The sequence below is a fragment of the Vigna umbellata genome, chromosome 6 (genome assembly GCF_029865625.1).
Source record: "Vigna umbellata cultivar VRB3 chromosome 6, Vumbellata_1.0, whole genome shotgun sequence".
In the NCBI taxonomy this organism is placed as follows: Eukaryota; Viridiplantae; Streptophyta; class Magnoliopsida; order Fabales; family Fabaceae; genus Vigna; species Vigna umbellata.
Window position 1 is genome coordinate 39,232,438 of NC_142170.1, and position 72,089 is coordinate 39,304,526.

The 72,089-nt window shown below is 37.9% G+C and overlaps 7 protein-coding genes across 7 annotated transcripts; 1 reads left to right on the top strand and 6 right to left on the bottom strand.

Moving 5' to 3' along the window:
* Window positions 1-8,732: 8,732 nt before the first annotated feature.
* On the bottom strand, window positions 8,733-11,833 carry LOC148197445 (uncharacterized). Its single transcript, XM_088093694.1, has 5 exons — window positions 11,008-11,833; window positions 10,059-10,698; window positions 9,551-9,986; window positions 8,929-9,271; window positions 8,733-8,812 (listed from the first exon to the last, which is right to left on the bottom strand). Exons 1-5 carry the CDS (start codon window positions 11,831-11,833, stop codon window positions 8,733-8,735), a joined length of 2,325 nt encoding a protein of 774 aa, XP_087949820.1.
* Window positions 11,834-15,125: 3,292 nt separating this feature from the next.
* On the bottom strand, window positions 15,126-15,752 carry LOC148197446 (uncharacterized). Its single transcript, XM_088093695.1, has one exon. It carries the CDS (start codon window positions 15,750-15,752, stop codon window positions 15,126-15,128), a length of 627 nt encoding a protein of 208 aa, XP_087949821.1.
* A 487-nt stretch (window positions 15,753-16,239) lies between these two features.
* LOC148197447 (uncharacterized) lies at window positions 16,240-19,331 on the bottom strand. Its single transcript, XM_088093696.1, has 5 exons — window positions 18,515-19,331; window positions 17,566-18,205; window positions 17,058-17,493; window positions 16,436-16,778; window positions 16,240-16,319 (listed from the first exon to the last, which is right to left on the bottom strand). The coding sequence occupies exons 1-5, from the start codon at window positions 19,329-19,331 to the stop codon at window positions 16,240-16,242; spliced, it is 2,316 nt and encodes a 771-aa protein (XP_087949822.1).
* A 7,211-nt stretch (window positions 19,332-26,542) lies between these two features.
* LOC148197448 (uncharacterized) lies at window positions 26,543-27,694 on the bottom strand. The gene has a single exon (XM_088092745.1). The coding sequence runs from the start codon at window positions 27,692-27,694 to the stop codon at window positions 26,543-26,545; it is 1,152 nt and encodes a 383-aa protein (XP_087948871.1).
* A 220-nt stretch (window positions 27,695-27,914) lies between these two features.
* On the bottom strand, window positions 27,915-30,575 carry LOC148197449 (uncharacterized). Its single transcript, XM_088093697.1, has 6 exons — window positions 29,991-30,575; window positions 29,673-29,898; window positions 29,147-29,594; window positions 28,934-29,034; window positions 28,677-28,828; window positions 27,915-28,523 (listed from the first exon to the last, which is right to left on the bottom strand). The coding sequence occupies exons 1-6, from the start codon at window positions 30,573-30,575 to the stop codon at window positions 27,915-27,917; spliced, it is 2,121 nt and encodes a 706-aa protein (XP_087949823.1).
* An 8,385-nt stretch (window positions 30,576-38,960) lies between these two features.
* Window positions 38,961-41,706, top strand: LOC124848438 (cinnamoyl-CoA reductase-like SNL6). Its single transcript, XM_047326112.2, has 5 exons — window positions 38,961-39,275; window positions 39,361-39,518; window positions 40,570-40,761; window positions 40,990-41,348; window positions 41,439-41,706. Exons 1-5 carry the CDS (start codon window positions 39,146-39,148, stop codon window positions 41,518-41,520), a joined length of 921 nt encoding a protein of 306 aa, XP_047182068.2. The 5' UTR covers window positions 38,961-39,145; the 3' UTR covers window positions 41,521-41,706.
* A 4,225-nt stretch (window positions 41,707-45,931) lies between these two features.
* On the bottom strand, window positions 45,932-46,507 carry LOC148197450 (uncharacterized). Its single transcript, XM_088093698.1, has 2 exons — window positions 46,360-46,507; window positions 45,932-46,296 (listed from the first exon to the last, which is right to left on the bottom strand). The coding sequence occupies exons 1-2, from the start codon at window positions 46,505-46,507 to the stop codon at window positions 45,932-45,934; spliced, it is 513 nt and encodes a 170-aa protein (XP_087949824.1).
* Window positions 46,508-72,089: the final 25,582 nt, after the last annotated feature.

Genomic DNA, 72,089 nt, shown 5'->3' on the forward strand with positions numbered 1-72,089 from the left:
TAGAACAAAACTGCTCTGATACCACTAATGTAACATCCCAAAATACAGTAATCACCATAAATTAGAATTAATTACGATTAACAGTAAACCGTGCAGTCTTTAAAATTAACAGAGTACAAAAGCCGAACGACTTAAGCTACAGCGTTTCATTTTACAGCTCGAATAACGAACGCTAAAATAACGAACGATATTACAAAGCATTTAACCGAACGTCCAAAAATAAACTAAACATTTACAACCTAATATAATGAGCACTCTAAGGCTCGGACTTTACTTCTACTTCAGTCAGATTTGCGTCTTCCAAATTTTCTTCTTCCAGTATCTCTTCAAGAGATGCACCACCATCTGCTCACATCCACAACGGATGATCATTGCAAGACAGGACGAACGTACATGGACAATTGACAACACAAGGAAAACGAAAAGGGTAAGCTTATAATATTTAATTCATACATCCAACATACTCATTCAACATTTCAATGCATACGCACAACATACAATTTAACACAATTCATCATAGTAATTTATAAGTATAATAAACGACCGTCCGGACTGTATGAACCGTGTAGCTACAGGCGTCCTTGCACCCGAGTGATGTAGTAACTGGGATACCCTCAACAGCTGCCACTCGAGGTTAGCTCTATCCAAAGTACCCCTAAGGAATAGAACCTCCTGCCATTCCCACACATGACTACTCCCTTCTACGTGAAGATGAGCATCACGGAATATCAGGATGGACCAAGCCAGCATTAGCTATCCATAGTCATACTTTACCAATTCAATCTTTCAATATATATATATATGAGACGTTCCTCCCTGGAACGCTCGTCCAAAATCCAACATCATAAATTCAGTTCTCATAGTGTTCACACTTTAATTTATCATATTCCATCATTTTTTTACATCATTAGGTTCAGGAGTCAAAAATGACGAACGCTCAATCCATTGAAGAAGTAGGACGAACGTCCAAACAAAGTTACTGGATACTCAGGGAAATATACAACAAACGTAATTTTCTATTTGGCCAGTTAGATGAACTGACTCGACTTGAAGTGTACTGGTACTTAGAAAATATTTGTGATAAAAACATGAACCAGATTTAATACACAATGGAGTGTCAAGAATACTTAGAATCATATTTGAAGATGGTTGCATAATGAAAACTAAGGCCAGAGATTTAACGGATGTACGAAGAATGAATGTCTAATACTTTAGAACGAACGCTATTTTATCAAATAATTATTCAATTAGTACGAGTGCTTGATATGAGACCTTGCGCGATTTAGAACGGACGCTCGTTATAAGACCGAGCGCTATTTCGGACGAACGCTTGGTAGAATACCGTGCGCCGTTTAAGACGAACGTTCGACATAAGGCCGAACGCTATTAAGAACGAACGTTCGACATAAGGCCGAACGCTATTAAGAACGAACGTTCGACATAAGGCCGAACGCTATCAAAGAACGAACGTTCGACATAAGGCCGAACGCTATCAAAGACGAACGCTCAAACATTCAAATGGGGACGCTCGTTCTCGAGCAGAGTTCTTTCCAAATGAAAGAATTCCAGTCTAAGTTATTTTCCAGGAAAACCGAACGGTATAAGACCGTACGATGACGAGCGTCTATTATCATAGGGAATTTCTCAGATCCAGATTTTCAAATATCTTAACTTTAACATTTTCACATGAATCAAACTCTGAAATTTCATATGCACATAATTTTCATACTTTATAACATTAATTCACGTCATCAAATCCAACTATACACTACTCATTTATCCTTCATACTCATCAAAATCAGCATGCAGTACATACATTCAAAAACAGATTCATACAGCGCAACAGGGTTCGTTCATAACAGCTCAAGCATCATATTTTCATACATTCAGACCAGATCATACAACATGCAGTATAAATTAAACATAAAAGCTTCCCTTACCCGGATTGGTAACCAAACTTGTCCTAGATGTAAAAGTGGCTTCGTTCAACAAGCTTTTCTTATATTCTTGACTCTTCCAAAACAAAATCTAACCACGGAATACAGAACACTTAGAATACAATCTTGCCTGAAACTAAAAACCCTATTTTTCCAGAACCTAAGGACGAACTACGGAAAGGGGACTCACCAGTTTCGATTCCAATTTTGTTCGGTCCAAAAGGAAGATCACAGCAGAACGAACACTCCTACGGTGCTGCAAACGTGATCGGAGAATAGATGTGAGTTTTACAGTAGAGAGAAGGTTGGAAGTTCAAGAGAGAAGTTGGCGAAGATGAATGGGTGTGTTTCGCGAGGAAGAAGATGAGTGATGCAGGTGAGAGAGTTTTTCAGAAAAATCTGGTTTTGTTAAACTCGTTTCGTTTGAACGAGCGTGTCCCAAGCTGACACCTGCACACCAAACTCTGAATTGGAAGTTTCTCCCGTGACACGTGGCGTGTGTGCATGCAAGGCTAGGTGCGTTTTTAATGTTTTCAGAGTAATGATTTGGCTCAGCTTTCCGTGCACAGCAGAGATGAAAAATCAGAGTTGGGAGTGGGTTTTTAAAAGAGATAAGCATGGATTGTGGTGTGCATTAATTTGATTTAACACAGAATTATTATTGCTAAATATATAGGGTTTTACATTTATTCTATAATAATATATTCTTTTCAAATCCGCATCTCTTGTTCAAAAGCAGGCTTGAAGAAATTTTACATAAATGGATTCAACAATTTCAATATTTTTCTCTGTTTTAGACAAAGAAAAAGCATTTAAGAAAACAAAGAGTTATAATAATGTCTGTTAAAAGGTTTGTTTGTTTTGTTAGCAGAGAAAGGAAGACGATCAATTCAGAGTTATGGCATGCTTGTGTTGGACCTTTGGTGTCTTTTGAATGTTGTTGATAATAGAAGACTTTATTATATAGTTTTGATAAAATATTATTTTTACTATTGAACAAGTTTTCATTAAAAAGGGAAAGTGTAATGATTCAATAATTAGTTATTTATGATATTACTTGCAGTGTTCTAAATTTGAGTTAATAATTCACTGAATTACACTGTATTATAACTAAACTAAAAAATAATTCAATTAAATTCGTCTAAAATATTTTTTAGCCTAATTTAATTCGAATGAACTATTTTATAGTAAACTATAAACTTTTATAGTACAGTAGTATAGTACACTTTATTCACCTCTAACTACCACGAAACACCTATAACTACACAAAAAATCCACCAACAACAAAGGGAGACATAGTTTTCAAACCAACAAAGTAGAAATTTAGAAAACTAACCTCAATATACACAAATGCGATCGGAAAATTTTTTCCCTACAATAAACCACAAAAGATTAAGAAAATAAACTATTTTGGTCACCAACGAAGTCTCCACACACCCAGGGTCATCATGGAAGAAGACAAAAGTCGCATGCATAGGTTTTTATAATAGAAAAGTAAGGAAAAAAAGTTGCACACAGTATTTAAAAAACTCATTTACACCAAACTCATTATTGTCGAACATTAAAAAACTCATTTACATTGGAATTTCTAATTGACAAAAATTTATGTCGAACGTTATAAGACCCGATTTAAAAAGTTTACTCTAATTAGAAAAACTATCACAATAATTTTTTAATGTCTTATTCTTTATTCTGACCCATAAATCATGTGACGTAAAAGGCCTATTTTACCACTAGTGACACTTGTTATATATTATCTTCTCACATTTTACTAGCTCTAAATTCCTCTCTTCTTATGACAACTTAACCTAAATATCCTCTAAACCACTAAGATATACCTAGTCAAAGTGTGAGACTGAAAAAAAAATGATAATCTAAATTATATTTGTGTCATTAAGATGGTATATTCATAATTGTAAATTATTCTCGTTATATCTTTGTTTATATTTGATGATATATATATATATATATATATATATATATATATATATATATATATATATATATATATATATATATATATATATTTATTTATTTTGCACCTTTTCCTATTACCATAGGATAGGATTAGTAGTTATTTTGTCTCATGAAACACAATCAAAGTTAAATACCATTTTGAATTGAACTATATTAAATAGAAGATTATGATTTTTCCTACAGTACATAACCATACCTACCCCTAAGCCTAATCGACTATGTTGTTTCAAATGTTTCACGTAACTACAATATGAGTCTATATTAACATAATATGAACCTATTTAACATGATTTTTTAGTTGAAAATTTAATGTTCATTGTAAAACCTTGGAAAACTGGTATTTTATGAATAGTTTTATTATAAATAGTTTTGTTATAAACGAATTTCATTATTTTAAAATGTACCATCTCTCTAGAAAATACTATTCTAGAGTTCTCTACCTTCTCTCTAAGAGTTTTGACTCTTGAGTCATCTATTTGATGATCAGGAGGTGTCTAGACGATAACGGCATCAAGGTGTACAAATCTAGCCGATCAATTTCTATCTTAGAACAAGTAAGTTTCTACTCATTTTTACCTTTTAGCTTCGATCCATGATCATGCATAGAAACTATTTTGCATGTATCATTTAGCCTTCCTTTCTTGTTCTTGGTTGATATAGAGTTCTAAGGACTCTGTCTGTTTTCAATATGGTGTCTTATTTGTTTGTCTAGAGATTTCTTGTGTTTCAAGCAATCGATGGAATGTTTCTTTGAGTTGGGCGGATTTCTTGTGGGGTAAGGGAAGTTAGACCTTGTTTTAGATTATTTTGGTTGTCAAACCCCTGAAAATGACACTTGGAAGGAAGGGACAGATGTCTCAAATAAAAGAGTTTGAGCATTTTATAGAATTTCCCAAAGCATAGCTCATCCCATTTTCTTAGAATATGTGTAACATCCCAAAATTTATACAGTCAGAAACTATATAATAGAATATTAACATGTATTAATATGATAAAACAGTTTTACAATTAAAATAGAGCAGTGTGCAAAAATGGCCGAACGGCCTTACATATACACACGAAATAACGAGCGTTCACAAAAGAGTGAGGACGAACGGTTTACAAAACAATGACCGAACGTCCAACTATTTACAACCAGAAAAGAGCGCTCGCTCACAGCCACTCGCTCTACTAACTAAGCTAACTAAAACCGAACGCCTCTACTGTTCGGCCTTCACTTCCACGTCTACTAGATTTTCTTCAATCAGGATTTCTTCTTCAAGCGCTTGCTCCAGAGAAGCATCTCCATCTGCTCACATCCACACGGATGATCATTGCAAGGACATGACGGATATACATATACAGACAACACAATGGAAAATGCAAGGGTAAGCTTATTGAATTTAATTCAAGTCAACAGATATTTCATACTTATCAAATCCAGAAAGTACATTCACAACATATACATTCAATTCATACATAAATTTCATCCAAAATCCTGATGCTAGACAGACCGTCCGGACTGTATGAATCCTGTGTAGCTAAGGCGTCCGTGCACTCAGGTGGGGTAACTGGAATGCTCATCAGTAGCCACCTGAGGTTAGTCTGTTCTGTCCAAGTTACAGTTATGGACTAGACCTCCTGCCATTCCCACGCATGACATACTCCTCTCTACTTGAGAACGAGCACTCACGGAATATCAGGATGAACCACCATCTAAGCTTACCACGTTCATACTTACAAATCTCAATTTCCAACCAAGAGTCGTTCCTCCCTGGAACGCTCGTTCAAAAACCATAATCATAATTTCAACTCTTATAGTGTTCGCACATCTTAATTATTCCTCTTAAATACATTTTCATTCTTAGTTTCACTTCCATAAAAGAACGAACGTCCAGCCCTCTTTGTAATAGAGGACAAACGTTAATACATTACCAAGAGATGCTCGTTCACGAATAGAATAAAACCAAGACAGGTTATTAGACGAACTCCATTATAACTTGACTCAGTTAGATGAACTGAATCTAGTACGATCTGGAAAATACTTAGAATTGATTTAAGTTCAATAACTCTGGAATGAATCCAATGGATACATAATTTCGCAAACTAGTTTAGATAAATAAACCGAACACAAGATAATTCAGGAGACAAACCGCCAGTCAATGACCGAGCGCGAAAATAGGCATTTAGTGAATTTTTGAACGAACGTCACTGAAGTATTGGACGAACGTTACTAGAACTATTGGACGAACGCTATTTAAGATTTAGGGACGAACGCTATTATACTTTAGGACGAACGTCATGAGAATACAGGACGAACGCTATTTCAGCTAGTTGGCGATTACGGAAAGGAACGAGCGTTCGGTATAAGACCGAGCGCTACTTATTACTTACTCTTTGGGACGAGCGTTCGGTATAAGACCGAGCGCCACTTAGGACGTACGCTTTTTGTGTCGAGACTATTCACTGATTCAAAATCATGGAATTGGGAATTTCATATAAACTGAGATAATTAAAGTTTGTGTTTTAGCAATTTGACTAAGTGTCAAAGAGTAGATTTTCAAGCTTCTCAATTTCTCACATAATACTCCTGATATCTACGTTTGGCCGAACGCTCAAACGTAAAGCTATATATATATAAGAGGGCGTTCGTCCTCAAGGATAATCCTTTCCAAATTAAAGGATTCAGCTATTTCAAGAATTTACTGAGAATACCGAACGGTCAATGACCGTATCGATACGAACGTTCATTTTCACAGAATTTCATATTTCAATTCAACTTACAGTACACACATTTTTTAGTATAAACTTTCATACATCAAATTACTCATATTATAGGACAAAATCCATACTTTTTCATGCATCATCTCATCATACAGCTCACTTTCAATTTAATCAAACCATAGAATACTTCATCATTTCCATACATCAATTCGGATCATACTCATATACTCCAAAAATCAAATATCAAACATCATATAGCATACAGATTTTCAGAACGCTCATACAGTACAGAACATATAATTCCTAGTACATTCATACATCACAGTAAATCACAAGAATTAAACTTAATAAGCTTCCCTTACCCGGACTTAGCAGTGTGCGTTCTAAAAGTGAGTTGTTTCTACTCGTCCAAAGGTGGCTTTCTATTCTCAAGGTTCCTCTTAAACTCTTCAACTAAAAATTAACAAAAAGAAAACGAAAGAACTGAGTTTACACCCATGCATGCAGCTGGATCAGGGTTTGTAGTAAATCCAGAAACGATCGCCCAAGGAAACTTACCAGAACTGGAAGTGGTTCGGTCCAAAATGAAGCTCACGTCGCAGTGGTCGTTCTCACGGTGCTGAAACGTGAACGGAGTAGAGAATGGTGAGTTACAGAAGAGAGAAGAGGAGGGGTTCTAGAGAGAAGAAGGAGAAAATGGAGGTTTGTATTTTCTGAGGAAGATGAAGGTGCACGCAGGGAAAGGGAAGAGTGTTTCAGAAGACTTAATTTTCTTCCCAAGTCAAACGGATGATCCCTCCTGCAATGACACCTGGCTTCCAAATTAAATTCAGAACCTTCTAATTTGACACATGGCAGAGAGGGGTCAGGGAATGTGAGTGCGTTTTAATGGCACTGCACGTGGAGCGTGGGCGCATTTATGGCAGCACATTGGTGACTCAGCACACACATTAATGGGACGTGACAATCCCCCTAACTAAAAAAATTTTCGTCCTCGAAAATTAAGTCTTACCAGGGAAGAGGTGAGGGTACAAGTCTTTCATAGCGTCTTCCACTTCCCAGGTAGAGTCGCCCGTCTTCTCGTCCCACACCACTTTAACTAACCGAACGTTCTTTCTCTTGTATAACTTGGTGCGTTCGTCTTCAATACGAATCGGCTTCATCTCTAGCGTTCGGTCTTGTCGAAGACGAACGTCCTCTAGCTCCAATATGTGCGAGGGATCAGCTACGTACTTTCGGAGTTGAGAGACGTGAAACACAGGATGAAGGTTGGATAATTGAGGAGGTAGGGCTAGCTCGTATGCAACAGGTCCAATCTTCCTTGTGATCTGGTATGGCCCTACGAACTTGGGAGACAACTTCTTTGATCTCAACGCTCTGCCCACTCCAGTAGTTGGATTTAACCTTAGGAAAACATGATCGCCAGCTTCGAACTCCAAGGGTCGTCTCCTCTTATCTGCGTATGACTTCTGCCTGCTTCTGGACGTCTTCAACCTCTCTTGAATTAATTTCACCTTTTCAGTCGTTTGTTGAACGAGCTCGGGTCCAGTCAATATGTTTTCTCCTTCTTGAAACCAGCAAAGTGGTGTGCGGCATTTACGTCCATACAGGGCTTCAAAAGGAGCCATTCCAATGCTTGACTGGAAGCTGTTGTTGTAGGTGAATTCCACTAACGGCAGGACTTCATCCCAAACGCCCATGTGATCGAGTACGCACGTCCTTAATAAATCTTCAAGCGTCTGGATTGTTCTCTCGGATTGACCGTCCGTCTGAGGATGGTATGCTGAACTCATTTGGAGTCTGCTACCCAGTTCGCTTTGCAACGACTGCCAAAACCGAGAGGTGAACCTGGTGTCTCGGTCAGAAATGATGCTGGACGGCACTCCATGCAGACGAACGATCTCCTTGATGTAGAGCTTTGCCAAGTTGGTCAATGACATCTTCAGGTTGATGGCTAGAAAGTGAGCACTCTTTGTTAAACGATCCACTATTACCCAAATGGAATCGTGATTCTTGAATGTGCGAGGCAAGTGTGTCACGAAGTCCATTGAAATACTGTCCCACTTCCATTCTGGAATCTCCAAAGGTTGCAGTAGGCCGCCCGATCTTTGATATTCAGCTTTGGCACGTTGACAAGTTAGACATGAAGTCACAAAACGTGCGACATCCCTCTTCATTCCTGGCCACCAGAACGACTGCTTTAAATCGTGATACATCTTAGTCATGCCAGGGTGCATGCTAAGACGACTGTGATGTCCTTCTTCCAATATGATTCGCTTCAGTTCTCCATCATTTGGAACGCACGTCCTACCCATATAACGTAATAGGTCGTCCGTTCCAGTGTTGAAAAATCTGGCCTGATCTGTACCAAGCGCGCCTCTTATCTTCATCAATTCTTCATCTTCAAGTTGCTTCATTCTGATTCGTTCAAACACGTCACTGGATATCCTAAGGTTGCAGCATTTGATGCTGTTCGGTTCTAAATTGAACTGCAACCTTAAGTCCCTAAAGCTTTCCACTAAGCTTATCTCACGCACCATCATGGACGAGACATGCACCACCTTCCTGCTCAATGCGTCCGCCACAACGTTCGCTTTACCAGGATGATAAAGCAACTCAAAGTCGTAATCCTTTAGGAATTCCAGCCACCTCCTCTGCCTCATATTCAATTCCTTTTGATCAAAGAGGTACTTGAGACTCTTATGATCACTGAAGACTTGGAAAACGGATCCATACAAGTAATGTCTCCAAATCTTCAAGGCAAAGACGACCGCTGCCAGCTCCAGGTCGTGCGTTGGATAATTCCTCTCATGTATCTTTAATTGCCGAGAGGCGTACGCCACTGCCTTCTTCTCTTGCATAAGAACGCACCCCAAACCTTGGTGAGATGCGTCACAGTAAACTTCGAAAGATTTGGCAGTGTCCGGAATTACCAAAACTAGAGCGCTCGTCAACTTCTGCTTCAGCTCTTGAAAACTAGATTCACACCGATCGGTCCAGGCGAACGGGTGATCCTTCCTGGTCAGTTGGGTCAATGGGGCTACTATCTTAGAAAACCCCTCTATGAAACGCCTGTAGTAGCCCGCAAGCCCCACAAAACTTCTTACTTCCGTGACCGAGCGCGGACTCTCCCATTCCAAGACCGCTCGTACTTTAGCTGGGTCAACTGAAATCCCACCAGCGGACACAACATGACCCAAGAACTGTACTTCCTTCATCCAGAATTCATACTTAGATAACTTAGCGTACAGCTCTTTTTCTCTCAACACTCCAAGTACCAACCTTAAGTGTTCTTCATGCTCTTCACAGCTCTTGGAGTAGATGAGAATATCGTCAATGAACACCACCACAAACTTGTCCAAGTACGGCCTGAAGATCCGGTTCATATAGTCCATGAAGACTGCTGGAGCGTTCGTCACACCAAACGGCATGACCACGTACTCATAATGTCCGTATCGTGAACGGAAGGCCGTCTTCTGGATGTCTCTTTCCTTAACCCGAATCTGGTGATAGCCTGACCTCAAGTCTATTTTAGAGAAAACGCTCGCTCCATGCAACTGGTCCAACAAGTCGTCAATCCGAGGCAGAGGGTATTTATTCTTGATGGTCAGCTTATTTAATTGACGATAGTCAATGCAAAGTCGAGAGCTGCCATCCTTTTTCTTCACCAACAGCACAGGCGCTCCCCAAGGTGACGCGCTTGGACGGATGAACTTCTTGTCCATTAATTCTTCAATTTGCTTCTTGAGTTCAACCAATTCAGTGGGTGCCATTCTATATGGTTGAACTGAGATTGGTGCGGCTGTAGTCACCAAATCAATTGTGAACTCCACTTCACGAACGGGAGGTAGTCCTGGCACTTCATCCGGGAAGACGTCCGGGAATTCGTCCACGACCGTTCGTCCTTCAATGTACTTATTGGACGAACGTTCAAAACTCTTAGTTCCATCCTCCCTGTCTTCATGCGTCATGATCAAAAAGCAACTCGCGCCCTCCATAATATCTTCTTTCAACTGGCCGAGTGTCATACTCAAGTCTTCATCCCACTCTTCAGGGAAAATCAATTCCTTCGCCCCACAATCTATGAGAATGCGATTGGTATTCAACCAATCCATTCCCAAAATTATTTCTAAGTCCTTGAGGGGCAAGCAGATGAGATTCACCTTGTATCTACGCCCTTCTACCTCAATAGGACATCTAACGCACATGGTAGACGTCCTAACCTCACCAGCTGCTGGTGTTGACACCACCAAATCAAACTGCATCTCTCTCTCCACTATCCCCAACTTATCAACGCACGCCTTCGAGATGAAGGAGTGTGTCACCCCCGAATCAAACAATACACAACACTGCATTCCATATAACAAGCACGTGCTGGTGATAAGTGTACCTGAACTCGCTGCTTCTGCACTCGTGATTGCATATACACGCCCAGTAGCTTGGGCCCGTCCACCTCTCCCTTGCTGATTTCTTCCAGCGTTCGGCGGCCTCATCACTGCGCGTCCGCCCATATTACACTCATTCTCCAGATGGCCGTTCCTTCTACATCGAGTGCAATATTTCCCTCCAATCAACTGAGGGCATGACGACCTGAAATGGGGTCCTCCACACTGGAAACATCTAACCGGCCCCTGTTGGCTTGCTTGTCCAGCAACCACCATAGCTTGAGACCCTTGAGACCCACTTGACTGAGCTGGACGAGCGTATGGGGTCCTGTTCCGATTCACATTAGGCCTCGACAGAATTGGTCCTCTTGACGTCTGTTGTTTCTTCTGTTGTTCCGCCTCAGCCATATTTTTCTCTAACACTTTAGCCCGCTCGACCATTGTAGGGAAAGACCGAATGCAAAGACTGGAGATCAATACCTTTAGATCGCTCCTCAACCCATTCTCAAATTTTCTACATTGCCATTCTTCACTGGTCGCCATAGTGTTGAACCTCACCAAGTGCTTGAACTTATTTGTATACTCCGAAACTGACATTCCTCCCTGCATCAACTGGAGAAACTCCACCTCCTTAGCAAACCGTACACTGTCAGGGAAATATTCTTCGTAGAACTTAGCTCTGAAAACCGCCCAATTGATAGGACTGTGAGCGTCCGTCAGTAAAGCCTTTACGCTCGCCCACCAATGACTCGCTTCTCCAGTCAGTAAATACTCAGTGTACGCCAACCTGTTTTTCTCCGGGCATCTTTTGGCATCGAATATTCTCTCCATATCCCGCAACCATTGATCTGCCTCGTCAGGAAGACCCTTTCCATTGAACTTCGCCGTGATGTTGGAGAAAACTCTCCAAGCTCCATTCTGTAGCAGGCTGGGCAGCGTTAGAAGAGGACGCTCCTGGCATGCCTCTGGTAGCAGCAAGAATATCCATCAGCTGCCTCTGAGTTGCTTCAGTGTTAGCGCGAGCGGCCTCCATACTCTGCATAGCGGCCTGATTTTGCTGCATCAGAGTGGCGTTATGCTCCAGTAACGTTGTGTTTTGTTGATGCAATCTTTCAACCACAGTTTCCAACAATCTAGTGTTGCTGGACGTGTCAGACTCGTTCGGCTGCGGAGGAGGAGGGAGTCTAGGCGCCATTAGTTCTTTGGATCAGAGAAAAACGAACGTTAGTCATGTCTAAGAGTTAAAACAATAACTCATTAAACATACAATAAGCACACAGCACAAACGCAATGCACTCATAACCTACAGCGTCCTTAAGAGAACAAAACTGCTCTGATACCAATAATGTAACATCCCAAAATTTATACAGTCAGAAACTATATAATAGAATATTAACATGTATTAATATGATAAAACAGTTTTACAATTAAAATAGAGCAGTGTGCAAAAATGGCCGAACGGCCTTACATATACACACGAAATAACGAGCGTTCACAAAAGAGTGAGGACGAACGGTTTACAAAACAATGACCGAACGTCCAACTATTTACAACCAGAAAAGAGCGCTCGCTCACAGCCACTCGCTCTACTAACTAAGCTAACTAAAACCGAACGCCTCTACTGTTCGGCCTTCACTTCCACGTCTACTAGATTTTCTTCAATCAGGATTTCTTCTTCAAGCGCTTGCTCCAGAGAAGCATCTCCATCTGCTCACATCCACACGGATGATCATTGCAAGGACATGACGGATATACATATACAGACAACACAATGGAAAATGCAAGGGTAAGCTTATTGAATTTAATTCAAGTCAACAGATATTTCATACTTATCAAATCCAGAAAGTACATTCACAACATATACATTCAATTCATACATAAATTTCATCCAAAATCCTGATGCTAGACAGACCGTCCGGACTGTATGAATCCTGTGTAGCTAAGGCGTCCGTGCACTCAGGTGGGGTAACTGGAATGCTCATCAGTAGCCACCTGAGGTTAGTCTGTTCTGTCCAAGTTACAGTTATGGACTAGACCTCCTGCCATTCCCACGCATGACATACTCCTCTCTACTTGAGAACGAGCACTCACGGAATATCAGGATGAACCACCATCTAAGCTTACCACGTTCATACTTACAAATCTCAATTTCCAACCAAGAGTCGTTCCTCCCTGGAACGCTCGTTCAAAAACCATAATCATAATTTCAACTCTTATAGTGTTCGCACATCTTAATTATTCCTCTTAAATACATTTTCATTCTTAGTTTCACTTCCATAAAAGAACGAACGTCCAGCCCTCTTTGTAATAGAGGACAAACGTTAATACATTACCAAGAGATGCTCGTTCACGAATAGAATAAAACCAAGACAGGTTATTAGACGAACTCCATTATAACTTGACTCAGTTAGATGAACTGAATCTAGTACGATCTGGAAAATACTTAGAATTGATTTAAGTTCAATAACTCTGGAATGAATCCAATGGATACATAATTTCGCAAACTAGTTTAGATAAATAAACCGAACACAAGATAATTCAGGAGACAAACCGCCAGTCAATGACCGAGCGCGAAAATAGGCATTTAGTGAATTTTTGAACGAACGTCACTGAAGTATTGGACGAACGTTACTAGAACTATTGGACGAACGCTATTTAAGATTTAGGGACGAACGCTATTATACTTTAGGACGAACGTCATGAGAATACAGGACGAACGCTATTTCAGCTAGTTGGCGATTACGGAAAGGAACGAGCGTTCGGTATAAGACCGAGCGCTACTTATTACTTACTCTTTGGGACGAGCGTTCGGTATAAGACCGAGCGCCACTTAGGACGTACGCTTTTTGTGTCGAGACTATTCACTGATTCAAAATCATGGAATTGGGAATTTCATATAAACTGAGATAATTAAAGTTTGTGTTTTAGCAATTTGACTAAGTGTCCAAGAGTAGATTTTCAAGCTTCTCAATTTCTCACATAATACTCCTGATATCTACGTTTGGCCGAACGCTCAAACGTAAAGCTATATATATATAAGAGGGCGTTCGTCCTCAAGGATAATCCTTTCCAAATTAAAGGATTCAGCTATTTCAAGAATTTACTGAGAATACCGAACGGTCAATGACCGTATCGATACGAACGTTCATTTTCACAGAATTTCATATTTCAATTCAACTTACAGTACACACATTTTTCAGTATAAACTTTCATACATCAAATTACTCATATTATAGGACAAAATCCATACTTTTTCATGCATCATCTCATCATACAGCTCACTTTCAATTTAATCAAACCATAGAATACTTCATCATTTCCATACATCAATTCGGATCATACTCATATACTCCAAAAATCAAATATCAAACATCATACAGCATACAGATTTTCAGAACGCTCATACAGTACAGAACATATAATTCCTAGTACATTCATACATCACAGTAAATCACAAGAATTAAACTTAATAAGCTTCCCTTACCCGGACTTAGCAGTGTGCGTTCTAAAAGTGAGTTGTTTCTACTCGTCCAAAGGTGGCTTTCTATTCTCAAGGTTCCTCTTAAACTCTTCAACTAAAAATTAACAAAAAGAAAACGAAAGAACTGAGTTTACACCCATGCATGCAGCTGGATCAGGGTTTGTAGTAAATCCAGAAACGATCGCCCAAGGAAACTTACCAGAACTGGAAGTGGTTCGGTCCAAAATGAAGCTCACGTCGCAGTGGTCGTTCTCACGGTGCTGAAACGTGAACGGAGTAGAGAATGGTGAGTTACAGAAGAGAGAAGAGGAGGGGTTCTAGAGAGAAGAAGGAGAAAATGGAGGTTTGTATTTTCTGAGGAAGATGAAGGTGCACGCAGGGAAAGGGAAGAGTGTTTCAGAAGACTTAATTTTCTTCCCAAGTCAAACGGATGATCCCTCCTGCAATGACACCTGGCTTCCAAATTAAATTCAGAACCTTCTAATTTGACACATGGCAGAGAGGGGTCAGGGAATGTGAGTGCGTTTTAATGGCACTGCACGTGGAGCGTGGGCGCATTTATGGCAGCACATTGGTGACTCAGCACACACATTAATGGGACGTGACAATCCCCCTAACTAAAAAAATTTTCGTCCTCGAAAATTAAGTCTTACCAGGGAAGAGGTGAGGGTACAAGTCTTTCATAGCGTCTTCCACTTCCCAGGTAGAGTCGCCCGTCTTCTCGTCCCACACCACTTTAACTAACCGAACGTTCTTTCCCTTGTATAACTTGGTGTGTTCGTCTTCAATACGAATCGGCTTCATCTCTAGCGTTCGGTCTTGTCGAAGACGAACGTCCTCTAGCTCCAATATGTGCGAGGGATCAGCTACGTACTTTCGGAGTTGAGAGACGTGAAACACAGGATGAAGGTTGGATAATTGTGGAGGTAGGGCTAGCTCGTATGCAACAGGTCCAATCTTCCTTGTGATCTGGTATGGCCCTACGAACTTGGGAGACAACTTCTTTGATCTCAACGCTCTGCCCACTCCAGTAGTTGGATTTAACCTTAGGAAAACATGATCGCCAGCTTCGAACTCCAAGGGTCGTCTCCTCTTATCTGCGTATGACTTCTGCCTGCTTCTGGACGTCTTCAACCTCTCTTGAATTAATTTCACCTTTTCAGTCGTTTGTTGAACGAGCTCGGGTCCAGTCAATATGTTTTCTCCTTCTTGAAACCAGCAAAGTGGTGTGCGACATTTACGTCCATACAGGGCTTCAAAAGGAGCCATTCCAATGCTTGACTGGAAGCTGTTGTTGTAGGTGAACTCTACTAACGGCAGGACTTCATCCCAAACGCCCATATGATCGAGTACGCACGTCCTTAATAAATCTTCAAGCGTCTGGATTGTTCTCTCGGATTGACCGTCCGTCTGAGGATGGTATGCTGAACTCATTTGGAGTCTGCTACCCAGTTCGCTTTGCAACGACTGCCAAAACCGAGAGGTGAACCTGGTGTCTCGGTCAGAAATGATGCTGGACGGCACTCCATGCAGACGAACGATCTCCTTGATGTAGAGCTTTGCCAAGTTGGTCAATGACATCTTCAGGTTGATGGCTAGAAAGTGAGCACTCTTTGTTAAACGATCCAGTATTACCCAAATGGAATCGTGATTCTTGAATGTGCGAGGCAAGTGTGTCACGAAGTCCATTGAAATACTGTCCCACTTCCATTCTGGAATCTCCAAAGGTTGCAGTAGGCCGCCCGATCTTTGATATTCAGCTTTGGCACGTTGACAAGTTAGACATGAAGTCACAAAACGTGCGACATCCCTCTTCATTCCTGGCCACCAGAACGACTGCTTTAAATCGTGATACATCTTAGTCATGCCAGGGTGCATGCTAAGACGACTGTGATGTCCTTCTTCCAATATGATTCGCTTCAGTTCTCCATCATTTGGAACGCACGTCCTACCCATATAACGTAATAGGTCGTCCGTTCCAGTGTTGAAAAATCTGGCCTGATCTGTACCAAGCGCGCCTCTTATCTTCATCAATTCTTCATCTTCAAGTTGCTTCATTCTGATTCGTTCAAACACGTCACTGGATATCCTAAGGTTGCAGCATTTGATGCTGTTCGGTTCTAAATTGAACTGCAACCTTAAGTCCCTAAAGCTTTCCACTAAGCTTATCTCACGCACCATCATGGACGAGACATGCACCACCTTCCTGCTCAATGCGTCCGCCACAACGTTCGCTTTACCAGGATGATAAAGCAACTCAAAGTCGTAATCCTTTAGGAATTCCAGCCACCTCCTCTGCCTCATATTCAATTCCTTTTGATCAAAGAGGTACTTGAGACTCTTATGATCACTGAAGACTTGGAAAACGGATCCATACAAGTAATGTCTCCAAATCTTCAAGGCAAAGACGACCGCTGCCAGCTCCAGGTCGTGCGTTGGATAATTCCTCTCATGTATCTTTAATTGCCGAGAGGCGTACGCCACTGCCTTCTTCTCTTGCATAAGAACGCACCCCAAACCTTGGTGAGATGCGTCACAGTAAACTTCGAAAGATTTGGCAGTGTCCGGAATTACCAAAACTAGAGCGCTCGTCAACTTCTGCTTCAGCTCTTGAAAACTAGATTCACACCGATCGGTCCAGGCGAACGGGTGATCCTTCCTGGTCAGTTGGGTCAATGGGGCTACTATCTTAGAAAACCCCTCTATGAAACGCCTGTAGTAGCCCGCAAGCCCCACAAAACTTCTTACTTCCGTGACCGAGCGCGGACTCTCCCATTCCAAGACCGCTCGTACTTTAGCTGGGTCAACTGAAATCCCACCAGCGGACACAACATGACCCAAGAACTGTACTTCCTTCATCCAGAATTCATACTTAGATAACTTAGCGTACAGCTCTTTTTCTCTCAACACTCCAAGTACCAACCTTAAGTGTTCTTCATGCTCTTCACAGCTCTTGGAGTAGATGAGAATATCGTCAATGAACACCACCACAAACTTGTCCAAGTACGGCCTGAAGATCCGGTTCATATAGTCCATGAAGACTGCTGGAGCGTTCGTCACACCAAACGGCATGACCACGTACTCATAATGTCCGTATCGTGAACGGAAGGCCGTCTTCTGGATGTCTCTTTCCTTAACCCGAATCTGGTGATAGCCTGACCTCAAGTCTATTTTAGAGAAAACGCTCGCTCCATGCAACTGGTCCAACAAGTCGTCAATCCGAGGCAGAGGGTATTTATTCTTGATGGTCAGCTTATTTAATTGACGATAGTCAATGCAAAGTCGAGAGCTGCCATCCTTTTTCTTCACCAACAGCACAGGCGCTCCCCAAGGTGACGCGCTTGGACGGATGAACTTCTTGTCCATTAATTCTTCAATTTGCTTCTTGAGTTCAACCAATTCAGTGGGTGCCATTCTATATGGTTGAACTGAGATTGGTGCGGCTGTAGTCACCAAATCAATTGTGAACTCCACTTCACGAACGGGAGGTAGTCCTGGCACTTCATCCGGGAAGACGTCCGGGAATTCGTCCACGACCGTTCGTCCTTCAATGTACTTATTGGACGAACGTTCAAAACTCTTAGTTCCATCCTCCCTGTCTTCATGCGTCATGATCAAAAAGCAACTCGCGCCCTCCATAATATCTTCTTTCAACTGGCCGAGTGTCATACTCAAGTCTTCATCCCACTCTTCAGGGAAAATCAATTCCTTCGCCCCACAATCTATGAGAATGCGATTGGTATTCAACCAATCCATTCCCAAAATTATTTCTAAGTCCTTGAGGGGCAAGCAGATGAGATTCACCTTGTATCTACGCCCTTCTACCTCAATAGGACATCTAACGCACATGGTAGACGTCCTAACCTCACCAGCTGCTGGTGTTGACACCACCAAATCAAACTGCATCTCTCTCTCCACTATCCCCAACTTATCAACGCACGCCTTCGAGATGAAGGAGTGTGTCACCCCCGAATCAAACAATACACAACACTGCATTCCATATAACAAGCACGTGCTGGTGATAAGTGTACCTGAACTCGCTGCTTCTGCACCCGTGATTGCATATACACGCCCAGTAGCTTGGGCTCGTCCACCCCTCCCTTGCTGATTCCTTCCAGCGTTCGGCGGTCTCATCGCTGCGCGTCCGCCCAAGTTACACTCGTTTTCCAGATGTCCATTTCTCCTACATCGAGTGCAATATTTTACTCCAACCAGCTGAGGGCATGATGATCTAAAATGAGGTCCTCCACACTGAAAACATCTGACCGACCCCTGATGGCTTGCTTGTCCAGCAACCACCATAGCTTGAGACCCACTTGACTGAGCTGGACGAGCGTATGGGGTCCTGTTCCGATTCACATTAGGCCTCGACAGAATTGGTCCTCTTGACGTCTGTTGTTTCTTCTGTTGTTCCGCCTCAGCCATATTTTTCTCTAACACTTTAGCCCGCTCGACCATTGCAGGGAAAGACCGAATGCAAAGACTGGAGATCAATACCTTTAGATCGCTCCTCAACCCATTCTCAAATTTTCTACATTGCCATTCTTCACTGGTCGCCATAGTGTTGAACCTCACCAAGTGCTTGAACTTATTTGTATACTCCGAAACTGACATTCCTCCCTGCATCAATTGGAGAAACTCCACCTCCTTAGCAAACCGTACACTGTCAGGGAAATATTCTTCGTAGAACTTAGCTCTGAAAACCGCCCAATTGATAGGACTGTGAGCGTCCGTCAGTAAAGCCTTTACGCTCGCCCACCAATGACTCGCTTCTCCAGTCAGTAAATACTCAGTGTACGCCAACCTGTTTTTCTCCGGGCATCTTTTGGCATCGAATATTCTCTCCATATCCCGCAACCATTGATCTGCCTCGTCAGGAAGACCCTTTCCATTGAACTTCGCCGTGATGTTGGAGAAAACTCTCCAAGCTCCATTCTGTAGCAGGCTGGGCAGCGTTAGAAGAGGACGCTCCTGGCATGCCTCTGGTAGCAGCAAGAATATCCATCAGCTGCCTCTGAGTTGCTTCAGTGTTAGCGCGAGCGGCCTCCATACTCTGCATAGCGGCCTGATTTTGCTGCATCAGAGTGGCGTTATGCTCCAGTAACGTTGTGTTTTGTTGATGCAATCTTTCAACCACAGTTTCCAACAATCTAGTGTTGCTGGACGTGTCAGACTCGTTCGGCTGCGGAGGAGGAGGGAGTCTAGGCGCCATTAGTTCTTTGGATCAGAGAAAAACGAACGTTAGTCATGTCTAAGAGTTAAAACAATAACTCATTAAACATACAATAAGCACACAGCACAAACGCAATGCACTCATAACCTACAGCGTCCTTAAGAGAACAAAACTGCTCTGATACCAATAATGTAACATCCCAAAATTTATACAGTCAGAAACTATATAATAGAATATTAACATGTATTAATATGATAAAACAGTTTTACAATTAAAATAGAGCAGTGTGCAAAAATGGCCGAACGGCCTTACATATACACACGAAATAACGAGCGTTCACAAAAGAGTGAGGACGAACGGTTTACAAAACAATGACCGAACGTCCAACTATTTACAACCAGAAAAGAGCGCTCGCTCACAGCCACTCGCTCTACTAACTAAGCTAACTAAAACCGAACGCCTCTACTGTTCGGCCTTCACTTCCACGTCTACTAGATTTTCTTCAATCAGGATTTCTTCTTCAAGCGCTTGCTCCAGAGAAGCATCTCCATCTGCTCACATCCACACGGATGATCATTGCAAGGACATGACGGATATACATATACAGACAACACAATGGAAAATGCAAGGGTAAGCTTATTGAATTTAATTCAAGTCAACAGATATTTCATACTTATCAAATCCAGAAAGTACATTCACAACATATACATTCAATTCATACATAAATTTCATCCAAAATCCTGATGCTAGACAGACCGTCCGGACTGTATGAATCCTGTGTAGCTAAGGCGTCCGTGCACTCAGGTGGGGTAACTGGAATGCTCATCAGTAGCCACCTGAGGTTAGTCTGTTCTGTCCAAGTTACAGTTATGGACTAGACCTCCTGCCATTCCCACGCATGACATACTCCTCTCTACTTGAGAACGAGCACTCACGGAATATCAGGATGAACCACCATCTAAGCTTACCACGTTCATACTTACAAATCTCAATTTCCAACCAAGAGTCGTTCCTCCCTGGAACGCTCGTTCAAAAACCATAATCATAATTTCAACTCTTATAGTGTTCGCACATCTTAATTATTCCTCTTAAATACATTTTCATTCTTAGTTTCACTTCCATAAAAGAACGAACGTCCAGCCCTCTTTGTAATAGAGGACAAACGTTAATACATTACCAAGAGATGCTCGTTCACGAATAGAATAAAACCAAGACAGGTTATTAGACGAACTCCATTATAACTTGACTCAGTTAGATGAACTGAATCTAGTACGATCTGGAAAATACTTAGAATTGATTTAAGTTCAATAACTCTGGAATGAATCCAATGGATACATAATTTCGCAAACTAGTTTAGATAAATAAACCGAACACAAGATAATTCAGGAGACAAACCGCCAGTCAATGACCGAGCGCGAAAATAGGCATTTAGTGAATTTTTGAACGAACGTCACTGAAGTATTGGACGAACGTTACTAGAACTATTGGACGAACGCTATTTAAGATTTAGGGACGAACGCTATTATACTTTAGGACGAACGTCATGAGAATACAGGACGAACGCTATTTCAGCTAATTGGCGATTACGGAAAGGAACGAGCGTTCGGTATAAGACCGAGCGCTACTTATTACTTACTCTTTGGGACGAGCGTTCGGTATAAGACCGAGCGCCACTTAGGACGTACGCTTTTTGGGTCGAGACTATTCACTGATTCAAAATCATAGAATTGGGAATTTCATATAAACTGAGATAATTAAAGTTTATGTTTTAGCAATTTGACTAAGTGTCCAAGAGTAGATTTTCAAGCTTCTCAATTTCTCACATAATACTCCTGATATCTACGTTTGGCCGAACGCTCAAACGTAAAGCTATATATATATATAAGAGGGCGTTCGTCCTCAAGGATAATCCTTTCCAAATGAAAGGATTCAGCTATTTCAAGAATTTACTGAGAATACCGAACGGTCAATGACCGTATCGATACGAACGTTCATTTTCATAGAATTTCATTTTCCAATTCAACTTACAGTACACACATTTTTCAGTATAAACTTTCATACATCAAATTACTCATATTATAGGACAAAATCCATACTTTTTCATGCATCATCTCATCATACAGCTCACTTTCAATTTAATCAAACCATAGAATACTTCATCATTTCCATACATCAATTCGGATCATACTCATATACTCCAAAAATCAAATATCAAACATCATACAGCATACAGATTTTCAGAACGCTCATACAGTACAGAACATATAATTCCTAGTACATTCATACATCACAGTAAATCACAAGAATTAAACTTAATAAGCTTCCCTTACCCGGACTTAGCAGTGTGCGTTCTAAAAGTGAGTTGTTTCTACTCGTCCAAAGGTGGCTTTCTATTCTCAAGGTTCCTCTTAAACTCTTCAACTAAAAATTAACAAAAAGAAAACGAAAGAACTGAGTTTACACCCATGCATGCAGCTGGATCAGGGTTTGTAGTAAATCCAGAAACGATCGCCCAAGGAAACTTACCAGAACTGGAAGTGGTTCGGTCCAAAATGAAGCTCACGTCGCAGTGGTCGTTCTCACGGTGCTGAAACGTGAACGGAGTAGAGAATGGTGAGTTACAGAAGAGAGAAGAGGAGGGGTTCTAGAGAGAAGAAGGAGAAAATGGAGGTTTGTATTTTCTGAGGAAGATGAAGGTGCACGCAGGGAAAGGGAAGAGTGTTTCAGAAGACTTAATTTTCTTCCCAAGTCAAACGGACGATCCCTCCTGCAATGACACCTGGCTTCCAAATTAAATTCAGAACCTTCTAATTTGACACATGGCAGAGAGGGGTCAGGGAATGTGAGTGCGTTTTAATGGCACTGCACGTGGAGCGTGGGCGCATTTATGGCAGCACAGTGGTGACTCAGCACACACATTAATGGGACGTGACAATATGTATCTCTCTAAAACTCAAGCCTATTATTTTCTCCTCCTTCTCTCTAGAAACTCTTCATCTCATTTCATCTTTTCTTCAACCCGCCATAGTCTAAGCAATTTTGGGAGTCAAGATCTTCTTATCCACCGATCAAAATCAAGTTTATAATGGGTAAGTTCACTCTCTTCCTAGAAATTATGTTTCCTGGTACATGCAAGCCAAGTTCCTGACTGCATGTGCTCATCATTTTCTTATTCTCGTTTCTAATCACTTTCTTGGTCTCTTGGGGTGATCATTCCTTCTCAATTGGTGAGCTTTAGGTGTTATAGGATTTTGGTGTGTGGTGCTCGCAATTCTGCAGTTTGATTTAGCTTGTTGTTCGGTCCAGTTATAAGGTAAGGGAAGCTAGCTAATTTAATTACTTGGTTTTGATGTATGAAAATGTTGTTTGATGATATTGAATGTATGTGAAATTGAATGAATTGTTGTTCGGTGTTGTTGGTGTGGAATATTGATGCTGTGTTTATGATGATTTTGTATCTGCATGATTATGGTTCAGTGGCCGAGTGAAATTGGAAGGAAGTGTGGTAGTGGAAATGGGGAAATTGTGTTCGGTTTGGGTTTGGTCTGTATAGGAAATTTGATTCTCGGTCATTGAGTTCATGATTCTGTAGAATTGACTCTCAAATCTATGATGAAACTCTCTTAGCGATGTATGAAAGGTTTAAACCATCTTAGTCTAGTGTAAAGAAGGTGTTTGATATATGTTTGGAGGATTAGAAGTTGGAAGATTGTAGTGAAATTGGTAAGGTCTGGTGTTGATCATAATTCTGCAGTTATTCTGCAGAATTATGTAGTTCGCTGAGGGTCTTTAATTGACTGTTCGATTTTTCTTTGGTGCACGGTCTTAACTGAGTTTTGCTATTGTGGATTCTCAATTATGACCGCTCAGTCTTGTGTTGATTTTCAATTTAATATAGCATTCGGTCTAGACATAACTTTTGATTGTAAACAGCGTTCAATATGTCATATGCTTTAACTGTTAATGACTGCTCGGTCACATACTGTCCTGGTAGTGCTCGATCATTTACCAACACTCGGTTTCAGAAGCGCTCGGTCTTGTACTACCAGTTATGCTAGTGTTAGCGCTCGGTCTCGGTAGTGCTTGGTCTTGTACTAGTACTCGGTTTGTATTGGTGTTCGGTCTAAGCTCTAAGTGTTTGATCTAAATCAAATGTGTTCGGTCTAAGCCACTAGTGTTCAGCCTAAGCCAATAGTGATCGGTCTAAGGCATTAGTATTTGTTTTAAATCATAAGGGTTCGGTCTAAGATTCAAGTGTTCGTTTTAGCTTTAGAATTCGGTTGTTCTGGCATTCAGCTTCAAAGACGTTCAGCTCATGATTGAGTTTTTACTCTTTACATGACCTTTCGGTTATATTCACATATGGAGAGTGTTCGACCATTCGGTCTTGTTCATAAGATTTGTTGATCTTGTCGTTCGGTCGTGCTCAAGGGTGATGATTGTTTTACTGTTCGGTTTGATGTTGTTTAAATGTGTTATGGATGAGAAAATATGTTTGTATTAAGGTTTGGTATTTATAATGTGATATGAAAAGAGAATTCCAAAGAGGAATGTCTTAGTGGTGGTTTCAATGTGGTGAAAGTATGAATATGGTTAGACTAAGTTGACGTTCATCCTGACATTCTAATGGTCACCGAATCTCAAGTAGAGAATGGTGGCGCATGTGGTGAGAATAGCAAGAGGCCTGGTTGCGTATAGCTTGGGGTTCTAGCTATTGGACTAAATTCATGTGTAGTTTGTGGTTTCCAACTACAGTGAGGGATGAAGGGCTAACCTCGTGTGGCGGCTTGGGTTTCCAGCTATGGTATTCATGGGGTTTCCAGTTTACCTTTCCACGAGTGCAAGAACACCGTAGCTACATAATTCATACAGTCCGGACAGTCAGAGTAAAAGTGGTCAGTTATAACATGCGTGTATGATTTTCGTAGATGGATGATTGTAGTATATGATTGCATGAATTGTATGTTTACATAGTTAATTAAATTATACTAGCTTACCCTTATTTTCCTGTCTTGTCATGTTGTCCTTCTGTCGTTCTTGTCATTGCAATGATCACTCTGTGGGTGTGAGTAATAAAAAAAATGTATAATACATTCTCTTCAACTAAAATATAAAGTTGTAAACTCGAATCACCATGAGCCAAGAGCAACCCGAGAGGCCTCAAGCGGAAAAAGATCCAATCAAATACGACAACGTTTTAGACGTCTGATCTATAGTGTCAGACGTCTATATAGACGTTTGACCTGTATGGATAGGACATCTATATAGACGTCTGACCTGTGTGGATCGGATGTCTATATAGACGTTTGACCTATTGGGTCCGACGTCTCATTAACGTCACCCATATAGACGTCGGGCAGAGATCAGACGTTAAAAGCCCAAAATAACAAACGTCTAAAGCCCTTTCTGTAGTAGTGTACGTATCTACTGTATAATGTAAATTTGATTTTATTTCCAATTCATTTAAAATTTTCAATACACTTTATATAGATACATATACATTACTTAATACGTAAATAAGAAGTTGATTCTCTTTTTATTTTAGAAGTCCTACATCGACTAGAGATAAAGCTAAATTATAATATATAAGTGAGGTGCAAACCTCACCTTACAAGACGGTTTTGTGCGGTTGAGTTAGGCTTAAAACCCACTTTCTAATATGAGCCGGTTTGTGGGGTTGAGTTAGGCTTAAAATCCACTATTTTAACATGGTATCAGAGCCATGGTTAGACCCTATCCTAGCGATATTTCTTGCTTCTTGGGCATTTATATTCCACCCGTTGTCGGGCCACTATCGGACCACCCATTTCTACTATCACGCTCGAGATGTCTATACCTCGGCGTGAAGGGGGTGTGTTGGAAGTCCCACATTGACTAGAGATAAGGTCAAATTATAATATATAAATGGGGTGCAAACCTCACCTTACAAGCCGGTTTTGTGGGGTTGAGTTAGGCTTAAACCCATTTTCTAATATGGTATCAAAGCTATGGTTGGAGCCTATCCTAACGATATTTCTTATTTCTTGGACATTTCTATTCCACCCGTTGTAGGACCATTATCGGACCACCCAATTTCAATTATCACGCTCGAGATGTTTGTACGTCGGCGTGAAGGAGGTGTGTTGGAAGTCCTACATCAACTAGAGATAAGGCCAAATTATAATATACAATTGAAGTGCAAACCTCACCTTACAAGCCAGTTTTGTGGAGTTGAATTAGGCTTAAAACTCCCTTTCTAATATTTTATTATTTTATGTTCCTCTTTTAGGCTTTGTTCTCTTGAGGGTAATTAAGGGAGATGTTTTGGGGGAGATGATTTGGGTGGATTTGAGGGTAATTTTGTAGTTGTTTTTTTGAGTTGATTTGTGGGTAATTGAGAGTGGATTTGGAAGTAAAGTTTGTGAGAATTAGTGTAGGATTTGATGATGTGATAGATTTAAAAAAATAGTTTAATTGTTAGAAATGAAAGATTACAAAAATGTCCCTAGTTATAAATATAATATAAAATGTAATTTATTAATGTTATATTTATTTGTATAAATGTTTATATAGAGACAAAAAATATAAAGAATTTATAAAATAATAATTATTAAATGATATAAATTATAATGCAGTATAAAATGAATTTATTTTTTTCAAAATTTAGTATTTGTTTGTAATATAACTTACTACGAAGTCGTAAAAAATTTTTTCGATAGGTAAGTGAGAGTGATTAATGTTAAAGAAACAAATAATTAAATGAAGTTGAAATATTCAAGTACGTCAAATAAGTGGCAACAATTTAACATACAAATATATGGAGTAATAGGTAAGGTAATATATCAAACACACAATTCAATTTAAGGGAAAATAAGTAATGTAATACATAATCGGAATAAAAATTAACTTAGTCATCGAAACGGTGAAGAATCTTGTTAACATTCTGATTGAGGTTAGCAAATTGACGGTTCATGTCCAAAGAAAGGTTTGCCAAGTTATCTTCAATATGTTGAACCCAGACCTGCATTTGTTCCATACCCTGCATTCGATGTTGCAAGTCTTGTACACCTTGCCACATTTGAGTCATCATATTAGGATTTGATGGAGATGGAGGAGGTTGCACAGGGTATTCATGATGGTCTGTTTGGTCTTCTTCTTCATCATCAGCATGATCGTGTTGCCAAACACCGTTGACATTAACAATATGCATCCTCTTCAAAGAATTGATTGAAAAGTGATGTCGGGACCCTATCTGAGTGCACGCGTCGGCATCAACATGAACTCCACAATATTGCAAGATCCGTGTGATAAGGACACCGTATGGGAGGGGTGTGTCACTGGCCTTGCATTTAAGCATATGCTGCATGATGTGATGAGGCCAATTTATAGCTATATTATTTTTAAGCACCCATATCATAAAAATATCTTCTTGCAATAACCTAGCAAAATTCCCAGGTCGTGGAGTCAACATATGCACAATAACATAATGCAGAAGCCTGTCATTCATATTCAAACAACCAACTGTTAAAACACCGTGACCACCCTCCAAATCTGGTATAACTATAGTAGCTAATGCCATGTCGCGGTCATATGGAAAGTCCTCTGGGATATTTGAATAACACAATTTCTTACCCTGGTACTTCAAGTTAGCTACATTCAACCAATCAGCAGGTTTCAATCTAATTCTTTTCTTGTTCACCTCACTGATCAAATATCCATTTCCAGATATCTTCAGATTGGAATAAAATACTTTGATTAAATCTGGATAGTAGGGTCCCTGCAATGTTAGCAATTCCACCACCCCTTGAAATAGAAGATGTTGTTGAAAATATAACCCTGAACCGGTAAATGATTCAAAATTCATTATCTTGGGAACAACTATACTCCTTCTATAGAAATCTGCTGCATAGTTTTCCATTTGATGACTGTGCGTGAAGAAACGACTCTGATCTAAATGTTCCTGTACAGATGGTCTTACATGGGCTGCATCTTCTGCCTCAGTGAGGGTTTCTTTTCCCTTACGACTTTTTCTTGGCCTTTTGGTTGATGATGAGGCCATTTCACAGGTTGTTGAACAAAGTAGTACATGAGACAACAAAAAAGTTAGTGATAATAAATTACTTATATTTAACAATAACAGTGAATAAGAACAAATCATTACATCGTATTTTTAAACATAATTTTAAAATCACAGATGGATAAAATAAAGATAATTCTTAATTAAGGTGACTATGACATCAGTACACATAATCGTCATAATAGTAGTGATATAAGCCTTCCTAACAGTCACTGCCCGATATCATTTTACATAATTTATTCCACCGCTTGTGTGGTGGAAGTCCCATCAACCTCTTTGTACATGTGGGGTTTCCACATAAGAAATCATAACATTGCTCTAGCAAATTTTCATCAGCAATGTTCATAGCACTAAGCATTTCATAAATGTCCGCCTCTGTATATGTGTAATTGGAGTTGCGACAGAGTATTTGATTTCTGTCTTCCATAGCTGTTACTTGACGCACGGTTGCATCAGAGATCACACCAAAATGAACATTTGATGAGCTAAGCACACTAGCAAAACCATCCAGGCTGGTCGTTAACTTATCAAATTGAGAATCAATAACATCGACCATAGGTGCCTTTCTTTTTGAGCCGCGTGAAGATGAAGTACCACCGGATGGGACAGAAGGCACAGATTGAGTCTGTCCTGGACTATATTCATCTACAGATGGAGGAGGAGATGGTGGGGTTGGGTCTCTATACCTCGTCCAATCAGGCTGTTCTAGAGTGTACTCAATATTTTGGTTCAAATCAACACTTACACGAGGCCCAACTCGCTGTCTTCGTGCTTGACGAGCGGTTCGCACACCACTCCCTAGCTCGATCAGCTGCCCATAACTCAACCATTAAATCATAGTGTTTTATGCTATTAACTCTCCACTTTGCCGTAGTTGGTCTAGACTGAAACATGTACAAGAAACAAACTATGAAGATATGACTTATAATAAAGACGACATAAATGTTAGTGTTGGTATAAATACCTGAATCAGGTCCATCCAAACTTCGTCCTCAGCATGAAATTTCATACTAACCGGGTTCCACGCAAATCCACTTAATCCAGAAAACAAGTCATGTACCTCACGCCATTTATCTTTCAAGACTTTCTGACGATTTTTTACATTATTTTTCGTAACTGCGACATACCCAGAGCTATGAAGATGATCAATTATGTTGCTATATGCCTAGGATGTCTAGCTACCGTCAACCCTATTACTGATTTGTGATTCCTCAATCATACAGTGTAGAAGATGTGCGTTCATGTCCTTTGTCCACTTCATGAACTCTCTAATAGGAGCAGAGGACTCAATGGCGGTTGCCTTACCTCTATTCATTTTAAACCTATTTCATCAACAAATTTGTAAGAAGTTAAATAGAAACATCCTTAATATAATGTTGTTGTCATACACATAACATGAAATAGTCATACAATGCATTAAAATACAATAACTACGAGTTTTGATAATCTCGCCACATATGATCGGCTATAGAATCCTTAATATTACTACCAATCCTATGGTCCTCTTCTCTATCTTGAGATGATGAAACATTATGGTCTTCCATTTCATTCAACTCGTTATCAACTTCATCAAGTAATGACTCATCGTTATCCACGCCACGAAGGAAGTTGTGTAATATACAACAAGCTAGTATGATGTCTGTCATTGTCTCCAACCCATAGTGTGGTTCAGTGCCACTTGCAATGATAGGGAATCGTTTTTTCAAAACACCAAAAGTTCTTTCGATAACATTTCGCAGAGATGAATGCCGGTGATTAAACAACTCCCTTGCATTTTGGGGTCCTCTGCGTGTATATTCTTTAAGGTGATATCTTACGCCTCTATACAGAGTCAAAATTGTGGTTTTCAACATGAATCCTGCATCACCGAGGTAGTATTTTCCTACAATTTTGCGTAGAGAAAGATAATTAGTCACTCATACAATTTTAAAATCCTCGACATCGCTATGTAAACACTGACCTTGCGGGATAACCAATGGGTCATCTCGATCAAGAGCATTTTTTAAAATTCTTGAATCAGATGCAGTGCCTTCCCACCCAGCAAGGACGTATGTGAATTTCATGTCAAAATCACACGCCGCAAACACATTTTGTGTTGGCCAATCTTTTCTTCCTCGAAATCTCGCAGCTTCACTTCTTGGCACCTTAACCCTAACATGAGTACCGTCTATGGCCCCTTGACAATCCTAAACAAAAAATTTAGAACTAATCATTTCATAACATGAAATTTTTACCATCCTTGGTTCAAATAACTTTTACAATAACAGGGAATAACTACCTTAAAGTAAGGATAAAATCGATTGTTGTTCAACACATGTGGATGTACCTCATTTCCTGATGGTTGAATTAGAAATTCAGATTCTAAACTTAAGATAGCGTCCAGGACATTGTGAAAGTGTCTGCTAACCGTCGAGCCTGAGCGATGCCAGAAAAATGCAACACTTCGATTCTTAACATTATGGCCAATTATATGAAGAAATTCAGCAACTTGTTGTTCCACGGTCGAACGAATGGCATCCTTAACTAACTTTGTTGATCTTAGTCTCTCACAGAGATTAATAAATGCCTCTGGACCCATCCTAATAATGTCGCGGCATCGATTAGTGTGAACAAGATATGACATTAATTGCTCCCTACGACGATCTCTATCAGGTAGGTAATTGATTACACTACTGCAATCAGTAGAGTACATATTCAAGATACTCAACGCGTGTGCAACAATGCATAACATTGTTAATGTCGCCAATGAAGTCGTTATTTGCAAGTGTTGACGAATCATTGCTATAATATTGAAGTTTACACCAACCACATCGTCATCTACCTCTTCGCGATCCAAATATGATAAATCTATAATTTCTTCCATCTAAGTTTACTTAAACAATTAAACATACTACAATAAAAGTTTAAAATTCATATATTCATTAAATAAAATACAAATATACATTAATACATTCAACTAATGATTATAAAAAAAATTAAATAACATAATACCACAAAAACATTTAATATCTTTCTTATTAACTAGGTACATATACGTATAACAAATTAAATTAATATTTGAAATATTAATACGTTAATATATTCAATAAAATACAAATATAAATGAACATAAAATATATCAAATAAATAATCTTATACTCCTAAGGTACACATGTCCATAACTCAATAAATCATTCAAATAATTATATTATACCCAAATAATGTAAAATACTTACCTCTTCAACACATTCAACACCTATATGCACACTTGAAGATGCTTTCAGCAACAACTAAGCAACCACACATGCACCTCTTTCCTATGAAAGCAAGTAAAAAAAAAGGGTCAATAAGTCATACTTCTCCAATCCAACTCATGACACTTTGCTTTCATTTTTAACAAACAAAACCAAAACAACAATTCATTTCATTATTTCATGCAATACAAAACGATGTTGTTCCTTCACCTCCACCACATTTCCTACCTTTGGACTTCCAAATCTCCACCACCTTCAGGCTTCTTGCTCCACCACGATAAACACCTCAATTCCCAGTGAACACCTGCATCAGAAACCCACTGTCAGACCAGGATAGATCACCCAGTACCATCCACTCCTCGTATAATCAATACATATGGTTACTTTTCCACCATTGTTTCAACACAACTCTATCTTCCCTCTCCACCTTCTTATCTCTCACATGGCCTCCGCCACCCTCACCTCCTCCATAACTCCCTGCAATGCCAATCAATAACAACCATTACAACATAACTCTAGTATAACCACTCAAAACCACTCACCACTACCATACCTGTCCACTCCGGTTAATCATCTCCTCCTCGGTGGCATCGAAGAACAACCATCTTGCACCCCATAACCTGCTCTAGACACCGGCCAAGCACCCAACACAATATCACTCATTTTTTAGTCAACAGTGTAACCGGTTAACTGTGCCCGTAACCGATTACATGACGCAGTGTAATTTTCTCATACAGACGTAACCGATTACGTCTATCGTGTAACCGGTTACGAAGCCTCCACATCCACTGTTCATCATCTTCTCCGCCTCTCACGCACGCGTTTGATCTTCTTCTTCAACCCTTTGCTTCTTCTTCACATGACCACGCACTTTCTGATTCTTCGTCCCAGTCTACACACCTACTAATGCAAACGAACACATACATGATAATGGCTTGAACTTACCTCAGCACCCTCTTCCTCGTCTTAGCAAATCGCAAGACTCTGTTGAACACCAACAACCACTCTCCACACATTCGCAGATAGCTCTCAAACTAGCAACCAATTTATTATGCTTCTCATCCCTCAATAAATAGAACTACACCTACCCACTACCATGCGCGTATGAGGTCCTATGGTCAATGGAGCTTTCATATTCAACACTACACTTTGACTCTGATGCAGTGTAAGAATCTTTGTTGTTCATTGCTTTTATTAGGCAAGGTAACATCACTGAGGAAAAGCAAAGCACACGAATATTTCTAAAACCACGCCAAGCCATGCACTCTCGTGGTTCAACAGTGTTTGAACTGCACTTTCTGAGCAACGTACACGCTTGGAATTTAATTCATCTCTGAAGGGCACACTGGACTTTTTATCATTAATCCACGCAAATCTCTCCAATTTTGCGAGTGATGAAAACGGGGTGTATCCCGCAAATCCGTCCGCGAACATTCTTCCATTTCAGCTCAAAGGAACAACACAGGAGTGATAAATCGTCGCTCTCAAATTCGCATGAACAGTAAATTCTGTTCATGCGAACACAGGCTTAACACTGTAAAGATTTTATTTCATATCTATGTTTTTATTAAATTGGTTCTTTTTTGGCTTTTAAATTATACACTCCTTAAACTTGTTATTGATTTAATATTTAGTGTATTATAATTTCAGTTTTTTTAATTTAAGTTTTAATATATTTTATTTATTTATATTATTGGTATACTGTTTATTTTATATGCTTACTTTATATTTGTCGCTTACTTACATTTTTTTTGTGAGTTATTCCAGTAATTTCTCCGTGTATTTTTTTTATTACATTTCCACTAAATTTCTAATGAAGTCATGTTGAATTAGAAAATAAAATTAAATAAATTTATCGTGACCAATTTTTATAAAATGATTGTTTTGATGTTGGTCTTCAACTTTTTTTTGACACTTTATTTTCTTGTCGGAATTTTAAGATGAAAAACATGTACTACTTAAAATATTTTATGATAAAATATGCGGAAAATATACTTAGTAATAAAATTTATTTAGTTGTGAATAACATATATTATCAAATGTATATTTTGTTGTCGATTAACAATTAATAATTAATTAAGTAAACTTTATGTATTAGTCACATCATGACGTATTATTTATTTTATGCATGTTTATTCATGTCTCTCTCTTTAATAACCTTGTAATAAAGAATTTTACGAGATTATGTTTTTAAAATTCTTATTCATATTTGAATGTAAATACCATCTTTTAAGATAAAAACACTTTTTTTTTTATTGTCAAGGCTAAATTTTTAAATTTAGAGGTTATTTCTTATTATATCAACGTTCGTCATAAAGATATGTTATAAAATTCATCTTAAATTTAAACCTTAATTATGAAATATGTACTAAAGATGGCTTATTATATTTTTTATATGATGAACTTGATTGTTTAAAATATTTATGCTTTTTCATAGCTACTATATTTAGAATATTGGTTAAAATTAAAAAATAATTGTATAAAATATATTTAAAAATCTTTTATATATATATATACATATATATGTACATGTAGACATATATACATATATATGTACATGTAGACATATATACATATATACATATATATGTAGACATATATACATATATATGTATACATATATACATATATATATATATTTGACTCAACAGATGTGCTAAGAAACACAATCTAAATAAGTCACATATTCGCATATTAACTATAATAGTAACTAATATCGTGAGTTTGTTATTACTATTATTAGTTATGGTAAGATATCACATTATTGTAATTATATTTATTTTAACAAAGTGTTATTTTATTAGTATTATTTGATATCACATTAACGGTTTATATTATAGGTTCAAGGTATATAAATACATATACTCACTCTTATAATCATTTTTTCTTATAAAATTCTAACTTTTGAGTATTTCTCCTTATACCTCACAGTCTTTCTCCTGCACCTCCCATTTTACATATTTTTTTTTCATTTATTAAAAGTCAAACGAAAATTAATGATTTCTTAACCACCAGTAACCCTCCTAACCCTTAACAACCTAAATGCTTTAAACCCTAAATATCATGTCTTGCCCTACATGCATCCCCTTCACTGTTATTTTTTTCACTTTCATTTTTCACTTCTTCACTGTTACATTGTTTTCTAAATTCAGAATTGTAGTAGTTGTGTCCGGTGGTGCTGAGGAAGAAGGCAACGAGACTTCTCAAGTTAGTGTATTGTTTGAAGTAAACACGTAAATCGCAGGTGGAAATGCAGTTAATAATGGCGCAGTTGGTACCCCTAACTGCACTTCGAATTGCGGTTTAGGAGTGCCGCACTTCCAAAGTGCAGTTCCAGTGTGCGAGACACTTTCTTTTAGCTGATCTGCACACGCTTATCATTTTATGTTTTTTAGTACATTGCATTTTCAATCTTCTCTCATTTTTTTTTTACAAATACTTAAAATAATCAAGAAAAAATTAATAACAACAAAAATTAATAATACTTAAATAATAACAACTTATAACAAAAACATTAAAAATAATAAATAATTTAAGAAACAAAATAATAATTGAAAAAATAAAAAAATTATGAATAATTATTATTATTTAATGAAATAAATAAAAAATTCAGAAAAAAAAAAGTTAAAATTAAACAGCAAAATATACGTAATAAATATTATATACAAAATTTAAAATTAAGAAAAAAAACACATTAAAAGAAAATTACCAAACAAAAAAATAAAAGCACATGCTACTAAAACATATTAACAAAAGAAAACCCAAAACACTAGTACAAAATAGGGATAAGAACACGGGTCATATGTCTCGGTTTTTAGAAAACCGAAGCATATATAAAGGCGGTGACATTTTCGTAATTTCGACGAACTTATACGCCTCGGTTGTAAAAAAACCGAAGCATAAAAACCAAATTAACTCGGTTAAAAATAAAATCGAGACCTGATGTTCTGCCACGTCCCACCTAAAATGAGGTTAATTTTTTTCTACCTCGGTCCTCTAACCCAACCGAGGCATAAACGTTCCAAATACCTCGGTCCTCTAACCCGAGGCATAAACCTTCCGAAATGAAAAAAGGGGTATCCTCTACTACTCCCGTCACTTGCAACATCTAGAGCACGCATCCAGAGCATGCGAAATCCAGAAGCAACTTAACGTTGGCGGCGAGTGCGGCGAGGCATGGCGAGGTGACGGCGAGGCATGGTGAGGTCGCGGCGAGGTCGGAGCAAGGTGGCGGCGAGATCTCTTCTTCCCTTGTTTCTTTTCAGGTTCAGACGCGATTTATCGTAGGTAGGGGCGGCCGCCGCGACTTTGTCTCCACGGCGTGACGGTCCCTGTTTGTGGAGGTGGGAGGTTGTCGGTAGCGTGACGGTCCCTGTCCGCGGCGTGACTTTGTCTCCGTTAGCGATTCAATTTAGGGTTTCGATTTGGGATTCGTTGGTGGCGGCTGGCGGCTGGTGGCTGGCGGTGGATCTCGCCTTCGTAGGGGATGGACCGAAGGGCGAGGTGATGGAAAACCAAAGGCGCGACGATGGACCGACAAGGACGAGCTGATGGTGCGGCAGCGGTGGCGCGGCGAGGGTTTCGTTGGCAACAAGGGTTTCGTTTTTGGCAGCGAGGGCTTCTGCGTTTTTGGGTTCTCTGCCTTCAGTTTCAAAACTCATCATTCAATTTTATTTTTGTAGATTTTGCCTATGGAATGCATGCTGGAGTGATGAGAAGGGACGAGAGAAGGCACCACGGAGGAAGCCATGGAAGCTTTGGAGATCCTGCTGGAAGCACTGAATGAGAAGAGGTTCTTTGAAGGACAGACCATAGGATTGGAAGTTATTGCTGCATTTGCCAAGTTATTGCTGCCAGCAGGAAATTGGGTTGAGATATTGCTGCCAAGTTGAGCCAAGAGTTTCCCAGAGATGAATTGTTTGTTGTCTTCAAAGTTTGTGTAACCACTCTCTCTAGACACACTTCTACTTCCCCATGCTCCACAAGGTGTGGCAGATAAAAAAATAAAAACCACTTTACTGCCTCGGTTCATGTTTCAATTGAGATAGTATAAGATAAGATACTAACTCGGTTTACAACCGAGGCATAAGAAGAAGACTTTTTACCTCGTCCAGATATGCCTCGGTTTCTCAACCGAGGCCTATGACCAAAAACAACCGAGGTCATTTCCTTCTACTGTACTAGTGAAAAACTCATAAGAAAATAAAACCCAAAAAAACTCAGGTCACCCAACACCAACCGCACATCCAATTTCGAAAAATGTCCAGTGCACCTCGAAATGCGGTGCTCCTTAGCCGCACTTGACGAACTTCGGTGGAAACACTAGTCGCACCTCCAATTGCGGCACTCCTCAACCGAACCTCCAACTGTGGCTCTACGCGCATAGTAACCGTGCTTTCATGTGCGGCACTACCTTGGTGGATTAAACGTCCGTCCCTCTCGTATACTCTTCCCACCCCATATGCAAACATCACAACCTAGATCAATCAACCCCAACCACAAATCAAGCATCCAAACAGGCATGTACCATAACAACATTTAACAGAATTCATGCATTATATAACAACAACAGGAAATCACACAACAACTAAACTGGACGCCAGCTCGAAGAAAAAGAAGCACGGATATGCTAGACCTCACCACCATAGCAACACCACACAACCACCAATACCAACACCAAATAGCCACCAAACGAAAAATCACACAGGAGGGGAGGACGGGTTCAAATTAAATAGTGAAAGTAGTGAGAGAGAGAGAGAGAGAGCAGGAAGGAGTGCACGACTGCTGCAAGAGGGTGAGATATGAAATTCGAGAAGAAAGGGAAAAGGGGACTCAAAGGGGTGTAGGGTTTTCAAGTTGTGAAATGCGGGACTAGAGTGGAGAAAGGGGTTTGAATAGATGGGTCAGCTTTTTTGGAAATCAAAATATTCCTGACAGGGTTCGAATTGGAAATATCAAAAGAATGAGAGATGCAGGGTGAAGTTGGTGAGGTGCAGGGAGAAACACTCCCAACTTTTTTACCGACTTGAACATTGGAAAGTCTTTTACAAGTAGATATTCTCTTGTGTTCTATCCCTCAAGAGTACCCGTCAAAAACTTCAAAATCACTTTGATCATGCCACATGTCCAAAGGTCCACCATGATCCGCTAAAAACATTTAGAGCCAATCATAAACTTCAAAATCACTCTGATCATGCCACATGTCCAAAGGTCCATCATGATCCGCTAATAACATTTAGAGCCAATCATAAGGCCTGATAAAACTTTTCCTTAGCCTCACTCTTCCATGGTCACCACCCAAAGTCAAGTCCAACTTTCTCACAAGATGGAATCTAACCCAGAAACGACCCTTAAGTATAAAATGCAAATGCTAATTCAGCAAAACGAAACGAAGAATAACACAAGTGCTATGATGCCGAGCTTGAAGCCCTACATGTACCTCCAAGAGCTTCCATAGAAGTTGAATGGCTTGGAGAATGGGAAATCACCTCCCGACATCGGTCTAACTCTCTGGGAGAAGGCTCGCGTAACTAACGAACAGATCGCATATCGCCAACACAACAAGATTCGCGTGAAATACGGTACCCACCATGGAGGATTCCTTTGAAGCGTTGAGCATGTTCAGAGCTTGATTTACTGATCGCAAGACGGTACCCACCATGTCAGCATTTCATGAGAGGTTCATTACTGCAACGACCACGATCTCCAAAGGATACATCAATCTACTGATGACCTTCGAAATGCCTGAAGCCCATTGCACTGTGATGATATAATCCCTTATAATGGATAGAAGCACATCCTATAATATCTAGGTTTGACCAAAAATGTTTTACAAGCTCGTGTCCACCCCGAACATGAAAGTTATAATGCATAAATATTATAATTTGCTCTTTATATATTGTTAAATATATGGATTGTATATTTATGCGTATATAAAGCAAGTTAAACATATTATATATTTTTTTCTTACTCTCATTATTTGGATTGTTTAAATTATTATCATTCAAAAATTATTTTTTAGAGTACATTTTCTCAACCTTTTAAGTTATAATCAAGTTCAGATGAAACAATTTTATTTGTGAATAGTCTATCTTTTAAAACTAAATTAATATAAGTCATTTTTTAAATAATTCAATGCTTGGTATACTTTAAATAAATTTAGTATTAATTCAATTCAATTCAAATACTATTTAATCTATTCGGTAAAATGAATTAAAAAGCATAAAGATAGTATTTTTAGCGTTAAATTTTCAATAAAGATTTTAAACATAAAATATATTATCTAGAAGGTATTGTCCCATAGGAAAAGATAAGACCTTCAATACAGAATGTAGAAACTGAAATGATTTCCAAAAAATTAAAAGGGTCATTGTAAAACTTACAAAAAAAGTTACTTAAAATTTTAAGGTCAGATTTATAATTAGAGTAAAAGTTAAATGAAATTTTAAAAGATGTTCTATCATGTGATATAGGGACATACAAAGAAGTATAATAATGCACGATCTCATTCATTAAAAATCTCAAATTCTCAACAAAAAAAATCAATATTAATTTTTACAGCGTACATAAATTATGAATGCTTATTTAAAGTAGTTTCATTTTAAACAAATTAAAGCTGTTCAAAATTTCAGAGAATACATTAAACTTTTGAACAAATAATTTAATATTTATTAAGGACAAGATCAATTAATACATTTTAAAAAAAAATTCCTTAGCGGATTGAACGCTAACCTATGAATCTGGACATACATAAAACATGGTGAAGGTTTGGTGTGTGGGTGAACTTATTTATACCAGTTCATTTAACCATCCCATTGAAAAACACTTTCTACTTGAACATTTTTTAACTATGGTATGGAAGAGTGAAAAATTATAACCGAAAAGTAATTTTTGTGAAAATATATGTAGCAATAATAATTAATATGATGAATTGAAAGCGATATGGAAGTTTAATTATTAAAAAAAATGTTTGATTAAATTTGTTGGCGAAAGTGTGTGAGGATGAGAAATCTACTTTTCTTTAGTTTCTCCCTTTCTCTGGTGGTGTGCGCGTGTCCATCTATCAAAAGGCAACTACCTCCTTCCTACTTATCTACCCCCACACCCTTTCAATGCTAGCAGCCCTTCTTCTATTTATATACCCAACTCGTCTCTTCTTTTCTTTTCATTCTCAAACGCTATTCAATTCTCACTCACTGCCATGGCTCCTTCTTTCGACACAAACACTCAAACAGTTTGCGTCATGGACGCTTCCGGCCACCTAGGTTTCACCCTCGTCCAGCGACTCCTCCAACGAGGCTACACCGTCCATGCCTCTCTCCAAAAATATGGTAATCGATCATCTCTTTAACTCTTCATGCTACGCTTCCTTCCCTTCAATTTCGATTTCAATTTCAATTTCCGATCGTGTCTCAGGGGATGAAGACCTACTCAATGGGATTTCCGTAGACTCTAATAAGCTCAAGGTTTTTCGATCTGACCCATTCGATTACCATAGCATAATCGAGGCACTCCGAGGCTGCTCTGGTTTGTTCTACACGTTCGAACCTCCACATGACCAACCAAATTATGACGTAAGCACTTCTTTTTTTCTTCTTTCTTTATGAGATTTGTTATATTCCTCATCCTATCGCAATTAAAACAAAATAATGAAAATAGTTAAACCATGAGAGCCTTTTGTGGGCATTAATTTATTGGTGTATGCAGAATTTGCCTGAGATGCTTCATGGTGTGCTGGAATGACCCTACTCATGTGTGGGTTACTCGCCTCCATTATAGTCAAGTAAATGGTGAATTCGCCTTTATGCTAAATTAATTGTAATTAATAGAAACCAATCGTGGTAGTTTTGATTTGGTTATCCATCTCAATCACTTAATAATTCACTCGTGTGTCGTAATCGTTTGTGCTGGTTAGTTTTCAGCCATGTGCTTATTTGCTTATCTCATCAAGTGTCTGATCTTATCGATATCTTATTCCTAAATTATTGCTAATCATGATGAAATATTGATACGGAAAGGTTTGCACTTCATGCGTGACGCTGATACAGAGGTTCACAACTTGATAATATAAATTTAAATTTTGCCATGTCTTAATTAGTTTAATTACTGAATTGCAATAATGAATGCACTTAGCACTGTCTATATATGTCATTTTGCTATCTTCTAAAGCATATTTTATTACATATATTTGCTTTACCATATCAGAACCTTCCTGTCAGTAAATTATAAAACAAATCTGACTTACAAAAAAAAAAAAAAAACTTCAATTCCTAATTAATTGTCCGGTGCATTTAATTTATTGGCAAGCATTTTTTGGAAAGTCTGTTTGACTAAAGAAGTAGTTTGGCAGAAAACTTATTACGGTTCAACTGTTACCAGAGTTCATAAAACGCGTTGAAAGTTTATTTTTTTAGGAAAAATTAGGTGTTTCTTCATTTCTATCATTTGTTTATCATGAATAAAAAATTATACGAACGTTTTAAAACTGAACTCTGTCAAGTCAACGGTTTTAAATATACGTGGTCATCAAAAGAGCATTTAATTCAGTTTCTGAAAAGTAGTAAATTTAGTTTGAGATTTGTGCTGAGAGCAGAAGTGATATGTGTGGTATTTGAAAACGTACAGGAATACATGGCAGACGTGGAAGTAAGAGCTGCACACAACGTGTTGGAAGCCTGTGCCCAGACAGAGACAATGGATAAAGTGGTTTTTACTTCCTCAGCAACCGCAGTAGTTTGGAGAGAGGATCGCAAGACCATGGAACTGGATCTGGATGAGAGACATTGGAGTGATGTTAATTTCTGTCGCAAATTCAAGGTATATATAACGTCTCTTGGATGCAACACTAATATTCTTTTATTATTATTTTATAGTAAAAATAGAGTTAATTAGCCTAGTTTCATGTTTGGGTATGTGGCATAATTGATTGATAGATGATGATAATAAGCAACGTGCATGAATAAAATGTGGGAAACAAAATGAGTTGTAAGGGAAGATGGGATGCGAGGAAAATGACAAAACTGAATAATTGAATGTTTTGTACAGTTATGGCACGGTGTGTCGAAGACAATGGCTGAGAAAAGTGCGTGGGCCTTGGCAATGGATAGAGGAGTGAATATGGTGTCCATCAACGCTGGCTTATTGATGACTCATGATCTCACCATCCAACACCCTTACCTCAGAGGAGCTGCTGAGATGTACGAGGATGGTGTTTTCGTCACCGTTGATTTACCTTTCTTGGTGGATGCCCATATCTGCGTCTACGAAGAAGTCTCATCTTACGGTCGTTATTTGTGTTTTAATCACATCATCAACACCCAAGACGACGCCGTTCAGTTAGCTCAAAAGTTGACTTCCGCTGCTGGTTCTTCCTCGTCGTCTTCATCCTCTCCATCGGCGCAAAGGTCAGAGGACTTTTTTTTGTTTATTTTGACTTTTTTTTTTCCTTTTAAATGTTAACTTCTGACATATTCAACTTTTTTATTTGTCTGCAGTGGTGACCTCGGTAAGGGTTTTATCGAACAGAAAATTAGCAACAAGAAGTTGAACAAATTGATGGTGAACTTTGAAGCTTGATTGAAGCAGTCACCTTGGATGTTGTTCTGCGGGAGAGTATTCGTGTGCAAAATGTAACAGAAATTTGTACCTATAATACCCTCATATTATTAGTATCATTATACACATTAATGTATTTCAATCAAATAATCATTTCTTTATTTGTTTTAATATTATATAATGTAAAATAGTTTTCCTGTTTTTAAATTCTCTTTGCCTAATGCACCGTCCATTTTTTCACCGCGAGTCACAACAGTGTTTATGTCTATAAAACAATTTTATTGGACGAAGATCGAAAACATCATTCCGAAAATAAAAACAATTGAATAAAGAGAAACTAAATCGATTTGTTTTTTTAAAAAAAAAAATTGCATTCTTTTTATTCTATTGAATTATATTTAAGTTTTAAAAACCAATATGTGATCCAAACCAAGTTTGTATACATTTCTATGAATTCAGTCATAGTTTTGTAAAAAATGAACAATGTTTATATTTTCATTTTTTATATAATTACAAAATTATCATATAAGTTATACTTATTTATGAAAAATATATTTATTCAAGATATTTCTCTACCAAGTATTCGAGTGAAGGTGTTTAAATATCAAGTGTAAATTTTTATGTGATATATCATATATTAAAAATGTACAAAAAGTTATATTATTATGTCTTGCATAAAACAATGTATGAAAAATATATTTATTAAAGGTGATTGCAATTTGCTTACATAAAAAATGCCAAAATATTTCAAAATTTATATTATCGAGTTTCATCGCACCACATCATTTTTCAGATTATTTTTATTTTTGCAACTTTTAATAAACATTTTACAAAATTTACACTATAACTAATACTTTATTTAATTATTGATAGAAATACTCATTTCTAAGATAGAAATATATTGTTTTTTTTTATGATCCAAAATGTTATTAAGATCCAAAAAATTTAAATTTTACGCCATATTATTATATTTGAAAGAAACTAAGTCTTAAATTTATGATTATGAATATGACTTTATATCATTTTTAATCAAAAGTGTCATTGAATCAATCTAATTTATAAAAATTGATTTATCACAAATTGAGTTAAAAATAAGTTTAACTCGATTATTATTTTTTTAAAATTAAAAGTTTTATAACATTACAAGTTAAATATAAATATATTTAATTTAATTTATTTTTGGACGAACCAAAAATTTTACTGACTTATTATAAATTAAATTAATGGATTAACTCACAATATATGTTTTATTTTTCTAATCGAATTAAGTAAGCACAATTTACTTTGACTTATTCTAAAAAAAACTTAATTTTTTTCTAATTTAATTTAACTTGAATTCATATATGTTGAATTGACTCAGAAGTTTAAACTTGTTTTGTAATCTATATCACAGTTTTAAACTCATGATTCTGTAATGAAATAAAAAAATTTAAACAATTAAATCACTAAATTCCCAACAGTATGACTGATGAAAAAAAATATATTTAATTTGGACAGATCCAATCTAATTTGACTTGAATTTGAATATTAATAACGCTTATTCAAACCCACCAACACACCTAGTATTATTAATTTAGTATATTGTGTGCTATTGTGAATAGGATAAAAGTAAAAGGAAATAAGATGGTTTATGAGGAACATTTATTTTTCACCTAAATGAAGAAGGGTAGTCGGAAAGTAACCGTTAACTGGAAAACCCTGAATTGAACCAACAAATGCTTTGATGGATTATAAATCCATGTCGGTGTGGATCGAGGTAGAAGAAAAAATACCAACGCTAAACCTATGGTTGCATTGCATTATGTGCAATAATACATGGTAGATAAAAATACCTTTTTTCTCTTTTGGGTACCATAAAATGGCTTTGTGAGCACACTGTAGTTAGATAAGAAAATAGGTTGCCTCTAACCTATGTTTTCCCTTTATCATTCAATTATGTTGGCCTCGACCCTTCTAATATGTCCTTTAAAATTGGAGATTATTGTTCGTTTACTTAAGTTTATTAGTAATTATAAACTTTTGTGTTGTAATATAATATATGTATTATTATATGTATAATTATGTATGTACAACATAAAATTAATTACTAGCTAAAAAGTGTATTTGCTAATACAACTCTGATATAAATTTCTCTATAACATTTTGATCTTTTTAGTAGTATGCTTAACGATTAAGAAAAATAAAGAAACAAAAGAATACATGAATTTAATATACTAAAACATATTTACTTAAATAAGTCGGGTTGTTAAATTTAAAAATACTTTTAATTATCCAACGTATATATTTTTTAACTAAATATTTTTAGTAATGTTTAATCCGACTTATTTCCTAAAAGTGTAGAAAACTATTTGCTTTTTTAGTTTACTGTGATTGTTTAATGTTTAATAGAAAAATGTGTTTTAACAAATTTTTTTTACATCATACGTGTAACTTATGATTGGTTCAATTCAAATATTTTTAAAAAAATAAATTTAACAGGACTAATAAAATAATGACAGGTGATTATTATAAAAAAATTGTTATAAAAAAGTAGTTAACATATTAAGTTGCTGTTCAATAATATGCACCAGTACAATAAGGAGAAACGACAGCGGTTATTTTTGGCTATAGGCAGCGGTTTCTGAACCGAGGCATATACAGGCAAGGTAAAAAGTCAGACACTTTTGGTCTCGGTTGTTAACCGAGGCATATAGTGGCACTCTACGGCCTCGGTTCAGCACCAACCGAAGCATATGCGTTGAACGTTTTTTTAATTTATTTTTTTCGTAGCACATTAGACCTCGGTTCTTCGTAACCGAGGCATAAAGTTCCACTTTACTGCCTCGGTTCTGGCCCCAACCGAGGCAGTAGATCTATTTTTTGTTTTTTTTTTCTCCTCCGCTACACATTCTGCCTCGGGTTTGACCATAACCGAGGCAGTAAGTACGTTTTTTTTTTAAAGTGGGGTCTGTTTCTGCAACATTCCCAATCACAGAAACAGACCTGCATATCAATTTATAACCAGAACAGTCCAAAATATTACAGAAACGTATATTTTAAATGAAATTCATATTAAAACATAAAATATATTGAATGGAATCATAAATCAAATTCTTAGAAGCATAAATCAATCCAAAATGTAATCATAAATCAAGTTTCAAGCATAAATCAATGCAATGTACATGTTCAATTTATAGTAACGTAGAAAAGCATAAAACAACTTAGAAACATAAACTTAAAACTTAGTATATTCTAATATCTACTACTACATACTATTATATAAACGAATTACATATCTTGCAAGTGTTTTCCTCACAAGTTGGATTGACTTCTCTGGAATTGGAGCAGTCCTATTAAATCTCTGCATAAAGTACAATGATTTCAATTAGTGTATATGAAATCCAAATATAGAGAACATAAAATTCAAACCTAAATATTACCGTTTCCCATCCAGTGGTGTAATGTGCACGAATGATGGTCATCATCCAAAACATAACGTAGTAACCACATTCGTATGACCCCATTTGTCTATTACACTACAATATATCATCATAATTATAAAATGTTAAGTAACATCATTTGAATGGAAGCAAATGTAACAAAGTATGGACTAAAATACCAAACCTTAAGAGAAACCCATGCAAGCTTTTTAGCTGTAGCAGTAGATCTCCCAGATAACATCATATGTGCTGCAAGGGAACTATCAAAAGAAATTCTTTTAGCATACATTTATATAAAAAAAAGGACCAGACATTGAGATTCTTACCAATCTACTGCATGTCTAAGAGGGCTGGGAGGAGACTTATGCAACGAACAAAACCAAACAGCCGTGTTCTCCGGTACGGAGATCACAAGTAGCTGCCAATGACACCTGAAATTGGTAATAACTTATGAATGATATACCAAAATTAATAAATGAATGTGTTGAAGTTAACAAACTTCACTTACCCATGTATATAAGGGAGAAAATATATCTCCTTCCCCGTTCCAAAGCAGGTGGTGATGTATGTCTGGATATCATCAAATTTATTTCTCTCATGAGTCATAGAAGGGTCAATGAACCCATATACATCGTTGAACCCCTTCTTGTTACTAACATCAAACAGATACCTAAAATGAAGAAATAATATGATGTAAGTAAGTTCATAAAATACCAATATATATAAAAGTTTTCATAAACTTACATGATCCACAGCTGAATGAGTGTAATATTAATTTCATCTCTCCCCGACGCAAGCTCCCTAACATCTTGCTGATGCAAGTACAATGGGATATGAGATTCTCTTCCAAATGTAGTAGGATCCCAATGTACATTCATCGGCACCTCTGAAATGAGTTTAGCAAGGTCGTCTAACGCACCAAGAGGGTCATCCTCAGATAAATGAGTCTTCTTCGGTCTAGGACTTCCCTCTTGACCTATCTGCTGTTAAATGCAAAAATGGTTGTTATAACGTCAATTAGAAGTAAATATTAAAATTGAGAAGTATATAGTACGAGTGTTTACCGGGGGATTAGATACATGACCAACCAAATGTCTAGGCCAGGCGACAAAGGACCTAAATGCTTCTTCCACAGTGAAGAACTCATCTGTAGGCACAGGAAGAACGGCATCCGCTATGACAACTTCATCGACCGTGACCTTGACCTCATCTTCTGCAAGCTGTACCCCATGCACTACAATGGCTGTCTCATACACTGTACCACGAGCCACTAGCATGGTCCCAGTATCAGAGAGAATATATAACTCACATGGACGAGTGTCATCCAAGTCGTCCCCTGGGGCACCGGCAGCTGAGCAACTTCCTTTACCGCTTCTACCTGTCAAATTAAATGTTAGTTTATGCATAAAGTAAATTAGTAAGCAAAAATAAATAACCTTACCTGTAGGGGGCACAGCATGTTCCGCTATAGGAGATGGTGGAGGACGATTGCCATAATCCTCATAATGCTGCTGGAACTGGCGCGCAACCATTTCAGCAACTTCATCATATAACTCTGCTCGAACCTTCTTTGTGATCTCCTGCGTCATCTCTTTTCTTATTTCGTCCTTCATCTTTTCATATGAATATGGACGCGAGGAAGACCCAAAAAAATGTCGTATGCCTATGCCAGTCCCAGCAGCACGCACCCGTCCTGGGTGCTCAGGTCGTCCAATAGCTGTGGCAAGAATATCTTGACGACCTTCTTGTGTGAATTGACCTTGGGAGCTCTGCTCAACCAAGGAGTCCTGTCACATAACAAAAGTTCAATGGATTTTTAATATACATGTTAGATATATAACAAAATTAATGTAATATAATAAGAAATGACATCTTACAATTCTTTCAGATATTTCTCTGGCAGACTCGGAAGTGTAGGAGCCCGATGGTCTCATACGGGCTAACTTCCACTTGTCGTGCCGAGATGGTGGTGAAGGAGGAGGAAGAGGGTCATCACCCTCAGAAAGTGGAAGTCGACTATCTGACTTCTGCTTCATTATTTTCTCTTCAAGCTTCCTATATCCACCACGAGACAGGAGGTGTGGATTTTTATTCTGAGCGCTTATTCCCTGTGCTTTTGACCTTTTTTCCTGTGACAAAATGAAACAATTGTCATGGTAAATAATTATGAAGGACGAATTGAATGATTTTACTACACTTACCTGCCACGCCTCAGAAGAACGAAGCTCTACAAACTGACGCCATGTGTCTTCGTCAATTGCTGAATATTTGTTACATGGATTTTCATCACTTTTTGGTCCAAATATATATCTAGACGTCAATTTTGTCTTAAACCCTCGAAAGCATTCTGCAATTGCAGATAAACACCTATTCCTTAAGCTCTCGACGTTTGGCATATCAAATGTTATCTGCAACAAAGAAAGTAATAACCTCATATAAGTACAGATTTATCAATATACTGAATATAGAAGATTGAGCAATATTGCTTAACTTACCAATAGATCTTGCCAGATGAGATTCCGATCAGCCTCAGAAACATGGTCAAACGATGGAGTAAGTATAGAGATACGATCACGTGCCAATACTCCAAGGTAAGACCTAAATACATCTGCATTTGGGCCAGATGCAACTCCAGTGACCACGTCAATAATGACAGGTGTTCTCTCACCTGCATTTCTTCTAAGTATAAGCTGTCGTAACCTCGTTGCTCCTCTCGTCCGTCTAGAAGTGGTGGGGACTTCATCGCCCGACAAATGAGGTGACTCAGCCATATATCTGTCACAATAAATAAGATGAAATATAAATAAAAGACTTACATATATTACTTAACAAAAGCCATAAAAATTTAAACAAACATGAAATTCATACATAATCATATGGATTGGTCATATATATATTCCCTCATTGTGATCTTCTCGTATTGCTTGTATATCATCAATTAGAGGGTCGTCATCCAAATTTATTGTCGTTTTAAATGGATGGTTGTCAGCGATATGAATATAACTTAAATTCTCTTCTTTATCTTCAATTTGCCTTTTTCCTTGGAGAGCAACATACCAATGGTCAGATGCAGGATCTTTGACATAAAAAACCTGACTTGCTTGATATGCCATGATGAACGGTTCGTCTCTATAACCAACCTTTCGAAAATCAACAAGTGTCATACCAGATTCATCTATTTTGACACCACTCTTATTGTCTACCCACTTACATTTGAAGAGTGCAACGGAAAACTTAGTGTAATCAACTTCAAATATCTCTTCAATTCTACCATAGTATCTCATGGAACCAACTACAGGATTTTGATCTTTGGATGTGGAAAACTGTAGCGACTCAGCTTCTAGACTGACGCCACTATTTTGAACTGTGCTTTTATCATCCAAAGTTTTTGTATAGAATGTGCAATTATTAATTTCATATCCTGTACAACATACAACATCAAACTTCAAGCCATTTGCTAACCAGAACAAAGTCTCAGAGGACCGTGATTCTTTCGAAACTTCAGATTTGAACCAGGACAAGAATGTTCTGTTATGGTCCATCAACTGCCATTTCTCTGATTGTCGTGGATACTTGTCCCTTACAACGGCTTTGTGAGCTTCCAAAAATGGGATCACTTCATCTGTGTTGTTTAATATGTATAGATGTGCTTGCATCAATTCTTCACGACTTTTCGTCACCACATTCACACCTCGGATGCTTTTACTTGTAGAATATCTACTCAACCATGATGTCCGAGGGACTCCTATCGGATTTGCTTTAGCCATATACTCAGAGCAAAACTCAATACTTTCTTCAGCAATATATCTTTCAATCATCGAACCTTCTGGACGATATTGATTTTTGACGTACCCTTTCAAAATCTTCATATAACGCTCAATAGGGTACATCCATCTTAAGTATACTGGTCCACACAACTTTATTTCTCTGACCAAATGAACAAGTAAATGCACCATGATGTCAAAAAAGGATGGAGGGAAAAACATTTCTAGTTGACACAAGATGATGATAATTTCGTTTTGAAGTTCATCTAACTTTGTAGGATCGATGACTTTACTACAAATTGACGAGAAAAATGAGCACAATCGAGTTATCGTCAGCCTAACTTTTTTGGGCAAAATTCCACGAATTGCCACTGGTAACAACTGTTGCATTAAGACGTGGCAATCGTGAGACTTCAGTCCAACAAGCTTTAAGTCCTGCATTGACACTAAGCTCTTGATATTTGAAGAGTATCCTTGTGGTACCTTGATACTCTTTAAACAAAGACAAAAACTTATCTTCTCTTGTTTGGACATTGTGTAACATGCAGGGGGCAAATAAGTACGTTTACCAATCTCTCTTGGTGCCAATTCTTCTCGGATCTTCATGTCAACCAAATCCAAACGCGCATTCACTCCATCTTTTGTTTTTCCCTGGATGTTTAGTAGTGTACCAATCAAGCTATCACAAACATTTTTCTCAACATGCATGACATCTATGCAATGTCTAACATCTAACTTTGACCAATATGGAAGATCAAAGAATATTGATTTCTTCTTCCAAGGGGTCGCTACAGAAGACTTCTTCGACGTTTTCCCAAATTGATGATGTACTTTATTAACTTTCTCAACAACTTCAAGTCTAGTAAGTGGAATGGGTGCATTGTCTTTCTCTTGTTCTCCATTGAATGCTTTCTTTAACCTTCGATATGGATGATTAGATTGTAAAAATCGCCGATGACGCATATACACTGTCTTCCTTCCGTGTTTTAATTGTTGAGCTGCAGTGTTTTCTTCACAAATAGGACATGCTTTATGACCCTTCACACTGTACCCCGACAAATTACCATAAGCTGGGAAGTCATTAATGGTGCAAAATAACATGGCATGCATCATGAAAGTTTCTGAAGCAAAGGCATCAAATATTTCAACCCCATCAACCCACAACAACTTCAAGTCTTCAACTAGTGGCCTTAGATAAACATCGATGTCATTTCCAGGCTGCTTTGGACCAGATATCAACATTGACAACATCATGTACTTTCTTTTCATGCACAATCCAGGAGATAAGTTGTAAATTATCAGGATAACGGGCCAACAACTGTGATTGGTACTTAAATTACCAAATGGATTCATTCCATCAGTAGCTAAGCCAAACCTAAGATTTCTACATTCTTCACCAAATTGGGGGAATTCTTGATCAATAATTTTCCATTGCTTGGAATCAGCCGGATGACGAAGCATCCCATCAGTTGTTCTCTCATCTGCATGCCATCTTAGGTTTTTAGCGTCTTTGGGATTCGCAAACAAACGCTTAAGTCTGGCAACTAGTGGAAGGTACCAAACTACTTTCAAAGCAGAACCATTCTTTTCTGTGATGCCACCTTCTTCACCGTTTTTCGACTTGTATCGTGATAACCCACATTTTGGACACTTTATCAAAACTTCATTCTCATTCCTATATAATATGCAATCATTCGGACATGCATGTATCCGTTTATATTCCATACCCATCGGACAAAGAATTTTTTTGGCATCATAATTACGATTAGGTAACGTATTTCCATCTGGCAGCATTTCATTCAACAACGACAACAATTCTGTAAAACTCTTATCACTCCATCCATTGCTCGCCTTTAAATTCATGAGCCTTAACACCGCTGACAACCGTGTGAACTTAGTTGAACCCGTATACAAAGGAGTCTCCGCATCAGTGGACATCGTTTCATACACATGCGCTTGGGCAAAAGCTTCTGCGCCAACATCGCGGATCATGTCCTCTAAGTTGTCTTGTTCTGCTTCATCTACCATATCCATTGTGGAATCATAAACATTTTCAGTTGGAGAGACAGTTGGAAAGTCTGTTAATTCGCCGTGCCATATCCATGTTGTATAACTTCGTATGAAACCATCACAGATAAGATGCTCCCTAATATCAGTTGCGTTCAACTTCCTCCCATTTAAACAGTTCACACACGGACATCTGAACTTGACTTCATCATCACCACTTGTACTCGCATTACGTTGCGCAAACTCTATAAAGTCTTCTACCCCTCTCTCGTACTCAGTGCTGATGCGGGGTAAATTAATCCACCCTCTATCCGTACGCATGTTTACTGAAATTGTTTACACAATTTCAATAATCTTGAATGATCACTTTGATCGTGTTTGTATTCAAGGTTTGACCCTATCCCATTCAAGAAGATTCACTTTTTTTAGTTTATTAAACATATCAATTTTAAACAACATATCTTAAATTTCACGAAATTTTGCCAGCATTTCGCATTGGTCTTCAGGTTACACGAAATGAAAGTGATTATAAGTCACAATCAAATATGCACCCGAAGATCAATACAAAACACAACGACAAATTTTCATGAAATTTAAGACATGTATATTAAAATTGATATGTTATAATAAACTATGAAAAAGTTATTACTCTTCTTAAACTGTCCAACCGGACAATTCAAGATTCAATACTTGTAAATTATTATTACCATCTCCTCTATTTTCATTTGTAAAAAGTACATTTGTTCAAAAAGTCTGGAGATAGTAAATAATTTTTGTATTGAATCTCAAACGGGAAACTAAGGCTAAATTACAACAACAATATATATTCAACCAAACAAATAATAACATATGCAACATGCAATATATTCAAGCAAACAATATATTCAACCAAGAGTAAATAACGTCAATTCTCAAAATCTATCTATCTTGTGATTTTTTTATGTCTTATATTTTGTTAACTACCTTGAGTTACACTCTTTGAATCAATTCTTTCTAAAATACTCAATCTTTACTTTTTTAACTAACTTCACTTCCATTTTTTGAATTCCTTTCTTCTAAGTTCTGTACATAAGTTATTCCTATCAACATACATATACAAAAATTACTATAAAAGATTTCTATTTTCCAAACACCATTTTTCAACCAAATGCATAATCAATCCATCTAACTAATTCTTAGTCATACAAACACATAAATTATTTAGATAATAATATAACAACACAAAATCAATATGAATCCCAATAAAAATTACCAGTAGAGAATGGCGACAATGGGGAGAGACCACGGCGGTGTAATGGACACAGTAGGGAGCGTGCTGGCTATGGGGACGGAGCGCTGCTGTAGTGGTGGGGAGACAGCACGCCGGCGACGTTGCAGACGGAGCGCGGCGGCGAGGCAGACGGAGCGCGGTGGCGAGGCAGCGACGAGGCACCAACGACGTTGCAGGAGAAGACCGGAGACGAGAAGCTGGCCAGGAAGCACTGCGATGCTCCTTCTTGCGTGAGAACACCGGAGGTGTGGTGCGGACTGAACGGCGTGGTGGGGCGACGATGACGGAGAACGAACGAGAGGCGAGAGTTTGCGCGAGAAGAATGGAACCGTCGCGGGCAGGGCCTGATAAACAGGCTATATTGCCTCGGTTAGCAAGAAAACCGAGGTAGTAAACATATACTGCTTCGGTTTTTCACAACAACCGGTGCATATACTAGCAGAAAATAAAAAAAAATAAAAAATATAATCACTATATGCCTCGGTTGCACCCAAACGATGCCATAGCTTAAGCTTTCTGCCTCGGTTCTGCCGATAACCGAAGCAGTATTCCTGTCAATCAGACGTTGTGCAGAGTAGTAGCAGAGAAGCAGGCTACGTGGCAAAGGTTTCGGCCTCGGTTCTTTATGTAACCGAGGCAGTAAGATGAATTTAAAAAGTTTGTCAGAGAGAGTAGCAGAGAAGCAGGCTACGTGGCAAAGGTTTCGGCCTCGGTTCTGAATGTAACCGAGGCAGTAAGAGGAATTTAAAAAGTTTGTCCACTGATGGTCAACGTGGTAATGCTTTAGGCCTCGGTTTTTTCGTCACCCGAGGTAGTAGACCCCTTGCGCTTCGGTTCCGTTTTAACTGAGGCATATATAGCGCGTTAGAAGGTCTGTTTTGTACTAGTGATGTTTTCTCTTTCATCCTCCCAAATTTACGTATGATGATTGGGTGGTAGAAACAAATCAACGACAGTGATAGGTCTTCATGATATTTTGCTTTCAATAATTTAATTAATTCGTAAAACAAATCCAAATTTTATATTCTCATTATAAAAATAAAATATTTAATATTTTATTTAACGCATATTTTTGTGAGTAAAAATATCCTGTATAGGAAGGTTCAATCCCTTACCGCTTGGTTAGTTAGACCACCAAAGTTCAACCTTGTCAGGTTCTAATGACTTCACATTACAAAAATAAATTATAAAATATTGAAGCGTTTACTTTATTTTGTTTAAGACATATTTTTGTGAATGAAAATATCTTGCACAGCAAAAAGTTCCAAAGAGAACTCCTAGCGCCCACTACTCAACCTAGGAAAAAGTTCCAAAGAGAACTCCTAGCATCTATGTTAACTCTCTATTTTTTTCCTACTTTTTTATGATAATACTCTTCTTTTAATTTATTTTTGCTTTTAATTTTCTAGAATTAAGGTAGTGTCGCAACCGGAATCGCGACGGGACGATGATCCAAAAAAGAAATGGGTTTTGAAAAAGAGATTTGGAGTCGCCACCATAGTTTATTCTGAAAAACTACGGAAAAATCATAAAATGATAAGGCATGGTCTACGAAAATGAGATTATGGGTTCGGGAGTCGGTTACACGTAGGGAAGGTATTAGCACCCTACAACGCCTGCTCGAAGGCAGTACCTTTAACTAAATACTCGAATGTGATGTGGTTTTCAAAATGTTTAACTATCCCCTAAAATAAAACTCTAAAGAAACAAAATATATTTTTTAGTTTTTTGGGCCGACAAGGATTGACCTCGCTCCTACGTATTCTCATTCAGAATGAGAAATCAGGGTTACGTAGTTCTTTTGGAAACTATTTGGAAAGTTTGTTTAGAGAAGTGTTTGAGAATTTTGTTTGGAAATGATTATGGATAATTTTGGATTTTTGGGAAGTGAACCTGACAAAGACTAGCCTTGATCCTACGTATCTCCAATTTTGATGGAGAATCAAGGATCACGTAGTTCTGGCTGAAAGATTGCTTGTTCAAAATGGATGTTTTTATGGTCGAAAGATTGTTTATTCAAAATGGATATTTTAGCTTTTGAAGGTTTTTTCAATTTTGGTATTTTTTATAAAAGAAAGAGGAAAGGTTTTTAGCACAAGGACGATGCGAGTGATCACACGTATGCTTAACCTTTAAAACATATTTTTGGTATATTTTATAAAAGAAAGAGAAAAGGTTTTTAGCACATGGACGATGAGAGTGATCACACGTGTACTTAACCTTTAAAACATTTTTTTGTTATTTTTTATAAGAAAGAGAAAAGGTTTCTCGCACAAGGGTGACACGAGCGATCACACGTGTGCTTAACCTTTAAAACATATTTTTGGTATTTTTTGTAAAAGAAAGAGAAAACTTTTTTAGCACAAGGACGATGCGAGCGATCACACATGTGCTTAACCTTTAAAACATATTTTGGTATTTTTTATAAAAGAAAGAGAAAAGGTTTTTAGCACAAGGATGATGCGAACGATCACAAGAGTTTTTAACCTTTTAAAATGTTATTTTTGTTATTATTACTTTTTTTGTAGTTTTTATGTATTTTTCATGTAATATTTAATGGGTAGATATTTAAAAATGAAATAAAAGTCAAAAAATAAAATTAAATAAAATAAAAAGAAAAAAATAAACAAAGTGCAAATAGGATACACGCAAACCTAAATAAAAGGAAGAAATAAAACAAAAATTATGGGGGTGTGAGGTTTAGCAGAAATCGAATGGGCTTAAGCCCAAACAAAATGGGGGTGTAAGAATGAAATTGGAGGTGCACTTCGTATTTGCTGGTCTAGGCCCAAGGCCTTCTTCTCAGCAGAAACATTAGGGGTTCTGCCCTTTCTTTCATTTGTCCTCAAACCCACGAGACTCAGGGTCTCTTTCTTTGGACAAAACATCCTAAGAAGGGGCTTGACTCCCATGTGCACACGCGCCTCCACCCCCATCAGACCAGCCACTGCGACGGACTCTCTACTCAGTCCACAGTGTCGCCAGTGACACCAAACGCTGCCGGAGCTATTGTCGGCCGTGGCTTCAGATATCCTTTCCCTCTTTGATGTATGATTGTAGCTCTGCGTAGGGATTTTCGGGCTTGTACACTGTGAGCACCTTGTTGCAGGGGAAACAATCTTCTATATCAAGCATGCTGTGAGCTGTGGTATGTTGTAGGAAAGAGAGCTCAACTCGTGCTTGCCTAGACTGAGAATAGGGAGAAGCACAAGTCTGTTATTGCTAAAAGGCTTAGTTGACTATTGTGTTTTCTTTTTTTTTAGATTTTTTTTTGTTAACCTTTAACATAAAAATTAAAACAAAAGAAGAAAAAAATAAAACTAAACAACAAAAAGAAACTAACGTAAAAAAAAAGAATAAAATGAAATAACTCTAAATAATAAAAAGTAAAATAAAATAAAAATATAATAATAAAAAGAACTACTAAAATAAGATAAAATAAAATAAAGTAAAAAGATAAAATATATATTATTTAGTCACCCAAACGAAATTGAGTGTTGACAGCTGCCCTTCTTTACTTAGATATTGCTAGATAATATGAAAATTTGATATTTTCGTATTATCAAAGTAAAAGCTAAGTAAAGATAAAAACACTAAATTCGTCCGGGTTTCAAAGGAGGCGAAACGAAGGAGGATAAGTACAAAACATAGGATTAAGCAAATCCATGAAAAAGGTGAGATTGCAACAAAAGAATTCGACTATTTCCTAGTAGAGGACTGAAACAAAAAGAAAAATTGAGCTTAGATGCTAGGTAAGATGGGCTTTGGGGGCCAGATGAACTGGGCTTTATGGGCCAGGCGAAACTGGGCTTTGGGGGCCAGTGTAAAAACTAGGCTTTGGGGCCAGTGTGGAAACTAGGCTTTGGGGCCAGTGTGGGAACTGGGCTTTGGGGGGCAAGTATGGAAACTGGGCTTTGGGGGCCAGTATGGTACCTGTGCTCGTGGGCCAGTGTGGAAACTAGGCTTAAGGGCCAGTTTGGAAACAGGTGATAACAGTTGAAAAACTGTTATTTTCATGCTTAAAATTGATACTAAAAGCAACCTTTATACTTAGAAACTAGCTTGAAATCAAGCTTTTCTTCATATTTTCAGAAATAAGAGAGCTGGACAGGTTTATGCTTGATTTTAGTGTTTTTGTGCAGGTTTTAAGGTGAATTTAGTGAAAGAAGTGAAGAAGGAGAGAGATGGAATCAGAAAAGACATCAAAAAGTGCAAAAGGAGAAGCCGCAAGTACCGCTCAGCGGCAGTTTACCGCTGAGCGGCACTCAGGAGCTCACAGGAGGACCGCTGAGGGGCAAAATGGCCGCTGAGGGGAAGAAACGACTCACGCACTTACCGCTGAGCGGCACACTTATGGGCTTGGACCTAGATTTTTTGTAATTTTAGAATAGTATATAAGCTTTAGGACGTCCTAGGGTTTGTATCTTTGGCAAAGACGAAGCAAACACTCTCTCTTCCACCCCTTTGAAGGAGGATCTTGGATGCTCAGGCTACCTCTTCACCTTTCTAGGGTTTTATCCTTCATTCTTTCATTATTGTTCATCTAGGTTCACCATGAATATGGTGAACTAAACCTTGTATGTTTGTTGGGGAATCAATGTAATCTTTTGAAGCTCTCATATATGGAATTTGTGCTTGCATCTTAATCTAAGATTTATGCTTTCTTTCATCATTAGTTAGGGTTTTTCCTCTTTGCTTAATGCTTGCTTTGTTTAACTCATTCAATGCATGATTATTGATTTTGTCGATACGGGAACGTACGGGGAAGTCTAGATCCGGGGAATCTCTCCCAATATTATATTGGTTGTCGTTAAGCTTCTGCACTTGATGAACTAATTATTAGGAATGCTAGGAATTGTATGAACTCGTAATTAGGGAGAAGCCTTCTTGAAAGGTACTTTAGAGAGTGGCATTAACAATGATGATTTGAATGTTGAATTCCTAAAATATATGAGAGTGGATAAGATGAAATTGACCCCCAACAACATATTCATATATATATTTCATTGAAAGTGCTTGCCTTTTGCTTTTGCCATTGATCAAAACCTCATGCATACATGTTTATTTTCTGTTTTGCATATTAAACTTCAATTATTTCGTTCTTAAGTCTTAGCTAATCAACAAACCACATAACTAAACTAGGCCGTGAGTCCTTTGGGAGAACGATACTTGGTCTTACCAAGTTTATTACTTGAACGATTCGGTCATACTTGCCGATTGTAAAACAAGTTTGTGACATCATATTTTGGTGATCATAAATTTGTCCATCAAGTTTTTGGTGCCGTTGCCGGGGACTCGTGGTTTAACTGGTTAATTTGTGTGATTATTGATTATCTTTGACTTTGAATTTTGAATTTCTGTTTTTATTTTTTCTGTTTTTATTTTATTTTATTTTTATTTGATTTGATTTGATTTGATTTTATTTTATTTTTTTTTGTTTTGTTTTTATATTTCGGTTATTATTTTGTTTTTCTATTTTATGTTTTTATCTTCTATCTTGCTATCTTTTATCTTCTTATCATTTATTCTTTGTATCTTCTCTATCTTTTGTGCTAACAAATATTTTCTAGAGTTTTGTGCCTAATGCTTGCAGGATGCAATTCGGTCAAGAATTTGACTATATGGGCACTCAATTCTTCCAAGGTCAACAAAGGAAAGCAAGATATCTCATCTTTCAGGCAAGGAATGGAGGAATCACTAGGTCATGCATGGGACAGATACAAAAGCCTATTAAGAAAGACACCCACGCATGGCTTTGATGATGTGCAAGTAGTCCTAACCTTCCTTGGAGGTCTTGGTCCACAAACCAAGATGATGCTTGACGCCTCAGCAGGAGGAAACATCAAATGGAAAACTCCAGAGGAAGCTACGAAAATCATTGATAATATGGCTACTAGTGATAATGAGCTTAACAGTGAAACAGGAGCTCCTATTCAACAAAAAGGAGTTCTACAGTTGCAATCCAATGATGCCTTGCTAGCTCAGAACAAGATACTAACTCAACAATTGGAGAATCTCACAAAGATACTTGCACAACTTCCAAAAGAGTTAAAGACTGTTGCACAGGTTCAACCACAAATGTGTGAACTGGGCTTGTGGGCCAATGTGGAAACTAGGTTTTGGGGCCAGTGTGGGAACTGGGCTTGTGGGCCAGTGTGGAAACTAGGCTTTGGGGCTAGTGTGGAAACTGGGCTTGTGGGCCAATGTGGAAACTGGGCTTTATGGGCTGGTGTGGAAATTGGGCTTTGGGGCCGGGCAAGTTGGGTTTTGTGGGTCAGTGTGGAAACTGGGCTTGGGGGCTAGGTAAAACTGGGCTTTCAAATTTCGAAATTCTTGAAACTTGTAATTTTTTGAAATGTTTTGTAATTTTGACAGAAATCTGATTTTTGAAAAGACATCAAGGCGTTGAAACCCTTCATTACAAAGTATTAAAATCTTGATGCGGGATCAGGATGTGAAGACCCTAATATGAATGAAAAATCTTGATCAACATGAATGGCTTGAAAAGAGAAAATCTGAATGTTATTCTTTTTGTGTTTTTTAAGAAGGAATCGATAGCCATTCATATGAATGAAGAGGGTTTCGGTCAGAAAGACTTTCTTTTGATGGATTGATGGCAACTTATGTTATGTACATATGAAAACATTTGCTTTGTTCTGTTTTTTTGTTTTTTTTTTGCTTGAGTCAATTGTCTTACTTACAATCATCAAACTGGTTATTATTTTCAACGCTTCGAAAAGTGAGGAATTTCATACATCCGAGATCTAACTTTGAGATTATTACATTTTTACTTTTTTTTCCGAGACATCAACGCACACATGCTTGAATTTACTGGCAAGTGAAGAAATGAGACCTGTTTAGAATGGTTTGGAAGAGAATGGGATAGCCATGCGGGCATGCCACCTCATACGCCCCTTAAAGGAGATGAGTGCCAACGCGAAACACGAGGTACCCAAAAGTTGCCCCGGTTTGGTGTAATCAGTATGGTGATGAATCCATGATAATTCGGGTGGAAAATTCAAGTAAGATTCGCAAAGTTGCCCCAGTCTTGAGATTATGGGTTGATGAATTTCAAGGAAAAGACGCGTGGTGAGATCCACCAAGCTGCCCGGTTTTTGTTTTTTTGTTTTTGGCATGGGGTTCTGTTTAGAAGAGGTAGTGGGCATGAAAGGATCGGCTAAAAGGATGGCCCAAATTGGTTTGATTTTCTTTTGTATGTGATGACAAATTTATGAACACCGAAAAACGGCGCCACAAACTTGTTTAACAATCGGCAAGTGTGACCGAATCGTATCAAGTAATAAACTCGGTAAGACCAAGTATCGTTCTCCCAAAGGACTCACGGCCTAGTTTAGCTATATGATTTGTTGATTATTTAAGACTTAAGAACAAATTGATTTTAGGTTTTAATGCAAGAGACAATAATTAAATATGTATGCATGAATTTGATCAATGGAGAAAAACAGAATACAAACACTTCAATGAATTAGATGGATGAGTATGTTGTTGGGGTTATCAATTTCATCTTATCCACTCTCATATACTTTTAGGAATTCATCATTCTTATCATCAATGCTAATGCCACTCTCTAAATCACCTTGCAAGAAGGCCTATCCTTAATTACGAGTTCATACAATTCCTAGCATTCCTAGTAATTAGTTCTTAAAGTGCAGGAGCTTAAAGGCAACCAATATGCTATTGGGAGAAATTCCCCGAATCTAGACTTCCCCGTACGTTCCCGTATCGACAAAATCAATAATCATGGCAATGAATGAGTTAAACAAAGCAAGCAATAAGCAAAGAGGAAAAACCCTAGCTAAAGATGAAAGAAAGCATATATCTTAATATAAGACATTAAATCAAATTCCATATATGAGAGTTTCACAAGACTACATTGATTCCCCAACAACAATACAAGGTTTAGTTCACCATATTCATGGTGAAACTAGATGAACAATAATGAAAGAATGAAAGATAGAACCCTAGAAAGAGGAGAAGGTAGCCTGAGCATCCAAGATCTTCCTTCAAGGGGTGGAAAAGAGAGTGTTTGCTTCGTCTCTGCCAAAGATACAAACCCTAGGACGTCCTAAAGCTTATATACTATTATAAAAATACAGAAAATTAGGCCCAAGCCCAAAATAGTGTCGCTCAGTGATGGACAAATTTATGAACACCAAAATATGATGTCACAAACTTGTTTTTCAATCGGCAAGTATGACCGAATCGTTCAAGTAATAAACTTGGTAAGACCAAGTATCGTTCTTCCCAAAGGACTCACGGCCTAGTTTAGTTGTGTGGTTTATTGATTAGCTAAGACTTAAAAACGAAATATTTGGATTTTTATATGCAAAAGACGAAAATTAAATATGTATGCATGAAGTTTTGATCAATGGCAAAAAGCAAAAGATAAACACTTTCAATGAAATATATGTATGAATATGTTGTTGGGGGTCAATTTCATCTTATCCAGTCTCATATATTTTAGGAATTCAACATTCAAATCATCATTGTTAATGCCACTCTCTAAAGTACCTTTCAAGAAGGCTTCTCCCTAATCACGAGTTCATACAATTCCTAGCATTCCTAATGATTAGTTCATAAGTGTAGGAGCTTAACGACAACCAATATAATATTGGGAGAAATTCCCCGGATCTAGACTTCCCCGTACGCGCCCGTATCGACAAAACCAATAATCATGCATCGAATGAGTTAAACAATGCAAGCATTAAGCAAAGAGGAAAAACCCTAACTAATGATGAAAGAAAGCACAGATCTTAAATAAAAGATGTAAAAACAAATTCCATATATGAGAGCTTCAAAAGATTACATTGATTCCCCAACAAACATACAGAGTTTAGTTCACCATATTCATGGTGAACCTAGATGAATAACAATGAAAGAATGAAAGATAAAACCCTAAAAAGGTGAAGAGGAAGCCTCAGCATCCAAGATCCTCCTTCAAAGGGGTGGAAGAGAGAGTGTTTTCTTCGTTCCAGCCAAAGATACCTAACCCTAGGAAACCCTAAAGCTTATATATTATTCGTAAATTACAGAAAATTAGGTCCAAGCCCATAAAAGTGCCGCTCAGCGGTAAAGTACCGCTCAGCGGTAAGTGCGTGAGTCGTTTCTTCCCCTCAGCGGCCATTTTGCCCCTCAGCGGACCTCCCGTAAGCTCCTGATTGCCGCTCAGCGGTAAACTGCCGCTGAGCGGTGACTTCGGCTTCTCCTTTTGCACTTTTTGATGTCTTTTCTGATTCCATCTCTCTCCTTCTTCACTTCTTTCACCAAATTCACCTTAAAACCTGCACAAAAACACTGAAATCAAGCATAAACCTGTCCAGCTCTCTTATTTATGAAAATATGGATAAAAGCATGATTTCAAGCTAGTTTCTAAGTGTAAAGGTTGCTTTTTGTGTCAATTTTAAGCATGAAAATAACAGTTTTTCAACTGTTATCACAACCCCAAACTTAGAACTTTGCTTGTCCTCAAGCAAACAAGATGTAACTCAATCTTCAACCAATTCATATGATGGTTCACTCATTCAAAAATCCTCTTTTTAGATAAGTAAAAACTTCAATCAAACTTATGACCAAGAGTTCAATCAAGATGTGCACATGCTTGAGTGTTTCACAAAGTCAGTTAATACCCAACAAATGCTCTTTTTCATGAATGACCAATCAATTAAGCATGGATGTTCATGTGCTAATGGAATATTTCCTCACTAGGTAAAGTATTTCACTCAACACACAAGTGTATAAAAGGTGATCACTCATTCACTCTACTATCACAATGTCACATGAATCAACTTTGCCTCTCATTTTACCACAATCAAAAACATTCACAAGCATGCATCATCACAAGGACTTTTCAATGGCTTATAATGTGGCTAGGCTAACAAGAAAATTGGTTTTTCTGGATCGCAAAATCCTTGAATTAAGAGAATCATAACATACAATTATTCTTATTTTTCCCAACTTGCCTTTGCATTTGCATTGAGCTTTACTTCTTTTTCTTTTCTTTTCTTTTTCTTTGCCTATACTTCCTTTTTGGCTCTTAGCTCAATGCTTTTCCTTTTTCATGTTTTCCCAACAACCCCAAACTTGAACATTTAACAAAACCACACAAGATCTTCTACTTAACTCAAGGTAAAGATTTTCAATCAAGGGTTTCAGTGTATGTTCAAGGCTAAGGGTTCAAAGGATAGAACAATAAGTGTTCTCTTTTAGTGGGCTAACTTTATGAATTTGGCCAATAAAAAGGGTTCCAACAAACGGCCTTGATCATATGATGCAAAACAAGCAATTGATTCAATCATAGAAAACCTAGGCAAAGTCATTCATGCTTTCAGAGTAATAGCATTTAACAATAACAACTCTGGAGCTCAAAACCTCACATATAAGCTCATTCACATTTGACATACACATCCTGCTTAATTTCACAATCACAATCATAATATCATGCATTTGTTCACAAAGTTTGTGAATCACCTGTATAAGCATTTTAATGTGCACATCATCTCAACATCAATCAATCAATAAGCATCATTCAACATTACTTATCACACAATCACAGTTAATAGCAAACTATCATAACAAACCAGGTGTTCAATAGAGTACATCAAACCCTAATCTAAACAAAAACAAATAAGTTCAGAAAACTTAAACCACAAAAGCATAATCATATGATAGCATTTATCAGTAAATGCTATCTCAGCTCCTCATCAGTCTGAGTTGTCCTCTGTATCTTCTTCTTCTTTCTCATCTTCATCATCTTCAAATGCATCATCATCATCAGCTTCATCTTCTTCCATCTCTCTAGCTGAAGCTTCAGCTGCTCCAGCTCCTCCTCCATGCACTGGTTCCTCTGGCCAAGCTACCACATTATGGAATTCATCCATAGTCCACCTGTGGGCTGGAGGTGTATCATACATCCCCACAATCATCTCAGCAGTGGCCACCTGCCCTCTGTGAATGGACTGCAACTGAGCACCTATAAGAGACATATACATGTCCCTCATCTGGAATGGTTCTGCTTCATGTGTCTCAGCAGATGTCTGGCTCTATGCTGGCCCTCTCTCTCTACGAGCACGGCGTGGTGGAACTGGCTGAGCTGCTTCCTCACCTCCACAATACTGCCTGTAATAAGCCTCATCAATAGCTTTTCTTGGCCTCTCAAATGGTGGAGCAGAAATGTCCACCCCAGCTATCTTGAAAAGGTGCGTGATCAAAGAGGGATGTCCTAGTGGTGCTTTGTTGTTTGAGGTATTGGCGCACATACTAATCTCATCAGCTATCACCTGCCCAATGTTAACATTCAAGTTTCTGATAGCACAGTAAATGAATAGTGCCCTGCTAAGAGTAATATCTGACACATGTGAACATGGCTGAATGTTGGCATGAGAAAACGCCATCCAATACTTTGCAAGAGGAGTCAAATTCGTCCTCCTAATGTTAACCACTGAGCCAGATCGATTCCTTTGGAAGTGTCCTCCAGGTATACATAGTACTCTCTCCACATCCTCATAATCAGCACCTTCCTCCATGCAAAGAGCAAACTGACACTGCTCACCAACCCAAACAGTGTCCAGGAAGTTATTAATAGAATCAGGATCATACCTGATAGCATGGCCTCTGACATAGCCCAAATAATTCTCAGCTGGATAATCACCAATCTTCTTAGCATTGGTGTAAAATTCCTTTACCACAGCTATGTTGGCAGGTGCAGGATAAGTGGCTAGCTTTCCCCAGTCATTCCCTAACACTTGCTCTCCAAATTGAGGAGCAAAGTTAGGTCTCATTCCAACCTTTCTCTCCATCAGAAGTCTCCTGTCCTGAACCACCCTAAAGTGCTTCTCATGTTTTCTAGAGAGGAACCTGCTAGAGTGGGGTTGCTCTGGTTCCTTTTCCTTTCTCTTGGTTGCCATGGTTTTCAATCTCTTTCCTGAAGAGGATGCCATTCCTACATTCAAACACAAATACAAAACCACAGAACATGATGTTAATCATTAGTAAAACATAGAACATAATTCCTTTCGAAGCTAAACCACCGCTGAGGGCCAGAATTTCCCCTCAGCGCCACCAGTGCCACATTCCAGATCACAAAAAATCAAAAAAAAAAAAAAACAAATGTGGCAGAGTGCCGCTCAGCGGCAGTTTACCCCTCAGCGGTAACTCTACAGATTTTTTAAAATCTTGTTTTAAAGCTGTCCTAACTCCACCCAAATGCAATTTTCAGTTTTCCAGTTCATAATCATGCAGTTTAATCGGTTCAAACATCAAATATATCATCAATTCATGCATAGAAATCAAAACCCCTAAATATTCATGCTTTGACAATCACATTCAAAATCAAAAACCCTAGAATGAACAAAATGCATTTTACTTACTTGGGTGGAGATACTAGATGCAATGAGGATGTTTCCAATCTAAGATACTCTCTTCCAACCCCAAACTTGAATGGAACACTAGTGAAAAAGTGAGTGGAAGAGAAATTTTCTTAAGAGGAAAGAGTGAAAAGATGTGGAAAACCTTGGAGAAGGTATGTGGAAGTGTTTATGCAGAGAAAAGCCTGAAAGTATGAGAACTTGCGCAGCTTAGGGTTTAAAAATACCCTAATGGGCTCGGGTCCCGCTAAGGGGAACTAAAGCCCATTCTGCGAGAGTACCGCTCAGCGGTAAATTACCGCTCAGCGGCACTTTCGTGATGTGCTCTTCTCCTTCTTTTCTTAACCTACGTGCCTCCCACACATGCCCCTCATTGGTTCCCTGCAATTCAATGTTTAAAATGCTTATGCAAACCCTAACTAAAACAAACAAACAGAAATATTCAATCAACTGGGTTGCCTCCCAGGTAGCGCTTGTTTAACGTCACGAGCCTGACCCAAAATCAACCAACACCCATCAGTAGGTGTTACAAACATAGTATCCTTCAGTAGATACTTAACCACCTAGCATCCTTCAGTAGATGCTATTTCCAACAAAATAATTACAAAAATAATGTCCACAAATTAAAAATTACAAAACCAAAATACAATCAAAAGTTCTTAAATCACTGGGTTGCCTCCCAGCAAGCACTCTTTTAACGTCATTAGCTTGACCCAAGCTCAATTTCCTTCTTCTTTTTCTTCTTTCTACTGAACTTCTTCAGAAATTTGATCAAACCAGGAACCTGTTGCAATGTCTCAATCATAGGAACTTTAATCTCCAATTTCTTGAAGATTTCCATAAAGCACTTGAATCTCTTTTCCTTCCTATGATTCTTCTTTAGATGAGGATGTGATTTTTCATATGATTTCTTCTTCTTTCCTCTCATCTTCTTTTTCTTCCTTTCTTTTCTCTCTTCTCTCTCTTCTTTTTCCAACTCAACTTTTTCAACATTTACTCTCACTAGCACTTCACATTCTTCCCTGGGGTTAACCTCAGTATTAGCCCCAAAATTTTTGTCAGGCCTTTCTTCCAATTGCTTGGTAATCTGACCCATTTGAATCTCCAAGTTCTTAATAGCGGCTTCAGTGCTCTTTTGAGAAGATTCAGTTTTCTGTATGAATTGCTGAAGAGTTTCTTCCAACCTTGTTGATCTTTCATTAAGTGTAGACATTTGTTGCCATAAGGTTGGTTGTTGCTGTTGTTGCTTGTGAAATGGCCCTGATTGTCCAGCTTGCCCACTTTGTCCTTGACCAATACTTGGGTGTGGTTTCCACCCTTGATTGTAGCTCCCTTGACGGTACTAATTGGTCATGTAGTTTACATCCTCTACGACTTCAACTGGAAAGGCACATTGACCATTGATATGGTCACCTCCACACAATTCGCACAACTGGGTTTGTACCTGTGCAATAGTCTTTAACTCTTGTGGCAATTGTTCAAGTATCTTTGAGATATTCTCCAATTGTTGAGTTATTAACTTGTTCTGAGCTATCAAGGCATCATTGGATTGCAACTGTAGAACTCCTTTTTGTTGAATAGGAGCTCCTCTTTCACTATTCCACTTATTGTTATTAGTAGTCATGTTTTCAATTATTTCTGTGGCTTCCTCTGGAGTCTTCCATTTGATATTGCCTCCAGCTGAGGCATTAAGCATCATCATGGTTTGTGAACCAAGACCTCCAAGGAAGATTAGGACTACTTCCCCTTCGTTAAATCCATGCGTGGGAGTCTTTCGTAATAGGCTTTTATACCTGTCCCATGCATGCCCCAGTGATTCTTCCATGCCTTGTCTAAATGAAGAGATCTCGTGCTTCCCTTTGTTGATTTTAAAGCTTTGTTGCTGCCATTGTTGTTGTGGTTGGTTCTCAAATTGTCCGGCAGCTTGCCAAAATTAGCTTTGATCCATGCTTGAGTGAGGTTCCCACCAGTGGTTGAGATTACTTTTGTAGAATTGAGTGCCCATATAGTTAAATTCTTGACCAATTGCATTCTGCAGACATTAGGCACAAAACCCTAAAAACAATTGTTAGCACAAAAAGATATAAAAGAAGATATAAGATCAGAGATAAGAAGATGAAATAAAAACAGAAAACAGAAAAATAAAAACAGAAAAATAAAATAAAATAATAACCAAAATATGATGTCACAAACTTGTTTTTCAATCGGCAAGTATGACCGAATCGTTCAAGTAATAAACTTGGTAAGACCAAGTATCGTTCTTCCCAAAGGACTCACGGCCTAGTTTAGTTGTGTGGTTTATTGATTAGCTAAGACTTAAAAACGAAATATTTGGATTTTTATATGCAAAAGACGAACATTAAATATGTATGCATGAAGTTTTGATCAATGGCAAAAAGCAAAAGATAAACACTTTCAATGAAATATATGTATGAATATGTTGTTGGGGGTCAATTTCATCTTATCCACTCTCATATATTTTAGGAATTCAACATTCAAATCATCATTGTTAATGCCACTCTCTAAAGTACCTTTCAAGAAGGCTTCTCCCTAATCACGAGTTCATACAATTCCTAGCATTCCTAATGATTAGTTCATAAGTGCAGGAGCTTAACGACAACCAATATAATATTGGGAGAAATTCCCCGGATCTAGACTTCCCCGTACGCGCCCGTATCGACAAAACCAATAATCAGGCATCGAATGAGTTAAACAATGCAAGCATTAAGCAAAGAGGAAAAACCCTAACTAATGATGAAAGAAAGCACATATCTTAAATAAAAGATGTAAAAACAAATTCCATATATGAGAGCTTCAAAAGATTACATTGATTCCCCAACAAACATACAGAGTTTAGTTCACCATATTCATGGTGAACCTAGATGAATAACAATGAAAGAATGAAAGATAAAACCCTAAAAAGGTGAAGAGGAAGCCTCAGCATCCAAGATCCTCCTTCAAAGGGGTGGAAGAGAGAGTGTTTTCTTCGTTCCAGCCAAAGATACCTAACCCTAGGAAACCCTAAAGCTTATATATTATTCGTAAATTACAGAAAATTAGGTCCAAGCCCATAAAAGTGCCGCTCAGCGGTAAAGTACCGCTCAACGGTAAGTGCGTGAGTCGTTTCTTCCCATCAGCGGCCATTTTGCCCCTCAGCGGACCTCCCGTAAGCTCCTGATTGCCGCTCAGCGGTAAACTGCCGCTGAGCGGTGACTTCGGCTTCTCCTTTTGCACTTTTTGATGTCTTTTCTGATTCCATCTCTCTCCTTCTTCACTTCTTTCACGAAATTCACCTTAAAACCTGCTCAAAAACACTGAAATCAAGCATAAACCTATCCAGCTCTCTTATTTCTGAAAATATGGATAAAAGCATGATTTCAAGCTAGTTTCTAAGTGTAAAGGTTGCTTTTTGTGTCAATTTTAAGCATGAAAATAACAGTTTTTCAACTGTTATCACTCAGCGGTAAACTACCGCTCAGCGGTAAGTGCGTGAGTTGTTTTTCTCCCCTCAGCGGCCTTTTCACCCCTCAGCGGAGCCAACGTGGGTTCCTGAGTGCCGCTCAGCGGTAAACTGCCGCTGAGCGGTAACTTCGACTTCTCCTTTTGCACTTTTTGATGTCTTTTCTGATTCCATTTCTATCCTTCTTCACTTCTTTCACTAAATTCACCTTAAAACCTGCACAAAACACTGAAATCAAGCATAAACCTGTCCAGCTCTCTTATTTCTAAAAATATGACCAAAAGCATGATTTCAAGCTAGTTTCTAAGTGTTAAAGGTTGCTTTTAGTATCAATTTTAAGCATGAAAATAATAGTTTTTCAACTGTTATCACAACCCCAAACTGAGAACTTTGCTTGTCCTCAAGCAAACAAGATGTAACTCAATCTTCTACCAATCCTTATAATGGTTCACTCATTCAAAAATCTTCTTTTCAAGATAAGTAAACACTTCAATCAAATTCATGACAAAGATTTCAATCAAGACGTGCACATGCTTTGGTGTTCACAAAGTCACTTATTATCCAACAAATGCTATTTTTCATGGATGATCAATCAACTAAACATGGATGTTCATGTGCTCAATGAATATTTCCTCACTAGGTAAAGTGTTTCACTCAAACACAAGTGTATAAGAGGTAATCACTCATTCACTCTACTATCATAATGTCACATGAATTGTCTTTGCCTTTCATTTAATCATAATCAAATAATTCACAAGCATGCATCATCACAAGAAATTTTTCAATGGCTTATAATGTGGCTGGGCTAACAAGAAAATTGGTTTTTCTGGATCACAAAACCCTTGAGTTAAGAGAATCATATCAACACAATCATTCTTACTTTTCCCAACTTTCATTTGCATTGAGCTTTGCTTTTTCTTTTCTTTTCTTTTTTTTTCTTTTTTTCTTTTTCTTTTCAAATTCTTATTTCTTAGCACTTAGCTTAATGCTTTCAATTTCCCTTTCTATTTTCCAACAACCCCAAACTTGAACATTTGTCAATACCACAAAATATTTTCTACTTAACTCAAGGTAAAGCTTTTCAACAAAGGTTTTCAAATCATGTTCAAGGCTAAGGGTTCAAAGGATAGAACACAAAGTGTTCTCTTTTAGTGGCTAATCATGAAATTGACTAATATAAAGGTTACCAACAAATGGCCTTGATCATATGATGCAAACAAGCAAGTAATTCAATTATAGAAAACCTGGCAAAGTCATTCATGCTTCCAAAGGAATAGCATTCAATCACAAAAACTCTGAAGCTCAAAACCTCACATATAAGCTCATTCACATTTGACATACACATCCTGCTTAATATCACAATCACAATCATAATATCATGCATTTGTTCACAAAGCTTGTGAATCACCTGTATAAGCATATAATGTGCACATCTCAAATCAATCCATATCCAAGCATCATCAAGCATTACTTATCAAACAATCACAATCATAAGCAAACCATCATAACAGACAAAGTTTCCAATTGAGTACATCAAACCCTATTCTAAAACAACAGTAATTAAGTTCAGAACACTGGGTTGCCTCCCAGGTAGCGCTTGTTTAACGTCACGAGCCTGACCCAGAATTTCAAGGATCAACCAACTGCATCATTGTGGACAAGTGTTGCATTTCTCCCCCTAAATAAGGCTTGAGACGTTGACCATTCACCACCCAGCTTTTCTGTGGATCATCAGCAGCTAGATTAAATATTCCCAATTGCTCCATGTGGATGCACTCCTTTCACTACAAATTGTCCTGACCATTTTGTCTTCAATTTCCCAGGGAATATCTTCAATCTTGAATTGAATAATAGTACCTGTTGTCCTGGATTAAAAACTTTATTTACCAACTTCCTGTCATGATAGAATTTGATTTTATCTTTATAAGCCTTGGATGAATCATATGCATGTAATCGCATTTCTTCAAGCTCCAGGATCTGCCTTCTGCGTGTGCCTTGAGTTTCATACGGATCAAAATTCAAGAATTTCAAAGCCCACAACGCTTTATGCTCCAACTCTACTGGCAAATGACATGCCTTCCCATAGACTAATTGAAACGGTGATAGTCCCATAGACGTCTTCATTGCCGTCCTATGAGCCCAAAAAGCATCATCCAGCTTTAGTGACCAATCCTTTCTTGATGAAGTTACTGTTTTTTCCAGGATTCTTTTTATTTCTCTGTTAGATACCTCAGCTTGTCCATTGGTTTGTGGATGATAAGGTGCAGCTACCTTATGTTTCACTCCATAATGTTTGAGTACTTTTTCTAACTGATAATTGCAAAAATGAGATCCTCCATCACTAATCAACACTCTTGGAGTACCAAAACATGAAAATATCTACTTCTTCAAAAATTTAATTACCGTGCTAGCATCATTTTTAGGACAAGCTAATGCTTCCACCCATTTACTCACATAATCCACTACTACCAAAATATATTCATTGTTGAAAGATGGAGGAAAGGGTCCCACAAAGTCAATACCCCAACAATCAAAAACCTCAACCTCTAAAATGCCTTGTAATGGCATCTCATGACGTTTAGTGATTGTTCCTGCTCTTTGACACTTATCACAATTTCTAGCATGATTATGAACATCTTTAAATAAAGTTGGCCAATAAAACCCTGACTGAAGAACTTTTGCTGCTGTTCTTTCTCCATTAAAATGTCCTCCATAAGGTGAATCATGACAATGCCAGAGAATTCCTTCTGCTTCTTCATTTGTCACACATCTCCTCAGAAGATTATCTGCTCCAATCTTGAACAAATAAGGATCATCCCAGACAAACTGCTTGGCATCATGCAAAAATTTCTTTCTTTGTTGCCAAGTTAAATCTTCTGGCATGACCCTTGCAGCTTTGAAATTAGCCATATCAGCAAACCATGGCCTCTGCTGAATATACATGAGTGCTTCATCTGAAAAAGATTCCCAGATTTCTGATTCCTTGCTAGTGACCTCCTTGTTGACTAACTGTGACAAATGATCAGCAATCAACTTCTCACTTCCTTTCTTATCACGGATTTCCATATCAAATTCTTGCAATAGTAGTACCCATCTAATCAGACGTGGCTTAGAATCTGGCTTTGTCAACAAATATTTGATAGCTGCATGATCTATATAGATAATCACCTTAGACCCAATAAGATAAGGTCTAAATTTCTCTAGAGCATACACTATAGCTAGAAATTCTTTCTCTGTGGTAGCATAATTCAACTGAGCATCATTTAGAACTTTGCTGGCATAATAAATTGGATGAAAAATTTGTTCTTTTCGCTGTCCAAGAACAACTCCTATTGCATAATCACTTGCATCACACATTAATTCAAAATTTGTATTCCAATCTGGAGCTACAATTACTGGAGCTAACACTAATTTGCTCTTGAATATGTCAAAAGCTTTCAAACATTCTTCACAAAAGGAGCATCCTTCATCAAAAGATTACTCAATGGTTTAGCAATTTTTGAGAAATCTTTAATGAATCTTCTATAAAACCCAACATGACCGAGAAAACTCCTAATCCCCCTTACATTTGTTGGTGGAGGCAGTTTCTCAATGACCTCTACTTTAGCTTTATCTACCTCAATTCCTTTAGCAGAAACTTTATGTCCCAGCACAATTCCTTCAGTTACCATGAAATGACATTTCTCCCAATTAAGAACAAGATTTGTCTGAACACATCTTTTAAGAACAGTATTCAAATTAGCCAAACACCTTTGGAAAGAATTTCCAAAAACTGAAAAATCATCCATGAATACTTCAATGCATTTTTCTAAGAGATCTGCAAAAATTGCCTGCATACACCTTTGAAATGTAGCTGGAGCATTACATAATCCAAATGGCATCTTTCTATAAGCAAAGATACCAAAAGGACAAGTAAAGGTCGTCTTCTCTTGGTCTTTTGGATCTACCACAATTTGATTGTATCCAGAGTATCCATCTAGAAAACAATAAAAAGCTTGACCTGATAATCTTTCTAGCATCTGGTCCATGAAAGGAAGAGGAAAATGATCCTTCCTAGTGGCTTTATTTAGCTTCCTGTAATCAATGCACATACGCCATCTAGTAACTGTCCGAGTAGGAATATAAGTTCATTCTTATCATTATGAATTACTGTCATCCCACCTTTCTTTGGGACCACCTATACTGGACTCACCCATTCACTGTCAGAGATTGGATAGATGATACCAGCTTCTAACAGTTTCAACACTTCTTTTCTAACCACCTCCTTCATTACAGGATTTAACCTTC

Coding starts and splice junctions, on each gene's coding strand:
- LOC148197447 (XM_088093696.1), bottom strand. CDS start 19,331: ATGGAGAGAATATTCGATGCCAAAAGATGCCCGGAGAAAAACAGGTTG. Junction 17,494..17,565: donor TCACGATACGGACATTATGA/GTACGTGGTCAT, acceptor CCGGATCTTCAG/GCCGTACTTGGACAAGTTTG. Junction 16,320..16,435: donor CGACCTATTACGTTATATGG/GTAGGACGTGCG, acceptor GATTTAAAGCAG/TCGTTCTGGTGGCCAGGAAT.
- LOC148197445 (XM_088093694.1), bottom strand. CDS start 11,833: ATGGAGAGAATATTCGATGCCAAAAGATGCCCGGAGAAAAACAGGTTG. Junction 9,987..10,058: donor TCACGATACGGACATTATGA/GTACGTGGTCAT, acceptor CCGGATCTTCAG/GCCGTACTTGGACAAGTTTG. Junction 9,272..9,550: donor TGACGAGCGCTCTAGTTTTG/GTAATTCCGGAC, acceptor AATATGAGGCAG/AGGAGGTGGCTGGAATTCCT.
- LOC124848438 (XM_047326112.2), top strand. CDS start 39,146: ATGGCTCCTTCTTTCGACACAAACACTCAAACAGTTTGCGTCATGGAC. Junction 39,519..40,569: donor ATGACCAACCAAATTATGAC/GTAAGCACTTCT, acceptor GAAAACGTACAG/GAATACATGGCAGACGTGGA. Junction 40,762..40,989: donor ATTTCTGTCGCAAATTCAAG/GTATATATAACG, acceptor TGTTTTGTACAG/TTATGGCACGGTGTGTCGAA.
- LOC148197449 (XM_088093697.1), bottom strand. CDS start 30,575: ATGGAAGAAATTATAGATTTATCATATTTGGATCGCGAAGAGGTAGAT. Junction 29,899..29,990: donor GATTTTATCCTTACTTTAAG/GTAGTTATTCCC, acceptor TTTTTTGTTTAG/GATTGTCAAGGGGCCATAGA. Junction 29,595..29,672: donor CCCATTGGTTATCCCGCAAG/GTCAGTGTTTAC, acceptor GCAAAATTGTAG/GAAAATACTACCTCGGTGAT.
- LOC148197446 (XM_088093695.1), bottom strand. CDS start 15,752: ATGGCTCCTTTTGAAGCCCTGTATGGACGTAAATGTCGCACACCACTT.
- LOC148197448 (XM_088092745.1), bottom strand. CDS start 27,694: ATGGCCTCATCATCAACCAAAAGGCCAAGAAAAAGTCGTAAGGGAAAA.
- LOC148197450 (XM_088093698.1), bottom strand. CDS start 46,507: ATGACGCAGGAGATCACAAAGAAGGTTCGAGCAGAGTTATATGATGAA. Junction 46,297..46,359: donor ACATGCTGTGCCCCCTACAG/GTAAGGTTATTT, acceptor TTAATTTGACAG/GTAGAAGCGGTAAAGGAAGT.